This window comes from Rutidosis leptorrhynchoides, chromosome 8, assembly GCF_046630445.1.
Source record: "Rutidosis leptorrhynchoides isolate AG116_Rl617_1_P2 chromosome 8, CSIRO_AGI_Rlap_v1, whole genome shotgun sequence".
NCBI classification, from domain to species: domain Eukaryota; kingdom Viridiplantae; phylum Streptophyta; class Magnoliopsida; order Asterales; family Asteraceae; genus Rutidosis; species Rutidosis leptorrhynchoides.
The window spans coordinates 265,934,106-266,006,194 of NC_092340.1; the positions used below are offsets into that span (position 1 = coordinate 265,934,106).

Genomic DNA, 72,089 nt, shown 5'->3' on the forward strand with positions numbered 1-72,089 from the left:
TCATGATGAGACCATGGTGGCAATCCAGTGACATCTAGGGTGGTGGTCGATTGGTGAAGATGAAGTGGTGTGTGGTGTCGATGGATGGGGTGTGTAGGTGATAGAGGTTATGGTATATTGATAAAGAAGAAGACTCCACAAGTATGATTAAATAAGATAGAGTTGTTGGATAGATTTCAAACACAGTACATATAATAAATAATATAATAATTTTTCACTATAATAAACGTGTAATTTGAGTTTAACTCTGCCGACACTTATTTCGGGTAACAAATCGTGTCCATTGCTAAACAGTTAACGTATAAAAATGTTCCTAAAAATCCCAAATTTTTAGATTAAATATCTTTTATTATTTCACTCATTACCTGTTTGAAACCTGATGAAAAAGGTTCAAAAATTATTTATTTTCTGTTCCGATTTATATGTACGGAGTACGAATATTTAAACTTAAAAAGGTAAAAATATTTTTATCAAACCTAAAATCTTCGTAATCAATTTACTGTTCAACTTTTATTTTAAATCTTCTTAAACTTGTACTAGATGTATATTAAAACTAACGAAACGTTAACCGAGTGTTACTGACGTTTATTAATTAGGCTCGAAACCACTTATTTTTAATATATTCTCTTTCTATGTATAAACATTTTTAAATAGCAAGTTTAATTACTAAAATAAATATATTATATATTATTAAAAATTAGATTTAATATAATTTTACAAAAAAAATTTATATACATATATATATTTATATATATATATATTTAATAATAGTTTTCATTATATCGCATATTATTTTACATACATATTTCTAAAATTTAATCATATAATATTTCAAATATTATATCAAAATATTATATAATAAATATGTATATATTTACAAATAGTTGTTGTTGAATTGTCGAGAACAGTCGAAGGGTAATTGAATATATGAAATAGTTCAAAAAATTTGAGACTCAACATTACAGACTTTGCTTATCGTGTCGAATTCATATAAAGATTAAGTTTAAATTTGGTCGAAAATTTACGGGTCGTCATAGGTTGTGCCGTTTCCTGCTGATCCATTTGTGCGTAAGGTCGCCCGTACTGTGCCATCTACTTCTAGTGCTACATCCGCACCATCCGTACCATCTGCACCATCGGCACCACCTGCACTACCTGCCCCACCAGCACCTCCCACCACCGAGGAGATGATGAGGGAAGTGCGTGCCCTACGTGCTTGGGTGACTGAGCTCGAGGGCCAGGTGTCCCACACGATGGACATCATTTATCCACCATCACCATATGACTATTGTATTAGATTTCGTTATGTATTTCCGTTAGTAGTTTCATGTTTTCATTAGAGTATTGTACGAAAACTTATGAAGTTGTATGCAACCTTTCTTATTATGAATGAAATTAATGTTGTTTGAATTATTGTACGACGTTTTATTTAATGATGGTTTTTGTGCTATCTGCAACTAGTTTGCCATACTTGGTTAACATGTATTGTGTTGATTCCATATTGGTTACCATATGCTATGACTTTATGAATTGTTGATTAATGGATTTTGACTTAAGTCAAAAATTTTGTTTGGAATATCGATGACGAGAGGATCACCCACTGCGGCATAAATTGAGGAGATGATAGCTGCTCGAGTGGCCATAGCTATGGCAAATGTTCAGAACGGGTGCACTTACAAGGAGTTTCAGAGCTGCAAGCCACAAAATTTCAGTGGAATGGAAGGGCCAGTTGGGTTAACGAGATGGTTTGAAAAGTAGGAATCGGTGTTCCGTGTGAGTAACTGCTCTGAAGTGAACAAGACTAAGTACGCCTCCTGCACGCTGTCGGATGGCGCTTTGACATGGTGGAACACACTCGCCCAAGCTTAGGGAATTGATGCAGCTTACGCTACACCATGGGAGTAGTTCAAAAGGGCTATGATAGAGGAATACTGCCCCAGAACCAAAATTCAGAAAATGGAAGCGGAGTTTTAGGAACTAAAAGTCGTAGGAACTGAACTTGATGGCTATAACCGAAGGTACTTGGAGTTAGCCTTAATGTGCCCCACAATGGTTACTCCTGAATTTAAACGATTAGAGCGGTATCTGTGGGGACTTCCCAAAGACATCCAGGGAAATGTCACTTCTTCGAAACCAGCAAATGTCCCGGAAGCTATGCGCATGGCGCACACCCTGATGAATTAAATTACCCACCAAGAGCCAGAGAAGGTGAAATCAGAATCGGGAGCTAGTAATGGGAAACGCAAGTGGGATGGAAACAAGGGTAAGCGTTTTGATCAGAATCCAGCCAAGAGGCAAGAGAATTTTAAGGGAAACAATGACTAGAGGAACCCTAACCCAAACTACAAAGGTAGCCTTCCTCAGTGCAAGAGATGCTATAAGCATCATACGGGGTACTGCAACGTGGTGTGTAAAAAGTGTAAGAGGACTGGACACATCGGCAAGGATTGTGAGATCAACGCCCCAGCTCTGAGAACAAATCCGAATGGGCCAAGGAAATGCTTTGAGTGTAGCCAACAGGTTCACTTCAAGAATGAATGTCCTAATAAGAAAAAGGATGGCGGGCCAGCACGTGGAAGAGTCTTCAACATGAACGCCAGAGATGCCCGCGAGGATTCTGACTTGGTTACAGGTACATTCACTATCAATAAACTATTAGCTTCTGTCTTGTTTGATACCAGTGCCGATAGGAGTTATGTATGTAGACATTTTTTCTCTAAGATAGATTGGTCATTAGTTCCTTTGGATGAGAGTATTCTTCTCGAAGTGGCCAATGGAAAACTTGAGAAAGTTGACCAAATTGGCCGAGGAGGTATAATAAACATAGCAGGTGTGGATTTTGAGATTGATTTGATACCCATTAAGTTGGGGAGCTTTGATGTGATAGTCGGCATAGACTGGATGTCCAAGGTAAGAGCAGAAGTTGTTTGTGGAGAGAAGATTATTCGTATACCTCGAGAGAATGGTGAGCCATTAATTGTTTACGGAGAGAGATGTAGCCCAAAGTTGAACCTTATTAGTTGTATGAAGGCACAAAAGGTCATGAGAAAAGGGCATTTTTCTATTTTGGCGCATGTGAAGAAGTTGGAAACTGAAGAGAAAAGCGTGAAGGATGTACCAATTGTGAATGAATTTCCCGAAGTCTTTCCAGAAGAATTGCCGGGATTACCCCCGCCGAGATCAGTGGAGTTTCAGATTGATCTAGTGCCGGGAGCTGCACCTGTAGCTCACATACCTTATCGACTTGCACCAACCGAAATGAAAGAGCTGCAGAGTCAACTACAAGAATTGCTAGACTATAGATTTATTCAACCAAGTTCTTTGCCTTGGGGCGCTCCCGTGTTGTTCGTAAAGAAGAAGGACGAATCTTTCCGCATGTGTATCGATTATCGTGAATTAAACAAGTTGACAATCAAGAACCGGTATCCCCTTCCCAGGATTGACGATCTATTCGATCAGCTCCAAGGATCAAGCATTTACTCCAAGATTGATTTACTATCAGGTTATCACCAGTTGAGGGTGAAGGAGAGCGATGTACTTAAGACTGCGCTCTGAACTCGTTATGGTCATTATGAGTTTCTTGTGATGCCATTCGGTTTAACAAACACACCTGCCATGTTTATGGATCTTATGAATCGCGTATGCAAGCCGTACCTAGACAAATTCGTTATAGTATTCATAGACGATATCTTAATCTATTCCAAAAGCGAAGAAGAACACGAGCAACAGCTTCGACTCGTGCTTGAACTCTTGAGACAAGAGCAACTCTATGCCAAATTCTCCAAGTGTGAATTTTGGTTGAAGGAAGTTCAATTTCTTGGTCATATTGTAAGCGATCAAGGTATTAAAGTCGATCCCACAAAAATCGAAGCCATTAGCAAGTGGGAAACCCCCACTACTCCTACTCATATTCGCCAATTTTTAGACCTCGCCGGTTATTATCGTAGGTTCATCGAAGGTTTCTCTCTGATTGCACGTCCTTTAACCGTGTTAACTCATAAAGGGAAAGAAATTCGTTTGGGCGGCCGAACAAGAGTCGGCGTTTCAAACCCTAAAGAACAAGTTAACCACCGGTCCTATATTATCCCTTCCCAAAGGAAATGACGATTTTATTATATATTGTGATGCCTCAAAACATGGTTTTGGATGTGTATTGATGCAATGAACGAAAGTTATTGCTTATGCCTCTCGACAACTGAAGATTCATGAACGAAACTACACGACACACGAACTTGAACTTGGTGTCGTTGTCTTTGCACTCAAATTGTGGAGACACTATCTTTATGGAACCAAAAGTAGCATCTTCACCGACCACAAAAGCCTCCAACACATTTTCAATCAAAAACAACTGAACATGAGACAACGACGGTGGATTGAATCATTGAACGAATACGATTGTGAACTCTGTTACCATCCTGGCAAGGCAAATGTTGTAGCCGATTACTTGAGCCGAAAGAAAATAATGGTACCTCTTCGTGTCCGAGCCTTAAACATCATCATCCAAACAAATCTCATTAGTCAAATCCGTGTAGCCCAAGAGGAGGCTCTCAAAGAAGAGAATATTTCTCAAGAATGCTTGAACATTCTCGTCTCTCAATTCAAGGTTAAGGAGACTGGACTCTGATATTTCGCCGGAAGAATTTGGGTGCCTAGTTATGGGGATTTACGAAGCCTTATTCTAGACGAAGCCCACAAGTCAAGGTATTCGATTCATCCAGGAGCTGGTAAGATGTACCACGATCTCAGGGAATAATATTGGTGGCCAAACCTTAAAAAGAATGTTGCTACTTATGTTGGAAAGTGTTTAACCTATTCCAAGGTCAAAGCCAAACATGAAAGGCCATCCGGGTTACTTCAGCAACCCAAAATCCTGCAATGGAAGTGGGAAAGAATAACGATGGACTTCATCATGAAATTACCAAAGACGGTAGGCGGATATGATACCATCTGGGTTATTATTGACCATCTTACCAAATCTGATCGCTTCTTAGCCATGAAAGAAACCGATACGATGGACAAACTCGCACAACTATACATAAAGGAAATTGTATCTCGCCACGGTGTACCCTTATCGATTATTTCTGACCGAGATGCCCGTTTCACTTCTAGATTTTGGCGTTCGTTACAAGAAGCTTTGGGAACACGTTTAAACATGAGTATTGCATATCACCCGCAAACCGACAGACAAAGTGAACGCACGATTTAAACTTTGGAGGATATGTTGCATGCTTGTGTTATTGATTTCGGAAAAGCTTGGGAAAAGCATTTGCCGCTAGCCGAATTCTCTTACAACAATAGTTACCATTAGAGTATTAATGCCACACCTTTTGAAGCTTTGTATGGCCGCAAATATCGTTCTCCTATTTGTTAGGCCGAAGTAGGTGAAAAGCAAATCACCGGACCCGAACTCATCCATGAAACAACCGAGAAGATCATTCAAATCCAAGCAAGGCTCAAGACGGCCCATGATCGTCAAAAGAGCTATGCTGACTTTAAACGTAAAGATCTCGAATTCCAAGTAGGTAACCGCGTAATGTTGAAAGTCACACCTTGGAAAGGTGTAATCCATTTCGGAAAGCGTGGGAAGCTAAATCCACGATATATTAGTCCTTTTAAAATCTTGGAGCGTGTTGGACCCGTTGCTTACCGTTTGGATCTTCCGACTCAATTGAGCTCCGTTCATCCTACTTTCCACGTATCGAATCTAAAGAAGTGTCTTGCTGAACCAGTACTTTTCATACCCCTCGATGAGCTTACGATTGATGACAAACTCTATTTCATGGAAGAACCTGTTGAGATCATGGACCGTAAGGTCAAAACTTTGAAGCACAACAAAATTCCAAAAGTCTGAGTCCGTTGGAATGCTAAACAAGGACCTGAGTTTACTTAGGAACGAGAGGATCAAATGATGCAGAAGTATTCTCACCTCTTCCCGACTCTACCGTCTACCTTAGCTTAAAATTTCGGGACAAAATTTTCTTTAACAGGTGGATAATGTAACGAGCCAACTTTTTGACTTTTAATTATACTTTATACTTTCACGAAACTGCGTATTTGTGCGTACTGGCTATATTATATTCTGGGATCAAAATTCATGTTAATTACTTTCGTTAATGCCTTGCAACGTGTTATTAAGTACTTAGTTACTTAACTTGATCCTCGAATGCCTTTATGACCGTTAGTGTCACTTATCGTTTAAAACACGCTACATACTTAGTACACGTTAAACTTTTGTCATAATTGAAGCGTTATGACGACTTAATCATAATTGTTATTTAATGACAATTACTTGGCTCGTTGGTTTCTTAATTACGCTTAGTGTTTACTAATGCACATTAGTTAGTCTTAGTGGACTTAACACCTTATTGGACTTAGCTTATTAAGGTCTCAACCTACTCAACTTAATGGACTAGTTTAGTGGGCTAGTTAATGGACTAGTTAGCCCATGTAATGTAAGACAAAACTCATGAGAAAATGAGACAAGTAACTAGCATGCCTTGTGTACTAATACTTACAAGTTTTAACCTTATATCACATGCTACCCAACATCACAACATCACCATGTACCACCACCCATGCAAAGCAAATGGTCCCCCCACCCCATGCTTGCTAACCGTCGGTCTATATGGCAACCATCACCATTTCATTTTTTTTAAACACTCTCATTTTATTCTCAAAACATACACACAACATTCTCTAGTTTTCTCTCTACCTTTCTCACACTAAACTTTGAAGAACTTGTAAGTTTAAACTTTAAATCTTCTTCTTTTTCTTCCATAATCACGAAATCGTCATCATTCTTGTTTAAAGATTCAAGTTTTGTAACTTGAATCTTCATAAATCTTGTAGATTCAAACTTTGATTTGAAAGTCTTCAAGAACATGAACGATTCAAGCTTTTTAGCTTTGAATCTTCATTATCTTGTTAGATCTAAGTTTTATAACTTAAGATCTCTTTATTTATGTTAAAAGATCAAAACTTATGTTTATGATCTTCATGTAACTTGTTGATCTAAATCTTTACTTTAAAGATCTTCAAGAACATTAGAAATCCAATCTTTCTAGCTTGAGGTTTCTACAAAAATTTGGTTGAAAGATCAAGTTCATAAACTTATGATCTTCTTTAATTTGTTGTACTTTAAATTTGTGACTTGTGTTTTCATTTAACAAAAGATACAAGCTTACTAGCTTGAAGTCTCATAAGTGTGTTAAGAAATCCAAGCTTTCTAGCTTAGGGTTTCATTATTGTGTTTGATCTAATTTATGTAACTTATGGTCATCTAATTTGTTTAAACAAAAGCTCATGAGCTTACATTCATTTTACTTTACAAAATCTAAGTTTCATAACTTATGGTGTTGTAAAAGTTGAAAGTCTAAGTTCTATGACTTAGGGTTTCACCAAGAACATAAGATCTAGACTTTCTAGTCCAAGGTCTTCAATATTTAGCTAAGATCTAAGTTCTATAACTTAACGTCTTGCTTATTTTAGTTTGAATCAAAGTTTATAGCTTAATAGAACTTGTATTTGTGTCGAAACTAAGAATTTGATGTAACTTTGGTTCATCATCTTGCTCAAACTCTCAAATGAGTTGTATTTTATTTCTTAGTCTTGACTTTGTGTGTTGATGGTTAAACCTTGGCTAAAGTGATGCTAAAACATCAAGAGTTGTACACTTGAGGCTTATACGCATCAAGGATGAGAACCGTGATGAGCATCAAACACCAAGAAACCCACCGGAGCACTTGTTTATCTGTTTTTCAGGGTCTGATCATACTCCTAGGACTTCTGGAAAGTTGATTTCCAGATAGCTTCGTTCGATTAGATGACTTTTCGTTTAAGACTCGCCTAAATCCGATATACGGTTTAGGATTTATAGCCTTCTGAAAATCACTACGCCTTCGTAACGACGTGCTGAAATTTCTGACCTACTCGCGCTTGAACCGTCACCATGGTCAAACGACATTGAGTTAGGAAATGAAAATTTAATTTGACAGCGGTAAGAGAACTCACATACGGAGCCTTAGCCAATGACCACGTGTCATTTCAGTTTGTATAGAGATCGTAGGAGCTGATCAAAGTCAGCCCTTTGTTTCGATCTCTATTCTTGTTTAGAACTTACTTTATCTTTTACGTATGATGATGATGATGATGATACTTAAGACTTAACTTAATTACTTTGAAACTTTTGGGGACGATTTACTGACTTAGTAACCTTTGAATTAGGTTGAGGACCTTTCGGATCAACTTACTACTTGCCTACTTTTTTGTATCGACCTTACCGCACATTCACTGTGAGTTATAGCTCCCTTTTTACTTTAACTATTTTTGGGACTGAGAATACATACGCTTTTTATGTTTTACATACTAGACACGAGTACTTAAACTTTATATATGTGTGGGTGATATAACGGCACAAATTTTCCCCTTAGCTCGGTAACGTTTAGTCATTGGTTTATGAACCGGTGAATGCGAATCTTAGATATGGATCCATAGGGTTTGACATCCCCACTCGGGCTAGTCGCGCTAGCATTTAACGGGTGTTTAATACTTCGTCTGTTTTAACGCACTCGCCAAGTGTACTTTTAGGGGGTGATACTTTATTTTACGTTAAGTTAGTTACCAAGTGCCCACGGTTAAGCATATACTTTTCATACTGTTTTGAATACGAAATCTCGTGGTCTACATTACATTATTGTTTACAATAAAACTATAGCTCACCAACATTCGTGTTGACGTTTTAAAGCATGTTATTTCTCAGGTACTTAGACGTTGTTGCTTCCGCTGTTTTAGACTTGCTGTTATAGACTTGCTGTGTTAGACTTCCGCTGCATTGTTTAGAGATGTCTCAATCATGAAACTTTTATCATGCATTCACAACTTATGTTATTTTCGAACTATGGTGTCACACCCCCTAAATGGGACCGAGGATCATATGTGACTAACCAATATCATAACACAAGTGTAAAGCGAGAACGACTCTAAATGAGACGTTTTTAATGAAAACCAATGTATTTAAAGCAGCGGAATTAAAGTCGTTATAATTGTAAATCTAAAATGTAAATGTACACTTAAATGTTTTAGTGAAATAATATGAATGTAAAAATGCGGACTCCAAAAGCAGCAAATACCAATTAGCAAACAAATCTCTAGCAATCTTCACCTGAGACAAAACATGCTTAAAGTGTCAACCAAAAATGATTGAGTGAACAACATAGGTTTATAATTGTTTTAGACCACAAGATTTTAGTTATCAAAAGTAGTGCTGAAGTTATGATATCGAACTAAACAAAGTTACCCCAGGACACCTTGAACTGTCAGTGTCGTTGAAATCATTATTATGTAACCAAAGACCAACGGTTAACTGGTTAGAGATGTCACTCTCAATAGGCCTACTCACAATAACTAAGTTTGCATTTATACGTAGCAATTAACGATATCATGGCAGGGATTTAGCATGAAACAAAGCATGTCAGCACAGTTAAACAGTTTTCGTGTACTTGCGTCTAAGCATAAAACAGCTTGAAAGCAAGCATGTGTCTCACCCCAAAAGTTCAAAATAAGTATATAAAGCAAGTTAAAAAGTGGGGCTATGAAGTTCACCTTAGTAGCAGGTAAGTAATTCCACGCAAGTAGTATGAACGGAGTATGTAATCGGAGATCTCAACCTACAGATATAAGGTTCAATTAGTTAATGTCGTACAGACATAAAGTTAGTTTATTAATATAGCAAACTATATTAACAGAGACGGTTTTCGAAAAAAATTCCTATTTCTCAAAAGTTTCTATTTTTGGAAACCTACTATTTATGGAAAGCTCCCACTTATAGTAAGTTTCTTGTTTAAGAAGTTCGGGTTATAATTCTTCACAAAGATGTTGTACAATCTTGCCTAAACTTCGTTGCTATCATGCAAGTAACTCGAATGATCTGTTGTTACCGGACGCCCAGGACTCTTGCCCAGAATCTAAGTCATGGCATTCGAAATCCACAAGCGGTTCCCATAAGGCAACAACGACCACCCTAGGCCACAAGTAGCGGTGATGTTTGTAGTCTTTGTAAGTTATCTTTAATTATAACCTTCGCGATATAGGTGTATACACATAACGAATTATTAATGTACTTATTAATTATATATATAGGTGATAATATACTTAGTGTAATTAAAGAGTTACTCTATAGATAAGTTCATAGGTTATAATAATATTATTATTATCTAATTAATCAACCATTATGTAATCTTATCATTATATGTGTTACATATATAAATAAACACCTAGGTGATACATATATATATATATATATATATACACACACACATATATATATATATATATATATATATATATATATATATATATATATATATATATATATATATATATATATAGATATACATATATATGTATATATATATGTATATGTATATATATATATGTATATGTATATATATATGTATATATATTCTTTATTATTATCATCATGTATGTGTTTATAGCTATATAATATGTATGTATATTATATGTAAGTGTTAGATATATATAAATAAAAAGATGGTACATACATATACACTTATATTACTTTTCTTTTTATGTTTACTAAGTTTATATACATATACATACACACTCATACATAAATACTCACGTACATATACATACATACACACACATACATATATACATATGTATATATTCACATATACACACACACATATATCTACAATGTATACATGTACATACGTATGTATGCATCCATGCATGCATGTATATCATTATCATTATACTTTACTAATCCATAAAATCATAACTTTTTATCATATTCAAGTCCATAAATCATAATACTTAATCATATTCATCAACCCTAATCTTTTTAATCATAAACCTTATAGTTAATAATTAACAAATTATTGATACTTCATAATAAAGATCATACTTCATATTCATACATAAATATACTAACTAATTCATAACCCTATAACTTTTAACCTTTTTCATAACCTTTTAACATCATCATTAACTTATTCATAATACTTATAATTCAACATGTTTAACCTTATAAATCTAATCTTAATCATACATCTTTTATCATACTTTTAACTTATTCATTAATCATCTAACATCATGATCATACTTATTACATCTTATACATAATACTTATGAACAACTTAAAAGTAATAGATTAAAAACAAGATTAAGCTATGGTTTTTAGTATACTTTAAGAAGATAAAGATCAAGAAGAAAAGATGGTGATTATGACTCAAAACAGCAACAGATTCAGCAGCAATTCACAATCCAAACCAAGGGTTTTGGGACTGTATTGGCTCGACAGAAACAGCAACAAAACACAGCAACAATGAGCACTTGTGGGGCTGTTTTGATTACACAAGAACAGCAAGAAATGAAAGCAGGATGGGCTATTTATGTGGCGTAACAGAAGGCTGAACAGTAGGCAAAAATGCCGCAATAAAAGACCGAACTTGGGTCTGTTTGGGTCACGATAACAGTAGCAGAAACAGAAGTAAAACAAGCAGGAAACAAGGGTTATTTGGTGGCTGTTTTGGAGCTGTGGAGGGTGGCGAATGGAGGCTGATGGGGGTGATGATTGACGATGCAGGTGGGGGTTTAAAAGGGCTGTTGATTGTCGACTAAAAGCAAGGAAAAAGGCTGCAGGAAATTAGTCGACTAATGCAGTTTATGGAAGGATTTTTGTGGGTTATTTTGTGGTGCAATTTATGGAAGAACATGAGGCTTTATATAGTTGCATTTGGGAATCCTAATCTCACTATGATTCTAAGGAATACTTGGTGATCAAGCACTTGAATTAGTATTAGACTAGGATTGTTTTAGCTTAATGATCAAGTTTAAATTTTTATTTTTTTACTTAATCTAGCCGATTTATATATATATAGTTTATTTATTTTATTTTTTTATATATTATTTCGGCATTTTAAATTTTATTTATATATTTTTTTATTATTAAAGTTATATTTACTTATAATACATATTATTAAATCACTTATTCATGAGCCCATGTCTTTTATTAATTTATACTTAGTCCTAAATAGTTTTAAATTTACAATTTGTCACCACTTAATATTATATATAGTTTATAATAAAAATAACACACAAATACATAAACTTATATTAACAAGAAATATTGATCAAAAATTATTATTTAATCAAAGTTTTGTTAAATAAAGTTTATGAGCACAGAGTCCTAATAGTTGAATAGTATAAACAGAAATGGGAAAATGAGGGTCGTCATAGTACCTCCCCGTTAATAAAAACTTCGTCCCGAAGTTTTAGGTAGACTTATCAGATGCATCTGCGGTTGAGAAGAGATGGGGATATTTCTGCTTCATCTGGTCTTCACGTTCCCATGTATACTCGGGGCCACGTCATGAATTCCAATGGATTTTAACAATAGGTATAGTGCTCTATTTCAAGCATTTTTCAGTTTGATCCACGACCTCAATTGGTTCTTCTATAAAGTGCATCTTATCATCAATGCGAATGTCATTCAAAGGAATAACGAGTGTGTCATCAACAAGACACTTCTTAAGATTCGAGATGTAAAACACATCGTATACATTACTAAGCTCAGCAGGTAATTCTAATCGATAAGTCACGGGACCAATTCTTTCAATAATCTTGAAAGGTCCAACAAAACGCGGACTTAGTTTATTTCGTTTACCAAAACGAACGACACCTTTCCAAGGAGATACTTTCAACATGACTTTATCACCAACTTGGAATTCTAAATCTTTTCGACGATTATCAGCATAGCTCTTCTGTTGGCTACGGGCAGTTTCTAATCGTTTCTTAATCTGAACGATCTTTTCGATAGTTTCATGAATGATTTTCGAACTAGTTAACTGTCTGTCCTCTAGTTCATCCCAGCACAGTGGGGATCTACATTTACGTCCGTACAAGGCTTCAAAAGGTGCAGCCATAATACTTGAGTGATAGCTGTTATTGTAAGAAAATTCAGCCAAAGGTAAGTGTCTATCCCAACCTTTGCCGAAATCGATAACACAAGCACGAAGCATATCTTCCAAAGTTTGAATGGTTGGTTCACTTTGACCATCGGTTTGCGGATGATAGGCAGTACTCATGTCGAGTTAAGTTCCAAGAGCAGATTGTAAAGTTTTCCAAAATCTAGAAATGAATCGACTGTCGCGATCAGAAATGATTGAAATAGGGACTCCATGACGTGAGATAATCTGTTTGATATAAAGTTGTGATAACTTCTCCATCTTGTCAGTTTCTTTAATTGGTAAGAAATGTGCAGATTTAGTAAGGCGATCCACTATGACCCATATAGTATCATTGTCGTTTGAAGTCTTAGGCAACTTAGTAATGAAATCCATAGTGATACATTCCCACTTCCACTGCGGAATATCCGGCTGTTGAAGTAAACCAGACGGCTTTTGATGCTCGGCCTTAACTTTCAAACAAGTAAGGCACTTGCTCACGTAATCGGCAATATCAGATTTAAGATTAGGCCACCAATAAAACTCTTTCACATCGTGATACATTTTACTAGAGCCTGGGTGAATAGAATAACTAGTTTTATGTGCTTCATCCAAGACTAGTTCTTGAAGATTTCCAAAGATTGGGACCCAGATTTGGTTATTGAAATACCTTATTCTGTTTCCCTTGAGTTCAAGTTGCTTTACGAGAGCTTTAAGTCCCTCGAGTTGGACATTCTCTTCCTTCAATGCCTCAAGTTGTGCTTCACGGATTTGAGATGTAAGATTCGTACGAATACGTATATTTAAAGCTCGGACTCGGATCGGTTTGGCACGATCCTTTCTACTAAGGGCATCGGCAACTACATTCGCCTTACTAGGATGATATCAAAGCTCACAGTCGTAGTCATTTAATAACTCGACCCAACGCCTTTGTTTCATGTTTAGTTGCATCTGGTCAAATATATGTTGAAGACTTTTATGATCGGTAAACACCGTGAATTTTATCCCGTAGAGATAATGTCTCCTCATCTCAATGCGAATACCACAGCTCCTAGCTGTAGGTCATGCGTGGTATAATTCTTCTCATGTTTCTTCAATTGTCTAGATGCATAAGCTATAACTTTATTACGTTGCATTAAGACACATCTGAAACCTTGGTTCGAGGCATCACAATAGACTACAAAACCGTCGGTGCCATCGGGTAATGATAGAATCGGGGCTTGGTCAATTTATCCTTTAGAACCTTAAAAGCAGATTCCTGTTCTTAGGACCACTCAAACTTCTTCCCCTTGTGAGTTAGCTTGGTGAGAGGTTTGACTAGAATAGAAAAATCTTTGATGAACCTTCGATAATAACCAGCAAGTCCCAAAATTGGCGAATATGTTTCGCACTCTTAGGCACTTCCCAGTTTCGAATAGCAGTGATTTTCACCGGATCGACATGTATTCCTTCACTATCAACTACATGTCTGAGAAATTGTACGGTTCGCAGCTAAAATACACACTTGGAAAACTTGGCATACAATTGTTCCTTCTTTAAGAGCTCTATAATCAATCACAGATGTTGCTCATGCTCTTTCTCGTTCTTGGAATAGATTAAAATGTCATCGATGAAAACGATCACGAATTTATCAAGATAAGGTTTGCATATACGGTTCATAAGATCCATGAATACAGCAGGAGCATTGGTTAAATCAAAAGGCATGACAAGAAACTCATAGTGTCCATAACGTGTTCGGAAAGCAATCTTAGAAACTTCAGTTTCCTTGACTCTCAATTGATGATAACCCGACCTAAGATCAATCTTCGAATAGATACTTGACCCTTGCAATTGGTCAAACAGGTCATCAATACACGGGAGTGGATAACGATTCTTGATGGTTAGCTTGTTAAGTTCTCGATAATCAATACACATTCTCAGCGCGCCATCTTTCTTCTTGACAAATAGAACGGGTGCTCCCCACAGAGACGAGCTAGGATGAATAAAACCTTTCTCCAAAAGTTCTTGGAGTTGGCTGGATAATTCCTTCATTTCGGATAGAGCTAATCAGTATGGTGCCTTTACAACAGGTAGCACAGGGCGTGGATAATTTGAAAGCAAATGATAATATAATATCTAGGGTTGATATTTTTTTAGTTGACAATATAGAGATAAGGAGTAGGTAACGGTACACAATGGTCCTAAGGTTGATCAGACCTTATTTCCATCATGATCCATTAGGATTTCTGCATGACTTATCATAATATAACTACGTTGATCGTGCGCCATTATATTATACTAAATCATACTTTTATCACTCCATAAAGTTATTACTAATGTCATCTAGCCAATCTTCTTCGAGATGGATGCTTCAATGGAAAATTAAAGAAAACAAAATAACATCATTCATTCATTTTAAAGAAAATAACCAGAGTATTACAGAAACTTAACGAAATCCTCCAAATTATAGAAGTACTGAATGGTAACATAAAGAACACTATGAAAATGAGAAATTTAAATGACTCTAGTGGTTTCCGAAAACTCTTCATTTGCCTCTTCATTCTTCTTCTTATCCGAACATTAATTTTTGAAATTCCCTACTCCTCCACATTTATAGCAAGTAGGAACGGTTGTATTTGCCTTTGTGGCTGGAGTTTTTGTTACAGGAATAACAACTCTACAATTCTTGGCTATGTGACCCACCTTCTTACACTTGGTGCACTTAGCCTTACACCATCCTTCATGATGTTTCTCACATCTTTTGCAATAAGGACGGTTTCCCTTATAAAGCTTATTAAATTTTCCCTTAGAATTTTCTTGCTCCATTCCTTCCCTCTTCCTTTTTGCACCTTCTTTCTTCTTATGTTCGTCGATGAAATAGCTTGCCATGCAAGAGGCTTCTTGTATGGTGCTTGGGTTCGTCAAGGTAACATCTCTCTGGAAGCCATCAGGTAATCCATTGATGTAGCATTGGATCCCTAGATACTCGGGAGTAGTCATGTGAGGATTCATGAAAGTAAATTCTTGAAATTGGTTGGTGTAGCTCATGAGATCAGCATTCACCATTTCCATATTTCTAAACCCAGATCTTTCAGTACTCTTGTATGTAAGAGGCTGGTAATTCATGAAATTTTGATGTGAACAAATAGTCGAATGATTTCGCGGTGCGCCATTGTTGCCACTGCCTTGCGTGGCAGCCAACAGTTGTTGAAATTGTGCGGGAGTCAAAGTAACATTTGGAAGAGCGTTAGCACCACGAGTTGATTGAGCCATTGATTTTCAATACATAAAACAGTATTAGTCGAATAGTTAATGGCGCTAGTAAATTTATAAATTTGCTAAATAAATGCGCAAGGTTCACACAACGCGTAAAAGGATAAATAGGGGAAACAACGAAAAACACTTAAATTTCATTAAATATCAAAGATAACTAACATCTTTTATTAAAAACGAGACGAAACAAGAATAAACACGAAACGAAACAAGGATAGTAGTTTTAGGCAAAGCCTTTACAATGAACGAAAACTAATACGGAAATAGAAAAAGAAATCCTAAGATTTAATTATTCTTAGGAGATGGGGGTTGGGTCTGGAATTTTTTCCCACAGAAGATCCTTGAGAAACTGCACATCCTTCTCTAGTTCCTCAATCCTTTGATCTTGCAGCTCAATTTCTCTATCATGTCTCATAGCAGTCTTTCTGAAGATGTTATACACATCATATTAGTATGTTGATAATTCCTCTTGTTGATCTTCAAGCGTACTAAAGTGACCATCAAGAAGTTCCATTAACTTACCAAACTCTGTCTTTACTTCATGTAAATCACTCTTTACCATAGCATGTTCAACAGAGTTGGTGCAAAACACGGGAATAGTGGTAAGACTAGGTTTTTTAGATGAACTTGAACTCTCGGTTTTTGATGTCTCGGGTTCCTTTCTTTTTAAAGAGGGAGCTATGACAACAGGGGGTTCTGGCTCAGGCTGAGTCTCTTCTTCGGGCTCCTCTTCCTCAATAATTTCTTCCACAACCTCTTCCTCTTCATCATCTCCATCGTAAATAGTATTAGTGTGGGATTCTTCCATAAGAGGGGAGTGTGGTGGAGTAACAGGAATATAATATCGGTGAGTTGGTGATAATGGTGGGGAAATGGGTCCATAAGTCGGTGTGCGGACAGATCTTTCGGAGTAGGATCCCTCGGAGTCAGAAATGACGATTGGGTTACGGCGAGACATCCTAAATGAAAAGAAAGAGAGATGATTAGGTAGGTTCTAAGGATGACACAAAAGCACGAATAAAATGTAAGGGGAAAAAGCACTAGAAGCTAAAACAGGAAAAGTTATAGACCTATAGATTGCTAAGGCACCTAACTAACACATAAGGCACACATAAAATGCAATCCTGGTTCTCTATAACAACCTGGCTCTGATACCAATCTGTCACACTCCCTAAATGGGACCGGAGGTCATATGTGACTAACCAATATCATAACACAGGTGTAAAGCGAGAACGACTCTAAATGAGATGTTTTTAATGAAAACCAATGTATTTAAAGCAGCGGAATTAAAGTCATTACAATTGTAAATACAAAATGTAAATGTACACTTAAATGTTTTAATGCAATAATATGAATGCAAAAGTGCGGACTCCAAAAGCAGCAAAGTCCAAATAGCAAAACAAATCTCTAGCAATCTTCACCTGAGAAAAACATGCTTAAAGTGTCAACCAAAAATGGTTGAGTGAACAACATAGGTTTATAATTGTTTTAGACCACAAGATTTTAGTTATCAAAAGTAGTGCTGAAGTTATGATATCGAACTAAACAAAGTTACCCCAGGACACCTTGAACTGTCAGTGTCGTTAAAATCATTATTATGTAACCAAAGACCAACGGTCAACTGGTTAGAGACGTCACTCTCAATAGGCCTACTCACAATAACTAAGTTTGCGTTTATACGTAGCAATTAACGATATCAGGGCAGGGATTTAGCATGAAACAAAGCATGTCAGCACAGTTAAATAGTTTTCATGTACTTGCGTCTAAGCGTAAAACAGTTTGAAAGCAATCATGTGTCTCACCCTAAAAGTTCAAAATAAGTATATAAAGTAAGTTAAAAATTAGGGCTATGAAGTTCACCTTAGTAGCAAGTAAGTAATTCCACGCAAGTAGTATGAACGGAGTATGTAATCGGAGATCTCAACCTAGAGATATAACGTTCGATTAGTTAATGTCTTACAGACATAAAGTTAGTTTATTAATATAGCAAACTATATTAACAGTGACGGTTTTCGAGAAAAATTCCTATTTCTCAAAAGTTTATATTTTTAGAAACCTACTATTTATGGAAAGCTCCCACTTATAGTAAGTTTCTAGTTTAAGAAGTTCGGGTTATAATTCTTCACAAAGATGTTGTACAATCTTGCCCAAACTTTGTTGCTATCATGCAAGTCACTTGAATGATCTGTTGTTACCGGGCGCCCAGGACTCTTGACCAGAATCTAAGTCATGGCATTCGAAATCCACAAGCGGTTCCCATAAGGCAACAAGGACCACCCTAGGCCACAAGTAGCGGTGATGTTTATAGTCTTTGTACGTTATCTTTAATTATAACCTTCACGTTATAGGTGTATACACATACCGAATTATTAATGTACTTATTAATTATATATATAGGTGATAATATACTTAGTGTAATTAAAGTGTTACTATATAGATAAGTTCATAGGTTATAATAATATTATTATTATCTAATTAATCAACCATTATGTAATCTTATCATTATATGTGTTACATATATAAATATACACCTAGGTGATATATATATATATATATATATATATATATATATATATATATATATATATATATATATATATATATATATATATATATATATATATATATATATATATATTCTTTATTATTATCATCATGTATGTGTTTATAGCTATATAATATGTATGTATATGTATATTATATGTAAGTGTTAGATATATATAAATAAAAAGATGGTACATACATATACACTTATATTACTTTTCTTTTTATGTTTACTAAGTTTATATACTTATACATACTCATACATACATACACACGTATATATACATACATACATACACACACATATACACGTATGTATATATTCACATATACACACACACATATATGTACAATGTATACATGTACATACTGTAGTGACCCGAACTTTTCCATGATTATATATATATATATATATTATATTAGATTAATATTTACATAAATAAATGTGTCCAACATGTTAAGCAATCAAACTTATTAAGACTTGATTAATTGAAACGAATTTTGTGTTAAAGTTTGACCACCCAGTTTGTCCGATGATTCACGAACGTTATAACTTGTATATGACATGATGATATATATATATGGACATATAGATATGTTTAACATGATGAAATGATAATTAAGTATCTCATTATGTATATTAACAACAAACTATATACATAAAATAAGACTACTAACTTAAGGAATTCAAAACGATATTTATACGTAACGATTATCGTAGTAATAACGTCTTAATCTTTATATATCATATTAAGATATATTAGTACATCATGTTATCATGATAATGTAACAATTTAACATCTCATTAGATATAATAACAATGGGATTTATTACATTTAACGAAATCGTTAACTTAAAAGTTCCGAAACAACATGTACATGTAACGACTAACGATGACTTAACGACTCAGTTTAAATGCTTATACATGTAGTGTATTAAGATGTATTAGTACACTTTTGAAAGACTTCATGACACATATCAAAGTACTTCTACTTAACAAAAATGCTTACAATTACATTCTCATTCATTTTCATCAACAATTCTACTCGTATGCAACCGTATTCGTACTCGTACAATACATAGCTCCTAGATGTACATACTATTGGTATATACACTTCAATGATCAGCTCTTAGCAGCCTTAATGAGTCACCTAAACATGTGGGAACTATCATTTGGCAACTAGCATGAAATATCTAACAAAAATACAAACTTATGGAGCCTTTATCTTGACTCCAAAATCACGAATTCATGCACTCACACAAACACTTTCATTTTCCAACTTTTATGCATCAAACACATCTCTCTAAAGTTCTCACTTCATGTTCTAAGTGTTCTTCATTATCTTCATCAAAATCTACATCAATCTAGCTCATAAATCCATACATAAAACAACCTACAAAATAACTACTCAAGAAAACTTCAAGAACACTTTCAAGTTTACAAGTCTACTTCCAAGCTTTCTAATCCATTCCAAATAATCATCTAAGATCAAGAAACGTTTGTTATTTACAGTAGGTTATCTTTCTTATTCAAGGTAATATTCATATTCAAGCTTTGATTCGAATTCTATAACTATAACTATCTTAATTCGAGTAGTAATCTTACTTGAACTTATTTTTGTGTCATGATTCTACTTCAAGAACTTCCAAGCCATCAAAGATCCTTTGAAGCTCAAGTTATTTTCTCATCATTTCCAGTAGGTTTACCTACTATACTTGAGGTAGTAATGGTGTTCATAACATCATTCAATTTATATATATAAAACTATCTTATTCAAAGATTATAACTTGTAATCACTAGTATATAGTTTAGTTAATTCTAAACTTGTTCGCAAACAAAATTAATCCTTATAAATTAACTTTTAAAATCAACTAAACACATGTTCTATATCTATATGATATGCTAACTTAATGATTTACAACCTGGAAACACGAAGAACACCGTAAAACCGGACATACGCCGTTGTAGTAAAACCGGGGGCTGTTTTGGTTTGGATATTTAAAAACTATGATAAACTTTGATTTAAAAGTTTTTCTTCTGAAAAAATGATATTTCTTATGAACATGAAACTATGTCCAAAAATCATGGTTAAACTCAAAGTGGAAGTATGTTTTTCAAAATGGTCATCAAGATGTCGTTCTTTCGACAGAAATGACTACCTCTTTCAAAAATGACTTGTAACCTGTATTTCTGACTATAAACTTATACTTTTTCTATTTAGTTTCATAAATTTCAATTCATTATGAAACCATAGCAATTTGATTCACTCAAAACAGATTTATAACGAAGAAATTATGGGTAAAACAAAATTGGTTAGATTTATTAGTTTAGCTACGAAAATTTTATAACAAATTTATACTAACCATAACTTAACTAACTTATATTGTATGATACATGTAGTCTAATATATATTATGTAATCTTGATAGACCATAGACACGTATACAATGTTTTGACATATCATATCGACGTCATCTATATATATTATTTGGAATAACCATGGACACTCTATATGCGGTAATGCTCGAGTTAGCTATACAGGGTTGAGGTTGATTCCAAAATAATATATATACTTTGAGTTGTGATCGGGTCTGAGACTAGTATACACTGGGTCATGGATTGATTCGAGAAAATATATTTATTTATGTACTACTAACTGTGGACTACTAATTGTGGACTACTAACGATGGACTGCTAACTTAACAACTTAAACGTCAACATGTAATAAAAATGTTGTGAATATATTTCAATCATACTTTGATATATATATATATATATATATATATATATATATATATATATATATATATATATATATATATATATATATATATATATATATATATATATATATATATATATATATATATATATATATATGTGTGTGTGTGTGTATATATTTGTTATAGGTTCGTGAATCGACCCGTGGTCATGTCTTATTTTCCGACTAAGTGAAAATACGTGAAAGTGAGTTATAGTCCCACTTTTAATATCTAATATTTTTGGGATGAGAATACATGCAGTTTTATAAATGTTTTACAAAATAGACACAAGTAATCGAAACTACATTCTATGTTGGATTATGGAACATAATATGCCCCTTTTTAGCTTGGTAGCCTAAGAATTAGGGAAATGGCCCCTAATTGACGCGAATCCTAAAGATAGATCTATTTGGCCCAACAAGCCTCATCCAAGTTACGGATGCTTTAGTACTTCGATTTATCATATCCGATGAGAGTCCCAGAATGATGGAGATATTCTATATGCATCCTGTTAAGGTCGGTTACCAGGTGTTCAACATATGAATGATTTTTATGCAGATTGCTATATGCATGCATGATGTTTATGAGAAATGGAAATATGAAATCTTGTGGTCTATTATTACGATTTGATAAGTATATAGGTTAAACCTATAACTCACCAACATTTTTATTGATGTTTAAAGCATGTTTATTCTCAGGTGATTATTAAGAGCTTCCGATGTTGCATGCTAAATTAAGGACAAGATTTTGAGTCATCATGCTTGTATGTTAATGTTTAAAGAAAAACTGCATTCGGAAAATAAATTGTTGTAATATATTATTGTAACCCATTATATAATGGTCGTGTGTAAACGTTATACTTTAGATTACCATTATTTGGTAATCTACGCTATGTATTTTAAACCTTTATCGATAAAGTAAAGGTTATGGTTTGTTTTAAAAATCGAATGCAGTCTTTGAAAAAAGTCTCATATAGAGGTCAAAACCTCGCAACGAAACCAATTAATATGAAACGTTTATAATCCATATGAACGGGATATTTCACATACGTACGTATGCATGCATGCATGCATGTATATCATTATCATTATACTTTACTAATCCATAAAATCATAACTTTTTATCATATTCAAGTCCATAAATAATAATACTTATCATATTCATCAACCCTAATCTTTTTAATCAAAAACCTTATTCTTAATAATTAAAAAATTATTAATACTTCATAATAAAGATCATACTTCATATTCATACATAAATATACTAACTAATTCATAACCCTATAACTTTTAACCTTTTTCATAACCTTTTAACATCATCATTAACTTATTCATAATACTTATAATTCAACATGTTTAACCTTATAAATCTAATCTTAATCATACATCTTTTATCATACTTTTAACTTATTCATTAATCATCTAACATCATGATCATACTTAATACATCTTATACATAATACTTATGAACAACTTAAAAGCAATAGATTAAAAACAAGATTAAGCTATGGTTTTTAGTATACCTTAAGAAGATAAAGATTAAGAAGAAAAGATGGTGATTATGACTCAAAACAGCAGCAGATTTAGCAGCAATTCACGATCCAAACCAAGGGTTTTGGGACTGTTTTGGCTCGACAGAAACAGCAACAAAACACAGCAACAATGAGCACTTGTGGGGTTGTTTTGATCACGCATGAATAGCAAGAAACGAAAGCAGGATGGGCTGTTTATGTGGCGTAACAAAAGGCGGAACAGCAGGCAAAAATGCAGCAACAAAAGACCAAACTTGGGTCTGTTTGGGTCACGATAACAGCAGCAAAAACAGAAGTAAAACAAGCAGGAAACAAGGGTTATTTGGCTGCTGTTTTGGAGCTGTGGAGGGTGGCGAATGGAGGCTGATGGGGGTGATGATTGACGATGCAGGTGGGGGTTTAAAAGGGCTGTTGGTTGTCGACTAAAAGCAAGGAAAAAGGCTGCAGGAAATTAGTCGACTAATGCAGTTTATGGAAGGATTTTTGTAGGTTATTTTGTGGTGCAATTTATGAAAGAACATGAGGCTTTATATAGTTGCATTTGGGAATCCTAATCTCACTATGATTCTAAGGAATACTTGGTGATCAAGCACTTGAATTAGTATTAGACTAGGATTGTTTTAGCTTAATGATCAAGTTTATATTTTTTTTTTTTTACTTAATCTAGCCGATTTATATAAATATAGTTTATTTATTTTATTTTTTTATATATATTATTTTGGCATTTTAAATTTTATTTATATATTTTATATATTTTTTTATTATTAAAGTTATATTTATTTATAATACATTTTATTAAATCACTTATTTATGAGCCCATGTCTTTTATTAATTTATACTTAGTCCTAATTAGTTTCAAATTTACAATTTGTCACCACTTAATATTATATATAGTTTATAATAAAAATAACACACAAATACATAACTTATATTAACAGGAAATATTGATCAAAAGTTATTATTTAATCAAAGTTTTGTTAAATAAAGTTTATGAGCACAAAGTCCTAATAGTTGAACAGTATAAACAGAAATGGAAAAATGAGGGTCGTCATATATGGCTTTGTAATGACCTTAGTGTCACGTACTTATGTTAATGCCTTCTATTCGTAGAAGCACGTTATCTTTTGTAAACATTTGACGTTGGTAAAAACGTTATCTTTTCATGAATGCAAAACTCATTTTGAAACAACATATAGTGTTGTAACCGTGTAATGGACCTGTTGTGGATGATCCGTACACATTGATTTTGTACGGGGCATCACAGTTACAATTGTTGAATGTATATGCTCCTTAAGCATTACTCGATAAAGTACTGCTAATATTATTTCATTTAGAGATTGGAATTCGGTCCGGTTGGTGAGTGAACGCAGCGGTTCTGAATTTGATTCTCATGATAAACAGGCTTTCAACGACTTCGTGGGGTTCACTTAACTTCAAGAGATCCTTTTGGGTGGTCTTCATTTCACTTGGAAAAACAAAGCGGAAACAAAGCGGGTAACAAACTAAGTAAACTTAACTGTTTTTTTTGTTTCTAACAATGTTTTAATGGTTGTAGACGACTTAAAAGGTACGGTTATGCCTAGAGGATGCTCGGATCACTCGCCAATTTTCCTTTATCTAGATAAGGTGGACTTTGGGCCAACTTATTTTAAAGTTTTGAATCTTGGTATGAGCAGTATGAATTCGATGTTACGGTCTGTAATGCGTGGATGTTGATAAATGTCAATCCAAACTTACATTTTGTTCGCAAACGGAGGTTTTTTAAAAGGTCATCTCAAATCTTGGATACATAATACCAGGTCATCTGAATCTAGTAGAAACAAAGTAGTTAAAGCTAGAATAAGCAATTGACTTGGTGATAGATTTTGGTGGTGCTTTAGATGAGATTGTCAATGAAGTACCAGTTTATGTCATGAACATGAAGAGATTAATAAACTACAATCTCTTGATCTCATTCAAATATCTCGCATTAACTGAGATGTGGAGGGTGACGAGAATTCAAAGTTTTTTTCATTTTCCTACCAATCATACACGAAGTCAACAACATATTCAAGGACTAATGGTGGATGGCACTTCGGTTGTTTGCCCTATTTCTGTTAAGAATAAATATTTTGATTTCTTTAAAAGTAAGTATGATGTGGTGAAAAAAGGTGCTCGGTTCAATACCATTACACCTAATGTGAAGCTTCGCAAAATAATGTTAATTTTTAGAACATGATTTTGATGACATGGAAATCAAAAATGTGGTTTGTGATTGTGGTAGTTCAAAGGCAGCGGGTTTCTATGTTTATTTGTTTAAATTCAATAAACATGTTTAGGATCTTTTAGGGCAAGACACTTGCAGGGATGTCCGTTTGTTCTTTGCGACTTGTGAGATGCCTAATTGGGCAAATTCTGTGTTTTTTACTGTAATCCCTAAAGTAAAAAACCCAGTGCTCATCACGGACTTTAGACCTATTTCTCTTGTAGGTGTTATTTACAAGATTAGCACTAAACTTCTAACTAATCGTTTGTTATTGACAAGATTATTTCTCCAGTTCATTTAGCTATCATAGCGGGGCCTCGCATTCTTGATAGACCGTTAATGTTGAGTGAAGTGATTTCTTGGGCAAAAAATAAAGATCGTGCGTTATGTTTATTTAAAGTAGACTTCGAAATGGCATATGATTTAGTTAGTTGGGACTATCATATGTTCATGTTACGGTCGCTGGGATTTGGCACGGTTTGGTGTAATTGGATCATGGGGTGTTTGAAAATAGCACTATTGATGGGAGTCCAACAAGAGAAATTCATATTAAATGAGGTTTAAGGCAGGGCGATCCTCTTACCCCATTTTTATTTATTATAATGATGGAAGGCCTACATTTGGCCCTTAATCAAGCGTTAATGTCTAATTATTCGCGGTCTAAACATGGGGTATGAACGAAATACAGATCTCACACTTCATTTACGCTAATGACATTATCATCATGGCGGAGTGGAATAGCTTCGAGTTGGATCATATTCTACATATTCTTGAAGTCTTTCACCAAGTCTCGGGTTTAATATTCAATGTGTCAAAGTCGCATGTGTTCGGGGTGGGGATCGAGCAACATGTGGTTAAAGTCGCGTCCTATGAGGCAGGTTGCAGCTCGGGCTCGTTTCCGACTAATTACCTAGGTATTCTGGTCGGGTCGAATATGGTGAGAATAACTAGTTAGTCCGGGTTGTTAGAGAAGTTTACCACGTGTTTGGCTAATTGGAAGGCGAGCTTAATTTCGCCGGGTAGTAGACTAACTCTCTTGAAATCGGTCATGGGTAGTTTAGGGATATATTTGATATCACTCTTCAAATGTCTGGAAGTGTCATCAAAAAGTTTGAAGAGATCCATGCTAGGTTCTTTTGGGGTAGTAGTGCGACCAAGAAGAAAATCGCGTGGATAAAATGGGACTCGGTTCTAGCTGGAATGAATATAGTGAGTCTTAAGGCTTTTAATCTAGCGTTAAATCAAAAATGGCAGTGGCGTTATTTTTGTTGCCTGGATGACTTGTGGGTCAAAGTAATTAAATCCATTCATGATAACTTTATTGATCATACGTTTGGTAACAGCCTTTGGGTGGCGATTGTAGACTATAGTCTTAAACTGATTACGGATAACATGATCCCTCGAATGTGATTCATAAGGAAGTGGACAGCAAGAGAAGTGTTATCTTTTGGCAGGATATTCAGTGTGGTACGTCTACTTTAGCATATCGTTTTAATCGTATTTATTACCTTGATGCTAACAAGTTTAATACGGTGACTGATAAATGGGTTGATGGTGAATGCCGTTGTAATTAGTTGCTAGAAAACTCAGGGGTCGAAACATTGATCTCCTTACTCGTTTAAAGGAAAACGTTCAACAAACTTCTATTTCGAACAGAGAAGATAAATGGATGGGTTCCTTGAGCTCGGATGGTTTGTTTTCGGTCAAAATCATTCTCGAGCATTTGGATCGTGTTCTGCTACCTTCTTTGTCTACAACGACTTCTTCGGTTAAACAACTATAGAGGAAAGTTAAAGTTTTTTGGTGGCGACTCAAGTTGGACTCGCTATCGTTACGTTGGAACCTATTTACGAGAGGCTTGGAGATTACAACAATTGTATGCCCGGTTTGTAGTCAAGGATTGAATGGCAAACGCATCTTTTCTTTGAATGTGGGTTTGCTAATGATATTTGGCAACTGATTCAGGTTTGGACTGATTATGGTATGCTGATTATCAGCTCGTTGGTGGATGTGCAAGCGTGGATCGATGGTTTGCAGGCGACTACGAACATCATGACTCAGATTAGAGCGATTGTGATAACGGTCTAATGGGTCCTATGGCGTTTTCCGAACGGTGTTGTTTTTAATGATATTGTAATTCGTAGGAGTAGTATTTTCGATGTAATTAAAGTGTATTATTTTAGATTGCTAAAAAATCGAAGTCATATAGTTTCCAATTGAAACTATTGGTTCAAAACCTTTGTAATTTTCTTTTAGCGCCTAGTTTGAAAGCGTTTTATAATATATCGATTCTTTTGATGTTAACAAAAAAAACCAAAACAACAAACTAACACCGTCACCTTATAATAACATATTTCTTAAAAAGATACTATATATACAAATATTTTTATGTGTAACTAGATAAATAAAAAAAGTTCTATGAAAATAATGTTACCAGTAAGATATAATAAAGATACACTCTGTGGAATAGAATTAACTAGTGAATGACTCCCGCACGTTGCTGCGAGGATAAATCAAAAACGATCATATGCTTAAAAAACGGTGTGGCATAATTCTCATACATTTTTTTTCTTTAAAAAATTATCTGTTAAACAAAAGAGATACGTGATACGAGTAAAAAAAAAGTGTAAAAAATATGTCTTTACGGAATGTAAACATGCATGAAATGTTTGTAATTTATTGATAACTACTCACTACTACTTTCAACCACATCATTCTACAAGATGTTTATGTATGAAATTAGTTTTATGCATAGCCTATACGGGTTATGTTTAGAAAAGTTTTTTATGTTTTTAGTGTATATATTATTATATAATATATTTTATTAAAAAGAAAAAATAACATGAAGATGGCCACGTGCCAAGAATTAATGCCACATCACCAATGGAGGGGTCGGATCGATGCAGATCAGCAGACTTAGCTTTTAACATGTAAGTAGTGTGTGTTGGTCATTTGATACAATATTATAATTTTTGATTAGTTGTTAGATTAAAATAAAATAAACAAAAGACTTTGAAGGCAAATGCTACAATCCATCCAATTCATCTTTTAAAATATAGGAAAAATTTTACTCCGTAGTTTAGAAGAATACTAGCCCAAAATATACTATGGTCCATGATATATATTGATATTCATTCAAAATATAGAGTAATAAGTTTGGGCCATTTTGTCTTTCAATTTTAAAATATCAAAATAATAATAAATAATAATAAATAATAATTAAATACTCTTAATATAAATAATAAAAATAAAAGGTTCGTCTGGAATATATATACAGTACTATTTTCCTACTCCGTACATGTTAGAAAACTTACAAAGGTAGCCAATATATATACAGTACTATTTTCCTACTCCGTACATGTTAGAAAACTTACAAAGGTAGACAATAAGACCACTTGTATTGGTTGAAGGCGTTTCTTGTGGTGTCACTTAACTTTTTGCACTTTTTGGATGAGTAGGACGTGTTTATTTTTTGAGTGGAGTAGTGGTGATGTTTCTATTTTGGTGTTACTTTTAGTGGAATGTTGATGTAGCATTTTATTTTTCTTTTTCTGTTTAATTTATTTGTAATTATATTATTTTTATTATTATATGATTATAATTATATATTAAAAATATGTTTAAATTATAACGGCTATATTATTGAACCGTTTTTTTATTTGTTTATTTTTTTCAAAAAAAAAAAGGGCTAGTTTTTACCCCTATATATACAACCACTCTTCTCAAACATAACACACACTTCATCTCTTCTAAAACTCTCAAATCATAAAGCACACACACTTCGAAATGAGCCCGTTGAATGTTTGCGTTAAAGTTCATTACGGAGGTGAATTTGATCGAGAATTAATGAATTATACCCCGTATAAAACACGAGATTATTACATGGATGTTCGTAAGTGTCCAAATTATTTGACGCTGCTTGAGTTGCTCCAGCGAGACATACCTTACTGTGATGATCGCTCCAAATCCATATGGACGAACACGTCATTCATCGATTTCATTGGAGGTATTTGACCTCTATATGATACGTTTTGTAAACATTGCATTCTTTTGAAAAGGCACACCATAAATGAATATTTAAATCAAAGGTTTTCGACATCTGATGATTTCTACATATAGACAATCACCGTAAATAATAATTTACAATAGTACTTCCGTTGACAATGCAGTCAAAATAAGATAGATGGTGATGATTTGTGAATGCAACGTTTTCTCGAATAAAGCATGTATGACTTGTGATAACCCGGAAAATTTTAACTAATTTAAACCAATTCTCTATATGATTTTAATATTATGCATATATATATATATATATATATATATATATATATATATATATATATATATATATATATTATAAGATGTACAAGTAAAACACTAATTGCTACCGTAAAAACGACTTTGCTACAGTAAAACACTATTTGCTACAGTAAAAACGACTTTGCTACAGTAAAACACTATTTGCTACAGTGAAAACGACTTTGCTACAGTAGCTACAGTGAAAACGACTTTGCTACAGTGAATTCCTACATTGAAAACGACTTTGCTACAGTAAACACTATTTGCTACAGTGAACACTATTTGCTACGGTAATACTATTTGCTACAGTAACACTATTTGCTACAGTAAACACTATTTGATGTCGATGAACTAGCAAACAAAAACGGATAAGGCGGTCATGCGATCGCATGGCAAAAACACTGAAAACTCATGCGATCGCATGAGCTACAGTAAATGGAAAAGTACTATAAAAGGTCAGTTTTACTCGACGAAGTAACACATCTTTTTTTTTTTCTTCTTCTGTAATTTATTTATATTTATATTATAATTATAATTTTAAATTTAAGTTTAATAATAATAAGGTATATACGAGGGTGTTTTTAATTCGGGTTTCAAACCGCTTTAAGCTAAGGAAATATTGGGTATTATTCGGGGTATTGTTCTTGAATCCAAGGCCAACCATACAGTCGTCTACCATTATTACGTCTATACAATTGGCCTACAATATTGAATCGCAATATTGAACTGTGAGTTAATAGTCTCCCTTTTTAAATACTTTAAATATTTTTGGGCTGAGAATACATGCAATTTATTTTAAACGCAATAAGACACAAGTACATACTAAATTCTACACTGAGTTAAACCGAAAATCCCTTTGCTTTGGTTACTAGTAGCTGCCAGTACATAGGATATGGACTGGTGGGCGCGAATAATTGTATATGGATCCATAGGGCTTGACATCCCCGTCCAAGCTAGAGCGCTAGCCTTTTAACGGACGTATGTTATTTGAGTTTATGACACGTTGGTTTGCGTGTATTAAAACGAATGAGGTAATTATCCTTATAGCGTTAAGTTTAGTTACCAGGGTGCTCTGTTACATAGAATCTATTAATAAAGTTTTGATGAAATCTTGTGGTCTATCTTTATATACTTATGACTCGAGCAATTAAACCTACAACTCACCAACATTCGTGTTGACTTTTTAGCATGTTTTATTCTCAGGTCCTTAGAATGCTTTCGCTGTGATGTGCTTGTTGCCTGCATGGAGTCTCTCATGCTTTGTACAAAGTTTATTGCATTCAAAATAAAACTGCGTTGTGTAATAAATAATTGGACTGTGATGTCAACCTGTAAATTAAAGACTTATGTATTTTGGGGTTTTGCTTATACCTAAGCACTCGCTCATATGTTTATAACTTTCTATGTTTAGAAAGTCACTTATTTTAATGAATGCAATATTTTATCAAAACGTATCATATAGAGGTCAAAACCTCACTGTGGAATCAATGATTAACGTGCCACGTCAATAGCGATTTTGACGGGTCGTTACATGACTCCATGCACATATCTTGTATAACATATAAGCAAACAGCGGAAGACTTTTAGGGAACCTGAGAATAAACATGCTAACAAGTGTCAACACAAAGGTTGGTGAGTTCAAAGTTTTAGTGTTTCGCATAATCTGTATATAAAAGTGGATCACAAGATTTCAGTTGTTTCATCCAGAAACATTTATCAAATTATTCTACAAGATTGAGCACCCTGGTAACTAAGCTTTAACGTCTATCTAATAAGTATCCCTGTGTTTAACATGCAACCAACATGTACGATACACTCAAATAGCATACGTCTGTTTTATAGTTCAGGCTAGGGTTTCTATACCTGGAACAGACGGGGATGTCAAGCCCTATGGATCCATATACTCCTACTCGCGCCCCCCAGTTCTTATAACTGGCAGTTACTAGTTACCAAAGCTAAGGGATTTTCGGTTCAAACTCAGTGTAGAATTTAGTATGTACTTGTATCCATTGCGTTTAAAATAAAGTGCATGTATTCTCAGCCCAAAAAATGTATTGCAAAAACAATTAAAAAGGGATCAATGAAACTCACCTTAGCAATATATAAAGTCGTTCACCAAAACGTGACCGAAACTCGGATTACCAAATAACCGTAGATCTCAACCTAGAGAACATATATTGGTCAATAAATGTCTATCAAGCTAGGTCAGGTCATAGTGTATCACAATCCTAATGCTCGAGATCGACATACAAAAGTTATCAAAAGTTATTTTAAAAAGTCAATCTGACTCAATACAATAGTTGAATAATCATGGTAATCGAATCATTTTAATATTTCTCATAGTTTTCCAATTTTTGTAAAATTAAACTATAGTTTTTATAAGGCTTTAAAATATGATAAAACAATCAGTTTTGACAATTGTTCAACAAAACGAGACGTGCCTTATATAAGAATTCATTTACTCGGTTGGTAATATTTAAAAATCCATTTTATCAATCTCGTAAACAAGTTGTTTAAATCTTAATTGCAGATTCAAAAGAAATTTCAATTAACGTCAATCATAATTCAGTTTATCATATCTTTTAATCCGTTCATCGAAACTATTTGATATCTAAACGAAAAGTCATTGATTTTTCGCCAGCTTTCCACAAACATGCATATCATATACCTTTTTCCAGTAATATATGTATTTAATTCGTGATTCATTATAAACTGTTTAATGACGAAATTTAGCATACAAGCATGTATAAACATATATTCGAGCACTAGACATGGATACACAATTAATATATAAAAGATAAAATATGAGTGCTTACGTATCAATATTGAGATTCAATATTGTAGGAAAGTACGTAGACGTAATGGAGATGATAAACACTAGGTTTGATTTGTAAACAATACCCACGAACATTACCCATAACCTCCATAGCTATAACCCATAATTTCCTTAACTTTATTCCGCTCGTAAAACTCATTTTTAAATTACTCAAACAGCACTCCGTCGTAGTATTTTATGTATATATAATACTAATAATACAACTCGTAACTATAAGATTAATATTAATATTAAGATTAATATTAATAATAATAATAATAATAATAATAATAATAATAATAATAATAATAATAATAATAATATAAATAATAAGAACAGAGGGAGTAATATAATGTATGTGTGTGTATAACTCAGAATTCATCGAGCATTTATAATGTGGCCTGATAATCCCCTCCATGCGATTGCATGGTTTTGAAGGGCACTGGCCATGCGATCGCATGGCCCTTGTGTCCAGCTCACATACCTTTTAACTTCTAGTCTGTCGACATATTATAATATAATATATATAATATATAATTTAAATTAATTAATTATATATTATATTATATTTTTGTGCATAGTTAATTTGTAATTTTTGTTCCGATGTCTTGTACGTTTATGTTCGACTTATGTCCCGCTTCCGGTTTCTCGAACGCATTTTCGTACGCTTAGAAAACTAGTACTTTTCGTTACGCGACGTGTACCTTTATCAAAAATTAAACTTAATCATTGATAAACTATGTCACTCGAAGTGTAGCTTTAATCAATTAAATGTTTTGGTTATTTGCTTCTATAAATCATCATCTCGTAGTATATACATATACATATATACATTTTCATTTTGAAATAGTGTTTACTGTAGCAAAGTTAATATAGCAAAGTTTTTTTACTGTAGCAAATAGTAATTTTCGAAAACACTGTAGCTTTTCGGGTACTGTAGCAATTCAAAAATACTGTAGCAAATTAGTGTTTTACTGGTTCATCTTAAATGTTTTAGTTAACTTATCTAAATATCAATCGAATCAATAATCGAATGTTACTATCGTTTACTAAATAACTTGAAATCATGTATATATATATATATATATATATATATATATATATATATATATATATATATATATATATATATATATATCCACATTAAGTTATATATATATTGTTCGTGAATCTTCGAGAACAGTCAAAGAATAATTGATTACATGAATATAGTTCCAAAACTTTGAGACTCAACATTACAGACTTTGTTTATCATGTCGAAAACATTAAATCATTTAAAGATAAAGTTTAAATTTGGTCAGAAATTTTCGGGTCATCACAGTACCTACCCGTTAAAGAAATTTCGCCCCGAAATTTGAGTGAGGTCGTCATGGCTAACAATAAAAATATTTTCATGACGAATATGAGTCGATAAATAGAGTTTTATCACCGTTGAATAATATGGACAAAACAATCCGATTACTCGAAGCGTATGAGGGAAGTTATCGTAATAGAGTGAAATGGAGAATAGAGATTCGTTTAAATTCTTGACGTAGTAACGATTGATTTTCGGAATTTAAGGAATAGAAAATCTTCATAATCTAAATAAGATTTGATTCTTCAAAATTTAAGAAAATTAAGATTTCCTTTAAATGCGTAATCTGCCTCGATTGTTAAGTCTGATATTTCGCTATAAATTAATCACTTTCGTTTCATTATTTTAACCACTCCTACATCTTCTTCCTTATTTCATACTTCCAAAAGATTATGAAATGCTTAATCCAGTTCTGATTCTTGATATTTTCTTGGCTATCGTATACTTCATTCTTCTTTTTCATCTGCCACCAGAGGAAGTTATTTTCTTCTTTTATTACCTTGGGGTTATAGTATTTTTCATTCTCCCGTGTCTTTATATTGCTATACGCATTGATATAAACGGTTTGTAATATATGTGTTGTTGTCAGACTTTATATTTTCCCTTATATTTAGGAGCTCCATGCTTTCGTTTTTCCTTCCCGACTTCAAGTCAAGCGAATAATGGTCCAGAATTCGTAGCTATACATTTCGGAATGAACATAGTTAATGTTCTAAGAAAGAAATTGTAATGATACGATCTTGATTTGTTAAATTACCAGAATATCTGGAAAAGACCGAATCATCAAGAAAAGTATTTTCTTGATATATTTAGAGATTAAATAGAATGAAAGAGTTATGTAACATGGTTTATGATGAGGGTGTGATATGTGAACCTTTATCACGTTCCATTAGAAACTCAGCATGACTTACTGTAATATAATTACGTTGATCAAGTGTCATTATATTATACTAACTCATGCTTCAGCTCCCAACACCACTTCAAAAATATTCATATTTTAAACTCGAAGGTTTCAGAATTTAGAAACTAAAATAGTTTCTTTTATGATGTTACTTAGATATCGCAAGGAGAAAATTGATTTTCGATAAGAATGATTATGGAATTATCTCCAGAAATATGGATCATATTTATAATGAAAGATACGATGATATCTTAGAATTTTTAATATCAGAGGATGATGAAGAATATTGTCCGCAAGGGTTTAGATTTGGAAGCAAGGTATTCGTTTAATGGCTTTAGCAGGTACTAAATCTTTTGGATTCTTTGAAGGCAGGTTTAGTCTTTGTGATTTATCCACAGCCTCCTTCACACTTTGCTCAATCCGTTTTCCAGTTCCAAACCTTCTCTTTTTCTGAGCTTTGCCAACGCACTATTCTTTATCATCAAACTTTTGGCTGTTAAGGTCGTTTACAGTTTTTGCTGCTTCATCAGTATTCAAAGTTATCATAACCGAATCGTCAGTTATCAATCCGAGGTGTTTTCAAAAGTTTTAAGGGTTTGCATGAAGATTGTAATTGTCAAGATACATATGATGTTCTAGAATTTTGAACGATACAAATATTTTTTTTTCTGAGTTTATGAATAGAAGTGATGTTCTAGCACAGTTTTGAAGTCAAAGTATAGCATTTGAAAGATGTAAGAATCTAAGAGTGATGTTTTCTGTTAAATCTTGGCTTGGATTCTGATTTTTCAAAATCAGAATATGTAATTAAATTTGTATGGAAACGATTGTATATCGCTGTGAGCATAGTTAATAATTTTTGAATCAAAGTTAAAGAATGTACAGTATAACATATTAATTGTGAACTTATATATTTCCCGAGTATTACCTACCCGTTAAAGATTTCACAATTAATACTTTGTACAAAAGAATTTTTATTACCGTCTTTATGAAAATATATGTATGTATATTTTCTTCAGATGTAATACAGATTTGATGAGTTAATATCATATTAAACTCATTTGATTTTTGACTTGAATGAATAATCTCTAAAACATTAAGGATTACATAATCTTCGCGGAGTATTTCACTAATGAAATCAATACTTCATTAATTATTCTTATTCCTTGGTGAAGGATGTTGATGCTCGTGGAATTTTTGTGAACCTTACAAGGCATAGATGATGTTTTTTGGAAAGTTTTGAGTATATCGAAAATGAAAATATAAAATCAATTATGTAATTGAATAATACACTTGGTATATTAGGAAATGGAATTCATTGAGTTGAAACAGAGATTTGTAGTTAACGATGGTTAAGTTGTTAACGAAGGATGTACATCATAGCATATTAGTAATATGAATTAACCGAGTAGTATCTACCCTTTAAAATTCACACGTAGTAGCTTAGTACGAAAAGATTCATGATGGTTTTAAAATTTATATATATAAGATATACATATAAATTCTTTAGATGAATTGAGTTATTATTTCATAACTCATTGATACAATATACTCGTTGTTGACTTGTAATGATGTCCACAGTGCTTTCTTGAACTGACGGAGCTTGTGATGTTAGAGGTGCTGCTGATTCTGATGATGTTGACAGCACTGACTGTGCTGGTGAGGCTAAGGGTACTGTTGATGCTGTTGGTAAAATAAGTCTAGCTTGTATCTTACACCATTTTGATAAGGGTTTCTACTTTATCTGATTTAGGGTTAAGGCTAGAATAGATAATCTCTAAACTTTTAGAAATTACATAATCGTCGTAGCATGTTTCTTCGATGAAATTATGAATCCATACTTCATCGTTTGTTATTGCTGGTACTTCTTGGTATCTATGGTGCGTATGATGTTGATATCCGAGGTACAGATTGTGATGTGGAGGCGTGTGATGCGGATGTGGTTGTTGGTGGTGGTAATGATCCTGTTAGTGTTGATGATGGTGGTACCGGTTATGCTGCTGGTGCTGCTGCTGGTGTTCGTAACCCTTGTACCATATTCTCCAAAGCCACTACCCGAGCACGAAGCTCGTTGACTTCTTCTATTATACCGGGATGATCGGTGGTTCGGACGAGCGGATGAATAAGATTCAGAATTTGAGATAGTATATTATCGTGACGAGATACTCTGAAAATGAGAGAGAAAATGGTGTCTCGAACAGGTTCGCCGGTAGGTGCTTCAGGTTCTTCGCCAAGAGGGAAATGTGGTGGATGGAAGGGATCACCTTCTTCTTGTCTCCAATGACTAAGCAGGCTACGAATCCATCCCCAATTCATCCAGAATAGGTGATGGCTGATTGGTTGATCCATTTCGGTTACACTGTCTTCAGAATTCAGGTGAATATCCATATCGGAATAGCTGTCGGAGTTTAAGGAATTTGAACTAGATACGGGATCCATCTTGTATAATTAGGGAGATGATTTTTGATATGAATTAGATTATAGAATTTAGTTTGGTATTCTTCAATACATAATATACATATGTATATATAATACCAAATTCCATAAATCACGGAGAAATTTTCGGAAGATGTCAGGAAAAGTTTACAGTAACAGATACGCTAAGATATTAATTTTTGTCTAGACACTATTTATGCAATAAATGCAGGAAAACGTGTCTAGACTTAAGAATGATAAGCATGTGATTTCTGACAAGAAATGATAAGCAAAACTTTTAACATGCAGACACGGTCGAAGTCCAGACTTACTAATGCATCCTAACAACTATCAGTTAGACACACTCATATAAGACCTGGTTCACTAGGACCAACGCTCTGATACCAACTATGACGATCGCACCAAATCCATATGGACGAACACGTCATTCATCGATTTCATTGCGAGGTATTTGACCTCTATATGATACGTTTTGTAAACATTGCATTCTTTTGAAAAGGCACACCATAAATGAATATTTAAATCAAAGATTTTCGATATCTGATGATTTCTACATATAGACAATCACCGTAAATAATATTTTACAATAGTACTTCCGTTGACAATGCAGTCAAAATAAGATAGATGGTGATGATTTGTGAATGCAAAGTTTTCTCGAATAAAGCATGTATGACTCCATGCACATATCTTGTATAACATATAAGCAAACAGCGGAAGACTTCTAGGGAACCTGAGAATAAACATGCTAACAAGTGTCAACATAAAGGTTGGTGAGTTCATAGTTTTAGTGTTTCGCATAATCTGTATATAAAAGTGGATCACAAGATTTCAGTTGTTTCATCCAGAAACATTTATCAAATTATTCTACAAGATTAAGCACCCTGGTAACTAAGCTTTAACGTCTATCTAATAAGTATCACTGTGTTTAACATGCAACAACATGTACGATACACTCAAATAGCATACGTCTGTTTTATAGTTCAGGCTAGGGTTTCTATACCTGGAACAGACGGGGATGTCAAGCCCTATGGATCCATATACTACTACTCGCGCCCACCAGTTCTTATAACTGGCAGTTACTAGTTACCAAAGCTAAGGGATTTTCGGTTCAAAATCAGTGTAGAATTTAGTATGTACTTGTATCCATTGCGTTTAAAATAAAGTGCATGTATTCTCAGCCCAAAAATGTTTTGCAAAAACAATTAAAAAGGGATCAATGAAACTCACCTTTGCAACATATAAAGTCGTTCACTAAAACGTGATCGAAACTCGGATTACCAAATAACCGTAGATCTCAACCTAGAGAACATATGTTGGTCAATAAATGTCTATCAAGCTAGGTCAGGTCATAGTGTATCACAATCCTAATGCTCGAGATCGACATACAAAAGTTATCAAAAGTTATTTTAAAAAGTCAATCTGACTCAATACAATAGTTAAATAATCATTGTAATCGAATCATTTTAATATTTCTCATAGTTTCCCAATTTTTGTAAAATTAAACTATAGTTTTTATAAGGCTTTAAAATATGATAAAACAATCAGTTTTGACAATTGTTCAACAAAACGAGACGTGCCTTATATAAGAATTCATTTACTCGGTTGGTAATATTTAAAAATCCATTTTATCAATCTCGTAAACAAGTTGTTTAAATCTTAATTGCAGATTCAAAAGAAATTTCAATTAACGTCAATCATAATTCAGTTGATCATATCTTTTAATCCGTTCATAGAAACTATTTGATATCTAAATGAAAAGTCATTGATTTTTCGCCAGCTTTCCAAAAACATGCATATCATACACCTTTTTCCGGTAATATATGTATTTAATTTGTGATTCATTATAAACTGTTTAATGACGAAATTTAGCATACAATCATGTATAAACATATATTCGAGCACTAGACATGGATACACAATTAATATATAAAAGATAAAATATGAGTGCTTACGTATCAATATTGAGATTCAATATTGTAGGAAAGTACGTAGACGTAATGGAGATGACAAACACTAGGTTTGATTTGTAAACAATACCCACGAACATTACCCATAACCTCCATAGCTATAACCCATAATTTTCTTAGCTTTATTCCGCTCGTAAAACTCATTTTTAAATTACTCAAACAACACTCCGTCGTAGTATTTTATGTATATATAATACTAATAATACAACTCGTAACTATAAGATTAATATTAATAATAATCTTAATAATAATAATAATAATAATAATAATAATAATAATAATAATAATAATAATAATAATAATAATAATAATAATAATAATAATAATAATAATAATAATAATAATAATAATAATAATAATAATAATAATAATATAAATAATAAGAACAGAAGGAGTAATATAATGTATGTGTGTGTATAACTCAGAATTCATCGAGCATTTATAATGTAGCCTGATAATCCCCTCCATGCGATCGCATGGTTTTGAAGGGCACTGGCCATGCGATCGCATGGCCCTTGTGTCCAGCTCACATACCTTTTAACTTCTAGTCTGTCGACATATTATAATATAATATATATAATATATAATTTAAATTAATTAATTATATATTATATTATATTTTTTGTGCATAGTTAATTTGTAATTTTTGTTCCGATGTCTTGTACGTTTACGTTCGACTTATGTCCCGCTTCCGGTTTCTCGAATGCATTTTCGTACGCTTAGAAAACTAGTACTTTTCATTACGCGACGTGTACCTTTATCAAAAATTAAACTTAATCATTGATAAACTATGTCACTCGAAGTGTAGCCTTAATCAATTAAGTGTTTTGGTTATTTTCTTCTATAAATCATCATCTCGTAGTATATACATATACATATATACATTTTTATTTTGAAATAGTTTTTACTGTAGCAAGTTACTGTAGCAAAGTTTTTTTACTGTAGCAAATAGTGATTTTCGAAAACACTGTAGCTTTTCGGGTACTGTAGCAATTCAAAAATACTGTAGAAAATTAGTATTTTACTGGTTCATCTTAAACGTTTTAGTTAACTTATCTAAATATCAATCGAATCAATAATCGAATGATCCTATCATTTACTAAATAACTTGAAATCATGTATATATATATATATATATATATATATATATATATATATATATATATATATATATATATATATATATATATATATATATATATATATATATATATATATATATATATATATATATATATATATATATATATATATATATATATATATATATATATATATATATGCACATTAAGTTATATATATATTGTTCGTGAATCTTCGAGAATAGTCAAAGAATAATTGATTACATGAATATAGTTCCAAAACTTTGAGACTCAACATTACAGACTTTGCTTATCGTGTCGAAAACATTAAATCATTTAAAGATAAAGTTTAAATTTGGTCAGAAATTTCCGGGTCATCACACTTACCCCTTTAAACAAGTATGGTTTTTCAAAAAAACCCAACGGTCCTGCCTCGCTACTTGAAGAAGATCACGATTGGTTTAGTGTGATTGGGCGAGCCTTGTGTGACGACCCGGAAATTTCCGACCAAATTTAAACTTTAATCTTTATATTATTCCGACACGATAAGCAAAGTTTGTTAAAGTTAAATCTCAAGATTTTTAAACTGTGTTCATACATTCATTATAACCTCGACCAAATTCCGACGATTCACGAACCGTTATATATAAATAGATATGTATATGTATATATATATTATAACTTGAGAATATTAATAAAGTATTAAACGTATAATACTTTATACGAACGTATTTGTTTCAATATGATTTTCGGTGAAATTAAAAAAATATATATTAAATGATTGAATTATCAGAAACATTGAATTATGATTACAAGTCTCTGTTGAGAGGTCCACTATGATTTGAGAAAATCTATTCCTCTTAACGATATTCAGAATAATTTGTAAAGCTATTTATAAATAAAAACAAAAAGTGTCATTTACGAAAGTTAGACAAAAGTTAGTGGAGAATTGGTTTCCATAATATTCTATTAATCTACTTTCAAACGTACAAAGACGTTTTCAGTTTAAAAAGAACTTTATTATTAAAACGTATATAACTTTTATAAATATATAGAATCACTTTTGACAACTCATTACTTAACCAGTATAATAAATATAACGATATTTATATTTTATTTCATTAAATATATATAACGATTTAAATTAATATTATATATATTTATACGCGTATTATACATACATAGTTTTTATACTTTTACTATACTTTAACTTTACCTTTACTTTACTTTTACTTTACTTTAACTTTAATAATTCACTTTAATAATTCATACTTTAATAATTCACTTTAATAATTCACTTTAATAATTCATACTTTAATAATTCACTTTAATAATTCATACTTTAATAATTCACTTTAATAATTCATACTTTAATAATTCACTTTAATAATTCATACTTTAATAATTCACTTTAATAATTCATACTTTAATAATTCATACTTTAATAATTCATACTTTAATAATTCACTTTAATAATTCACTTTAATAATTCATACTTTAATAATTCACTTTAATAATTCATACTTTAATAATTCACTTTAATAATTTATACTTTAATAATTCACTTTAATAATTCACACTTTAATAATTTACTTTAATAATTCAAAAATCTATTATAAATAGAATTCAATAGGTTTCATTATTTCATAGAAACTTGAAAATATATTTCTCTAAACTCTCTCAATCGATTTATATATATATATATATATATATATATATATATATATATATATATATATATATATATATATATATATATATATATATTTGCTCTGTATTACTTCAAGATATTATTAGTATACATAAAATATTACGACGGAGTGGTGTCTGAGTGATTTCAAAATAGTTTTTTTGAATGAGTCGAAGCTAAGGAAATTATGGGTTATAGCTATGGAGGTGATGAGTATGGTTCATGGGTATGCTCGTGAGGTCAATCTAGTGTTTATCATCTCCGTTGCGTCTACGTACTTTCCTGCAATATTGAATCTAAATATTGATACGTTCGTGAATCCGAGGCCAACCTTGCACTTGTTAAATGACGTTATATGTATTTTTACTACGAAATACAGTATTGTGAGTTTCATTTGCTCCCTTTTTAATTGCTTTTGCAATATATATTTTTGGGCTGAGAATACATGCGCTGTTTTATAAATGTTTTACGAAGTAGGCACAAGTACTAAAACTAATTCTATGTGGGTTTAAACCAGAAATATACCCTTAGCTTGGTAACATTAAACTACTTGTCTATGTACGGTAGGCGCGAATCCTAAAGATAGATCTATTGGGCCTGACAAACCCCATCCTGACTATGGGATGCTTTAGTACTTCGAGGTTATTTTAAACACAACTGATCTGGTGTACTTCAGAGGGTAAAACATGAACGTTAAGGCTTGTTACCGGGTGCCTACAACTTATAGAATACTTTTATACACTTGCGAGTGTACATATATTTATAAACGGAAATCTTGTGGTCTATTAATATATTGAAATGATTGTTATGATAAACCTATGAACTCACCAACCTTTTGGTTGACACTTTAAAGCATGTTTATTCTCAGGTATTAAAGAAATCTTCCGCTGTGCATTAGCTCATTTTAAGGATATTACTTGGAGTCATTCATGGCATATTTTGAAAGACGTTGCATTCGAGTCATTGAGTTCATCAAGATTATTATTAAACCAATTATAGTTGGATGTATTATGAAATGGTGTGCATGCCGTCAACTTTCGTTGTAAAGAAAGTTTATCTTTTAAAAACGAATGCAATGTTTGTAAAATGTATCATATAGAGGTCAAATACCTCGCGATGTAATCAACTATTGTGAATCGTTTATAATGTATATGAACGGGTCCTTTCAGTTGGTATCAGAGCGGTGGTCTTAGCGAACCAGGTTTGCATTAGTGTGTCTAACTGATAGTCGTTAGGATGCATTAGTGAGCCTGGACTTCGACCGTGTCTGCATGTCAAAAGTTTTGCTTATCATTTTTGTCGAAAATTTCCTGTTTATCATTCTTAGTCTAGACACGTCTTACTGCATTGATTGCATGAATAGTGTATAGACAAAATTCATATCTTAGCGTATCTGCTAATCCATATCTTAGCGTATCTGTTACTGTAAACTTTGCCTGACATATCCCGTAAATTCCTCCGTAATCTACGAAATCTTTTACGCTATATATATAGATATTCTATGTAATTAGAATACCACCCGATAGCTGAAAAATCATTTCATATCGAAAAATCCTTTATTCAATCTAACGAAATGGAATTCGTCATTAGTTCAAGCCCCTCGAATTCCGATATGGAATCCCACTCAAGCTCCGAAAGCAGTGTGACCGGAATGGATCAACCAATTAGCCATCATCTATTCTGGATGAATTGGGGATAGGTTCGTAGCCTCCTCAATAATTGGAGACAAGAAGAAGGTGATCCCTTCCATCCACCACATTGCCCTCTTGGCGATGAACCTGAAGCACTTACCGGCGAACCGGTCCGAAACACCATTTTCTCTCTCATTTCCAGAGTTTCTCGTCATGATTATATACTACATCAAATTCTAGATTTTATTTATCCGCTCGTCTGAACCGACAATCACCCCGGTGTAATAGAAGAAGTCAACGCGCTTCGCGCTCGAGTAGTGGCTTTAGAGAATATGGTGCAAGGGTTACAAACACCAACAAATAACGAAGTATTAATTCATAATTTCAATTTTATTGAATAAATAATCCGTAAAAGTTATGTAATTTCTAAAGTCTTTAGGGATTATTCAGTTCTAGTTTCAACCGTAAATCAAATGAGTTTAATTTAATATTAACTCATTAAATCTATGTTACATCTGAAGAAAATATACACATATATATTTTCATAAAGACTGTAATAAAATTCTGTTGTACAAAATATTAATTGTGAAATTTTTTTAACGTGTAGGTAATACCCGAGAGATATATAAATTCACAATTAATATATTACATTTTTCGAAACTGATTCAGCAATCATCAACTATACTCCCTACTTTCACAACAATATCCATTCTTTCATATAAATCAAAACAATCATACTCATTCAAATTCAATTACATATTCTAATTTTGAAATCGCATAATTCAATTCGAAATATAACCAGTATCATCACTCTTAGATTCCTATATCTTTCAAAGCTATACTTTGACTTCAAAACTGTGTTAGAACATCATATGTATTAACGATTACAATATGTGCTCAAACCCTTCGAAATTCCTGAAGACACTTCAACTAAGGAACAATCGAGATGATGATCCAACCACATGTTACCCACAGTTATACACCTGAAAAACTCTCAAAACCCAAGTCATAGTTCGACACGTATCCGTGTTAGACCCTTTGGCATTTACTAGCTAACATAACTTTTCAATTCCGTTTAAAAATAGACAGTTTTGTCACAGCTCCAACAAGTCAACTTCGACTTCTCAATCAAAAAAAGTCTTATTATAACCTCGATAGATACGTTGCCCTTTCGCCAACGTTACCGGGGAATCGTTTACATTCACCACATTAGCAATAAACTTACCAACAACTTCACTGATCTTTGACTTTCCAAAAAAAAAAAAATCATTATAATTATCGAAACCCTATCATATACTCATTCGTACCTTATAACAAGAATTGCCATACAATTATTGAGAATCAGCAATCAGTATTTTGAAACCTCGAAGCATGTCTACATCAACAATTACATATACACACAACGTCTACCTCCAAGACTTACATTCTTTGAATGAGAAATTTCTGAAAAACACCCTAAACTGCGAACCAATTTTCGAAATTTTGAAAAATGCTGATGAAGCAGCAAAAACTGTAAACAACCTTAACAGTAAAAAGTTGGATGATAAAGGATAGTATATTGGCAAAGCTCGGAAAAAGAGAAGATTTGGAACTGGAAAACGGATTGAGCAAAGTATGAAGGAGGCTGTGGACAAATCACAAAGGCTGAACCTGCCTTCAAAGAATCCAAATGATTCAGTACTTGCTGAAGTCATTAACGAATACCTTGCTCCTGACTCTAAACCCCTGCGGACAATATCCTTCATCATCCTCTGATATTAGACATTCTAAGATATCATCGTATCTTTCATTATAAATATCATCCATACTTCTGAAGATATTTTTATAATTATTCTTATCTGAAATCATTTACCTCTTCACGCTATCTGTATTATATCATAAAAGAAACTATTTTCGTTTCTAAATTCTGAAACATTTGAGTTTAAAATAAGAATATTCTTGAAGAAGTGTTGGGAGCTGAAGCATGAGTTAGTATAATATAATGACACTTGATCAACGTGATTATATTACAGTAATTCATGCTGAGTTTCTAAATGGAACATGATGATTCACAGATCATAACGTCATCATGTGCTATGTTACACGACTCTTGTATTCTCTTTGATCTCTAAATATCAAGAAAATATTTCTTGATGATTCGGCCTTTTCCTAGGTATTCTGGTAATTTGACAAGTCAAGATCGTGTCATTACAATTTCCTTCCTAGAACATTAACAATGTTTATTCCGAAATTTATATCTGCGAATTCTGGACCATTACAAGCGGTGCTTAATCGCAAGAAGAAGAAACGAAAGGACAAAGCTCCGAACTAGAAATGGGAGTATAAATCATAGCAAATAGAAGAGAGCATTAACTGTGGATGACAATGATTATAGAAGAAGCAAGGACTTTGAAATATAAGGGAAGATATAAAACCCAACAACAACCCAGAAATCACAAACCGTATATATCAATGCATATAGCAATATAAAGACACGGGAGAACTAAAAACACTATAAAACCAAGAGTATAGTAGAAGTAAATAGATTCTTCCGGAGGCAGATGAAAAAGAAGAGCGACAGATATGAAAGTGAGGAGTATATCAAGAATCAGCACTGGATGAAGCATATTGACAAATACTTTAAAATATGAGTTGAGAAGGTGTGAGTTGTAAGAAAACAAATGAGGTGGATTTATAGTGAAATATCCGACAGAGAAATCAAAAGGGATTATCGCATTAATTCGAAGAGGATCATAATTTCCTTAATCGCCGAATAATCAAATCCAATATAGATTACAAAGATTTTCTTTTCGGAGATCAATCGTGATGACGTCAAAAGATACGACGAATCACTATGATCTTATTTCATTCATTTACGATAACTTCACTCACACGCTTCGAGTAATCGAATTATTTTATCCATTCTTCTTGAACATGATAAAACTCTATAATCGTTATAATAACATTCTCATTGTTAGTCATGACGACCTCTATCAAATTTCGGGGACGAAATTTCTTTAACGGGTAGGTACTGTGACGACCCAGAAATTTCTGACCAAATTTAAACTTTAATCTTTATATTATTCCGACACGATAAGCAAAGTTTGTTAAGTTAAATCTCAAGAATTTTAAACTGTGTTCATACATTCATTATAACCTCGACCAAATTCCGACGGTTCACGAACCGTTATATATAAATAGATATGTATATGTATATATATATTATAACTTGAGAATATTAATAAAGTATTAAACGTATAATACTTTATACGAACGTATTTGTTTCAATATGATTTTCGGTGAAATTAAAAAAATATATATTAAATGATTGAATTATCAGAAACATTGAATTATGATTACAAGTCTCTGTTGAGAGGTCCACTATGATTTGAGAAAATCTATTCCTCTTAATGATATTCAGAATAATTTGTAAAGCTATTTATAAATAAAAACAAAAAGTGTCATTTACAAAAGTTAGACAAAAGTTAGTGGAGAATTGGTTTCCATAATATTCTATTAATCTATTTTCAAACGTACAAAGACGTTTTCAGTTAAAAAAGAACTTTATTATTAAAACGTATATAACTTTTATAAATATCTAGAATCACTTTTGACAACTCATTACTTAACCAGTATAATAAATATAACGATATTTATATTTTATTTCATTAAATATATATAACGATTTAAATTAATATTATATATATTTATACGCGTATTATACATACATAGTTTTTATACTTTTACTATACTTTAACTTTACCTTTACTTTACTTTTACTTTACTTTAACTTTAATAATTCACTTTAATAATTCATACTTTAATAATTCACTTTAATAATTCACTTTAATAATTCATACTTTAATAATTCACTTTAATAATTCATACTTTAATAATTCACTTTAATAATTCATACTTTAATAATTCACTTTAATAATTCATACTTTAATAATTCACTTTAATAATTCATACTTTAATAATTCATAATTTAATAATTCACTTTAATAATTCACTTTAATAATTCATACTTTAATAATTCACTTTAATAATTCATACTTTAATAATTCACTTTAATAATTCATACTTTAATAATTCACTTTAATAATTCATACTTTAATAATTCACTTTAATAATTCAAAAATCTATTATAAATAGAATTCAATAGGTTTCATTATTTCATAGAAACTTGAAAATATATTTCTCTAAACTCTCTCAATCGATTTATATATATATATATATATATATATATATATATATATATATATATATATATATATATATATATATATATATATATATATATATATATTTGCTCTGTATTACTTCAAGATATTATTAGTATACATAAAATATTACGACGGAGTGGTGTCCGAGTGATTTCAAAATAGTTTTTTTGAATGAGTCGAAGCTAAGGAAATTATGGGTTATAGCTATGGAGGTGATGAGTATGGTTCATGGGTATGCTCGTGAGGTCAATCTAGTGTTTATCATCTCCGTTGCGTCTACGTACTTTCCTGCAATATTGAATCTAAATATTGATACGTTCGTGAATCCGAGGCCAACCTTGCACTTGTTAAATGACGTTATATGTATTTTTACTACGAAATACAGTATTGTGAGTTTCATTTGCTCCCTTTTTAATTGCTTTTGCAATATATATTTTTGGGCTAAGAATACATGCGCTGTTTTATAAATGTTTTACGAAGTAGGCACAAGTACTAAAACTAATTCTATGTGGGTTTAAACCAGAAATATACCCTTAGCTTGGTAACATTAAACTACTTGTCTATGTACGGTAGGCGCGAATCCTAAAGATAGATCTATTGGGCCTGACAAACCCCATCCTGACTATGGGATGCTTTAGTACTTCGAGGTTATTTTAAACACACCTGATCTGGTGTACTTCAGAGGGTAAAACATGAACGTTAAGGCTTGTTACCGGGTGCCTACAACTTATAGAATACTTTTATACACTTGCGAGTGTACATATATTTATAAACGGAAATCTTGTGGTCTATTAATATATTGAAATGATTGTTATGATAAACCTATGAACTCACCAACCTTTTGGTTGACACTTTAAAGCATGTTTATTCTCAGGTATTAAAGAAATCTTCTGCTGTGCATTAGCTCATTTTAAGGATATTACTTGGAGTCATTCATGGCATATTTTGAAAGACGTTGCATTCGAGTCATTGAGTTCATCAAGATTATTATTAAACCAATTATAGTTGGATGTATTATGAAATGGTGTGCATGCCGTCAACTTTCGTTGTAAAGAAAGTTTATCTTTTAAAAACGAATGCAATGTTTGTAAAATGTATCATATAGAGGTCAAATACCTCGCGATGTAATCAACTATTGTGAATCGTTTATAATGTATATGAACGGGTCCTTTCACCTTGTTACGTAATCAACTAATTATGCTTTACACCGAATGGATTGATGAAAGCTACGCCATTGAGGCAAGTGAAGATGAAGTTGTCCCTGAATCTCAGCCATGGCAGCAATACGATATTCGCGATTACGAAGATTGATGAATGTGTTTGTTGAAGATAGCCGTTAGAAATTAAAGTAATCGTTTTTAGGAAAGTATGTTGTTGTTCTTTTTTTTTTTAGAAAATAATGTAATCGTTCAGGAATTAATGAAATAAACGGCTATATCTTTAAAATAGAAAAACAATTCATAAATATAAATAAACTTAAAGTACATTAATTTAAATTACTAAAACGAAACATTACATAATCCTAAACGAAACTAGAAAATACATAAATTTAAAATTCCTAAACGAAACTAGAAAATACATAACAAACTACTTATCATTAACAGTACGAAAGTAAGGTGATAAATTCCAAACGTGCTCGGTTAAATCTGCCTCCAACTGTTTGTAAACTTGCCTATCTCTTATTTCCTTAATCCTTGCATCTCGATCCCTCAAATTCCATTCTAACTGACGTGGTGGGTTCCTTTGTATCACTCTTTCTTCTCGCCGTCCAATCACAAAACCGTTATTTTCTTGAATAATGTTATGTAATACAATACAAGCATACATATGCCTTCTAATTTTGTTGAAGTCAATAGTTCTCGCTGGGGTTTTTAACATTGCAAATTACCCTGTAATACTCCAAATGCACGCTCAATATTTTTCCTTGCACTTTCTTGAAACCGTTTAATTTTTTTACGAGGTTCGTCAGTTGGATTATGAGGCGCTTTTACCAACGTAGCCCAATCTGGGTATATATATACCATCACCTAAGTAATACCCTCTTTCGTAGCGACGCCCGTTTACTTCAAATGGTGAAGGTGGAGCAGTTCCATCTTTTATAGTGTTAAACAATGGAGAAAAATTCAAAACGTTAATGTCGTTGTTCGAACCTGCCATACCAAAGAATGCGTGCCATATCCACAAATCTTGTGGGGCGACTGCTTCAAGCATAACAAAAGGCTCTTTTTGATCACCTCTTGCGTAATGTCCTTGCCAAGCAACATGACAATTCTTCTACTCTCAATGCATACAATCAATACTACCTAACATACCCGGTAAACCATGTTTTTGTGCATGAAAATTATAAAGTCTAACAATATCTTCGGCAGTTGGTTTCGCAAATACTGTATAGCAAACAAATGAAATACGCATTGACAAATTTTTTTAAGACATAACGCATCCGTTTTCTCCCCAATTTTTATATATTCATTAAACAAATCAGGAGTTGTTCCATACGCCATTTGACGTATGGCCGCTGCCCGAAAATACATAAAATAATCAGGAATAACGGCACTACTAAATTAGATATACCTTCAATAATTCGAAGAAATAACTCACGACTCATTCGAAAATGTCGTTTAAAATATTTGTCGGGAAACATTGGTGACTCCGAAAAATAATCATTGTATAACCTTATAGCCGCATCGCCTCGATCCCTAGCAATATAAATCCGGGATCGAGGGACTCGCGAACTACTTGCCTCTCCATCGACTTCTTCGTGAGTTAGACCATTAACAAAACTAACAATCTTTTCGTCATCCGAATCATCCACAAGAAACTCTAGCATTTTGAAAGTTTTATCCATTTGGAACAAATTAAAATAATAGATTGTATGTATTTTGATAAGAAAATAAGAAGGAAAGTGTGGAGTGTGTGCTAAAATGTAACACACACACACACACACAATATATTAACCTTGATTCTCTTAATAAAGCATTGTTATACAAATGAAGGTGGAGGTATTTAACAAATAAAAATTGTTCTTGGGTCAAAGTCGTTCGGGCTATTCATGGTCTACAATCTGATGGTTTACATCCTATCATTAAGCACTCTTCTAGTAGTTGGGCCAATATCAACAGATGCCTTATTTCTTTACACGACAATCATCGATCCCTCGACTCTGTTTTTACTATTAATATTGGAAATGGGATGTCTACTTGGTTCTGGCATGACAGGTGGTTAAATGGTTCAATTCTTCGTGAAAATTTCCCGAGACTTTATGCTTTAGAAACTGAAAAAAGTTGTGTGGTTGCGGATCGTCGTTTCGATATTTCTTGGAATTGGAAGTGGCGTAGAATGCCGAGAGGAGGGGCTGAAGAAGCACAACTCACCCTTATGCTTGCTTCACTCACGCAGGTAGCTTTAACCGATAGTCAAGATCATTGGATTTGCCCAGGTTCCCCGCTTTCTACTTACTCTGTCAAATTTGTTCGTAATCCACTTGTTTTGAATTCGAATGGGTTGAGAAAAACTTATTAGAGCAAGGTTATTCCTCCTAAAGTTAACATCTTGTGTTGGCGGCTTTCGCTAAATCGTCTCCCGGATAATCTTAATATGTTTGTGCGTGGGGTTGATATCGGGGATCTTCAATGCCCATCTTGTAACGCTGCTGTGGAGGATTCGAACCATATATTCTTTTGTTGTGATATTGATTCTCAAGTTTGGTCGTATGTGGCGAATTGGGTAGATAGTCCCTTTCCTAAATGGAAGGATTACCAAGAGTTTTGGAATTGGTTAGATAATTCCTTTCCCAACAAAGGAAATAGGCTTGTTATAGAGGCTATCTGTTTTACGGTGTTTTGGACGTTATGGTGATACCGAAACGGAGTCGTCTTCAATGACATGAAACTCAAGAGATGCAGCATCTTGGATACCATCATGTTTTACTCTTTTGATTGGTTATCTTGTAGAATTAAAAATTGTAGAGTTAATTGAAATGTATGGCTCCAAAACCCTATGAACTCTTTGTAACCTTTTTCTAGCTCCTTGCTAGTTTTTTTTATTTTATTTTTTTGCCGTTCTAAATATATATATATATATATATATATATATATATATATATATATATATATATATATATATATATATATATATATATATATATATATATATATATATATATAGAAAATGAAAAATGAAAAACAAACAATTTTTTTTTATGCTCCAACGGTAAAAAAACAGCCACTCAACGGATGCCACGTGTAAGTGACGTCCGTCTCCTTCCCCGTTTCTTCGCGACTGACGCCGGCGAAACGCGGCTCAGTGCTGCCGCGATACGCCATTAACCGTTGTTTCTTTGCTGCCACGCGTGCAAGGTGACGACGTCACCTATCGCCGATACAAGTGGTCTAAGCCAAACATGTGGAAAGTAGCGTATTGCAGTAGTACGGTACTCTACTGGTGTACCATAATGCTTGCACTTCAATAAACCACTTTATGTATATTAAAAGATGTGGCAAATAGATATTTCTGACGAGTTTCGAGTTGCATATGCATACAGCTAATGATATTTTTGCGTAACCATATACACTAATACTTCGTATGTAGTTATAGTCATATGTATAAATAGTTGTACATCATGGTGTATTCATCAAAAATCTTAAGTTGAAAATATCATTACCTTATGTGTATATATATCTTCAAATAAGTAGTTTACATGTTAATTACTCGTCTTGACATGTCATCCAACCCGCACGACCAACTAATTTAACAACAGGAGAAACGTTACATAACAACTTAAGGTGAGCGCTTCTATTATTGTTTGGTTACAGTAATGTTGGAGTCTGAATGTTGCTGATAGAATGGTTGCTGATTGCTGCTATGATGACGTTGCATGGTTTGTTGTTGCTGATGTAAATGAATCGCGTATGAATTCTGTGCATGAATATAATATATGCTTGAAAACATGAAATTGTAATGAGATATTGTGAGGAAACATATTGTAACGGTGGCATTACGACCTATAATATGCCCTCAATCCAAGTTTTATTGAGATCTAACGATAGTATGACTTTGATGTTAAAAACAGAAATAGCCTAAAGTGAGTACTTGGCAGAATATCTTAAAAATATAGCAGTACATTATTCGTATAGGAAGGTTGTTTGAGCATACGAGTACATTGTGAATGAACATTACAGTCATGTATAAATATAAAATACTAAGAATCATTCTTACAAATATTCACATAAACAAACACAGTATGAAATAAAGATCATTAAAACACAAAACTACAAACAAGCTTAACAACGCCATCAACCCCCCAACTCTTCTATCGATTTGTACACCATACATAAAATTAAACATACTGATACCACCGGCCCCTATAACTGATACCACCCATCAATTGGAATACAACTCTTCTCTTACTTCTTCAAAGTACGCAAGATAAATAAAAGTTTGCACCATCAAAGATCATGTATACAAATTAAGCTACATGCAGAACAAAATTATTGGTTTTCGCTGCCTTGAAGGATCCTCAACCTCAAATCCATCATAAAGCTAGTACCTTTATCCACCTACGAAAACTGCAAGACAAGAAAGAACAAAATTATAAAAATGAGTAATCCAAACGAATACTCCCTCCATCCCTAATTTATTGTTCAGTATTCAATTTTTTGGGATTTCTCATATTAATTGTCCACTTCCATAAATAGAAAAGAAAAAAAAAATTAAGTTCTATTATGCCCTTAATAATGTATGTATATATGATTAAATGAGAAAAAGAAAAGTAAGCGTAAAATTGGAAAATAAACAGAAAAGACAATACTTTTAAGACATTTCTTTAAACTATGTAATTTTTGTCTGATGACAATTAAATTGGGACTGAGGGAGTACTTTTGAAAGCATCAACTTTCTAAGATCCAAAAGCACCATATTTTCTATATTGCAAGGCGGAAAAAATACCATCCAAGATTGAAAAGGAAAACAAATAAGTCAGAAAAAACTACCTACTAACCTACCCACAATCATTGCAGTATTAATGCTCACAGAGTCACAGTCAAGCTAAATTGGATTCATTTTGGTAAAACCACTTATTAATACTAAGCTAGATATCATACCATATGAGTTTCATGACAAAATTTACAAGCAGTTGCTAAAAAGGTAACAATGATAACAGAACATGATACAAATATCAAGGTTAAGCAATTAATCAATGATCATGCCTCAATTAAGTTCATCAAGGACAGGAATCTATGGACATTGTAGTTATTATGGCAATTTGCAGACCATACCATCCAAGACTATATAAATCATATAGGAACCACAAACATTAGAGGACATAACAACTCTCCAGTTCGTTAACTTTTTTCTATAAATCTACCAAAAAATTGTGACAAAAGATAAGATACAGATCAAACTAGAACTTCACCTTTATTGAAGCGACTAATACCTCAGAAGGAATTCATCTCTAGGCAATAAGTCCTCCTCTTGGCCAACAACCTGGCAGCAGTTCCATAAGGCTCCTCAAATGCAGAAGAAACCCAAGACCCATCAGAAACCTCCTTACGACCCGATTGCTCACTAGGTCTAATAGCCACCAATGTAGCTCCTTTAAGCACAGTCCCATCAGGTAATTCCAAATAAGGAGCATACCAAAGCTTCATATTCAACGCAGGAACAAGCGTCCTCTTCGAAGCTGAAGAAGCCGACAACGGTTTCACCCTCAATTCCTCCAACTGTTCTTTATTCATACACAACACCCCTTGTCTATCTCCGTCCGTTAAGACCAAAGAATCCAACGTCTTATGCTCCGCAATTATCGGTTGAAGTAAATAATGCCTCGCTGAAGCCGCAATCAACGAACTTATCGTCCATACTACCCGTAATTTCAACCCACCATTCGTGTAAAAAGATTCCGGTATACTCCCATTATCATCACTCCCATTTCCACAACTATAATTCAAATCACAAGATGCAGAACCTTGTGGATGTATTACAGATGAGGCACCAAGCATCACACAATTATCTAATGTAGATCCAAAATCAGCTCTCCATCTCAACAATACATCGTCTTCGATCCCTAATTCACCGCTAGGGAGCTCAATTTTAAGAAACCTAATTTCATTAAAGTTTTTTAATACCTGTGTTGGAGAATGATGAGTTACACTACCGGAACCTAATTCTTCACCGTCAAAATCGCCGGAGTTACCGACAAATAACGCCGGCGAGGATGAAGACGACGATGATGAAGATCGTTTAGGGCCTAAAAACTGTCCAATTGCTAAAATTGGCTTCACAATTCCACCAACAACGAGTCTCACAAAATTAGAAAACGGTCCACGGGATTTATCGGCAGCTGCGGTGGCGGCGGAGGTGGAATCGTCGTCGGAGATAACGCAATCGACGCGAACGACGACGTTTTCAACTTGAGGAATTAGGGATTGAAATCGCTTTGAAACGAGAGAACAACGACCTAGGGTTTTGACGTCACCGATGTTGTTGAAGATTAAGAGAAGGAGAGAATCTGGTATGGTATCGAATCGGTCGACGGAATCTGTGATGTCGAGTGGTTCGGGGTAGATTCTGGTGGTGTGATCTGATCGGAGGGATGACATCATGAGTGACTGAAATTTGGGATCTAGGGTTTGATAGAGGAATGGGATTGAATAGGGGAGATCTGAAGAAAGAAAATTGGTGGTAGGAAATGAATTGAGATGAGTGAAAAATAAAGACTGTGCGTGGGTGTACGTACGGGGGATAAAGATTGCAGATAGACAAGACACACACAACGATTTCTATGGATTAGAATAATTACAGATTCCCTATTATTGTTATTCATTAATTCATTAATGGGGAATGATATTTCCACCATTACAATTACTTTTTCCACCTTAAGTTACTAAAATACCCTTAATGAATACCTTACACAAGCTTTTTGTTTTAATTTATTCATGGTTATAACTGAAAGAAAGACATATAATTATGGTGGAAGTAGTAAACATGAAGGTGGAAGTATCAGCTCCCTTCATTAATTACTTAATTAATTAATTAGTTATTGTTATAAAATATCTAGATTGTGTTATAAAATATCTAGATTGGATGTTAATTTTATTATTATTATATTTCTTGCATAGTAATATTTTATACTATAAATAGACATGTATGGTAACCATTTAAGGTGCACCATTTCTCTTGAAATATCAATATCAATATTTCTTCTCTCCTTCTTCTCTCTTTTTCTCTCTTTGTTCTTATAACCATTAAAGTTAGTTATAAGCCTACTGAATTATAACAGTTATTAGTTGTTAAATAATAATAATTCTTAAATTAATCTTAATTATTAATACCTATATTAATTATTATTATTATTATTATTATTATTATTATTACTACTACTAGCTTAAGACCCGCAAGATTTGCGGATTTCGACAATAAAAATTACAAATGTAATATATTATGTATGAGCACATCAATGTAATCGAAAAAAATTGAGTATAAAGATATAAATCAAGAAAAATAATGAAGTTGAACAAAATTATAGATATAAATTAAATATTAAGGAAAACTTAATGTAACTAAAGTTCAAAAGATTAATAAAAAAAAGATATTTGGTAACATCACGTTGCATATGTAGTTGTAGTATGCATATTTTTTTATAATAGATCATTATCATGTAGTTAAATATTTTTCTAGATGAGTTTTCCATAGATTACTCAATGTAACCATAAGCAGCTTGTTGTTCACATCTCCTTTAAACTCTTCTCAAGCAGTTTATCATCCAACATAAGAAACATCACAAAATTTCGTATTTGTCTATTTCAATGTAACCGATGATATTATAGATATAAAGTGTATATTTTGGTTTACATGTTCCATTAAATCTATCAAAATTGTGAATTTTCCTGTTAAATTTGACATATGGCTTGCAAAGTTTGGCATAGCACAATTATCACCTTTATTGACGAAACCTTTTTTGGATAAAGAAGTTGATATAGTTTTGTGCAAATTATCTAGCTTTGTAGTAGTATCTTTCTTCCTTCATCAAATCATCTTTCAAATTGTTTTTTTCTCCTTTTGGCTACTTAACATCTCCACGTGGTTCATTATTAACTGAGAAAATAAAGAATAGATATTTAAAGTTATTTTTAGTAATCTAATATTTATAAAAGATATAAAGGTTTTACAGATATATTAATATCATTACCTCAATAACAGCAGATGGACGAAATTCACCTACCCATATTATATAGCGCGTCATGTGTGGCATTCAAACTCCATCAGATGTCTATTTGGGCAGTCGATTGCTTCAATTAAAAGAAAAAATTTATTTGTAATGTGAAAATATTGCATCCAGAATAATACCAAAGGAATTAAGGTTTGTCAGCATATCTTTACCCAAATTAATCATTTGTTGTTGAAGTTCTTCCAATCAATCCAAATACATTTTTGATAAGTTAAGTGAATCTTAATTCGAGGAATTTTTGTAAGTGTCAAATGATGAATTTGGCGAAGATGCTTCGCCCGATCGTGAGACTGCATGTTGGACGTCCGATGGCACCTTACTCCGACCTGAGCTATGCAACAATGAGATCGCCCTTGATCCTTGCCGGATGTGCTTGACGGTCCCCCATAACACGCTCACTAAGTATTGCCATACCTTGTCTTCCAAATTCTAAGTAGAAGGTAATACTTGAAGCATCTTGGAAACTCATCATGTGACCCTTAAAAAAACCATCAAAATCGCAGGTCTTTAGCGTGTTATATATTGAACTTCGGGTGTATTAATCCTACCTTAAAAAAATAAAAGCATTTTGCGTTAAGCCTTATGATGACTGGGTCCTTTTAGTCAAAATGTGTGTAAGACCTTTTAGAGTAACCAAAACTAATGTAGACAAAATGTGAACTTTTTAGAGTAACTAAAACTGACGTGGATCATATTGAAAGTGAAATATGTAATTTTGTTTCATACTCAGATGACCCGTCTAATTTACTCATCCTTACAAAAATTCAAAGAATGTAATTTTGTAAAAGAAAAGCAAAAAAGAGCCTAATTCGAAAGCTCAATTAGTCGTTCCTACTCGCTCATATTGCCACCTATAACATCACGGGCCTGCATAATTGAACGTGCGAGTGCAACATAACCGAGAGCAGTTGAGGAGATATGGACTTCATTCTTATCAGTGAATTCTTAAAAGGAAGCACGGTTAGATGAACCCGAAATAGATAGCGGACCTGCAAACGATACATTATTACTATTTTAACAAAAAGTGGTATGTCTATGCATGGATTAAATCTAAAACCCTTAACACAAAAAACCAAAACTTTTAAACAATTATCAATTACCCAATTCATAAAATTCAAAGACAAACAGTGACTTTAAAAATACAAATGACCCATTTAAGCACACATCTTACCCGTCCATATCGCCAGTCAGATAAGTCAGAAATGCAACGATCTTTCATCACCCGAAATTAATCTTGATTTAGGACTAAGTATGTCTGCAACTTTCATCACCCCAAAAGTTTCTTACGAAGCTATATATAATAATAAGCTAAAGAAGATACATGTTGAAAAAAATTAAAAATAAATAAAAATTTGAAAAACATGGAAAAACATCGATATAACATGAGTGCCTACCATTTGTCTATCTATTCTATATCTGGTAAAAAAAAGTTATATTAAAGATTTAAAGGGGTTTTTACCAGCATGTTTCCACATAAAAACGACACCAAACATATGCCATAAACAATGACAGTAATCGGTTTTTGGCATTATCAAAGGATCAATCGAAGAGAAAGGATTTAAGAGCTCATTGTCGTCATTGCAATCTTCATCATATACGATCTAAATTTTTCTGCAAGAAAAAAATACCCTTAACAAATTTCCATGTAAAAAAAATTACAACAAATGTTAAGCTCATTGAATGAATACATGGAAAGCTTATGATTACAATTGGAAAATAGCATAAGTGTCATGAAGTAAATAATGTAACACTTTAATAAAGTATAAATAATGCTAACAATGAGAACCTGCATCATCTTTGTTATCCTTGAACCTTTCCAACAATGCACTTCAAGCACACTCAGCAACCATACAGTAACCTGGAAATAAGAGCAAGCATGACAAATTTACATATACATAAGGAAAAAAAGAGCTTAGCAAATCCTCTGTAATATATTGATATATTGTTAAATGAAATGGTAAACAAATACATTAGTCGATCCCTACAGACCCGTTTGACCCTTTAATTCAAATCTCTCGGCCTGTCTACTTCACTTATTTTATCGTCTAATAGATTACCGATTTATAAACTGCCACAATAAATTTGAAAAAAAAAGGTTCAATTTTCATACAGTCACACTCTCACATTTCATGAAAATTCAAATTGATTTTACCCAAACATTCACTTTTTGCATTAAGAAGTCAAGATTAAAGGAGTCACCTACCGACATACTTCTGTAGTGAGCATAAAAATTTCCAATTACATAAGTAACTAAAGTATAAGCTAATCTCCATTATCGGTAAGATCAATATCAATTATCGATTTCTCAAAGATATCCTCAATCTCAACCTGCTCTTGTTAACATTTCCTATAAACTCAAACTAATGATAATAATAGTCAATACCCTCAAACCCGTCTAACATACATAAACACAAAATATAAGGTGTATTACCATGAATAAATACACCGGAAATTGGCAAAGAAGAACATAAACATCTGAATCTGAATGAGTAATGAGATGTTTTTTAGAAAAATTAAATATTAAAACAAAATGGTTCAAATGGGTTGAACAATTATTTAATAGAACAATTAAATATAAAACGTGTAAAATGACTGAATTAGTAGATCAAGATAGTTGTGATAGATAACGTAGAAGTGTCAGTTATTTTCATGCATATGTATATTATACTCCGTATAATATAGATCTCTCACCCAGTTATATGGTAAACCAACATTTTGATTGCTCCCCTTATGCAATTTTCACATCAGCCTTTTAATAACATTATCTCTTTCATTGTAAGCAACTTGTTGAATGATTCCCTTAATGAACTCGAATATAATTTTAAATGTATATGGAAGTTTCGATTATGCATACATTCCTGCATGAAAATGGATAAATACATATATATTAGATTTTCATACCCATAACACATCAGGTTGACATAAAATCGATATTAAATATGACGACAGATCATCTAATAGATAGATATTCAAAGGTTCCACTCAATTTCAAACATATTTTCAGAGTTTTGGTATGCAATGACTATATACATTTCTAACAATGCTTTTAGTAGTGTTAAGATAGACAAATGTACAACTTGCTCTAATGTGACATCAGTCATACAATTTGTTTTCAAACGGTTGCATAAACATTTAACTTAATGCACCGAGCATAACCATTACCTTACTAACAGTAAGTCAGTAATGTTGAAATTTAACTAACAACTCATATATATAAGAACTAACACATCAAGTATCCAATACTTCCACACGCTTTTTATCTACATGAATTTCATAATATTATTGAGATTTTAAAAATCTAAATAATGTAAGAGAAATCGATATGAATTAGAATCAAACCATAAACCCAGTCATGTCACCACTGGTCTCAATTCATAAACACGTCTAGCAATTGAATCAAGAAATGATATGAATAAATTAGTACCAAACTGACACATTTTAAATAATCTAATACGGAGTACCATTTATTTCTAAGTTTCGAAGCCTATTTACGTTTTTGCAATTGAAATTGAAAACCTTCTACAATCAATTTTAAAGAACATAACTTAAATTAGAGACATGTTGCAAATTAATCTAACCCTAATTCGTAAATTAGAAACAAATAACCTGTGTTTTTTATGAAGATCAAAACCATGTTTCATCAATCCTTTATGCATATGAAGATGAGTTGTGTTTCATCAACCTTAATTACCCTTTCTCCATAAAACAAACCCGTGTTTCATCTAAGGTTTTGAATAACAAAACCCTAATCGCCTTTTTTAGGGTTTCCAAAATATCTTCTTTCTTGCAAATCGACTGGCTATTTAGGCTATACCAGATTATGAATTTTTATGTAATTTTACTACATATTCATGGACAACAATTAGGGAGAAGTACATAGATCTCTGGATGTCGACGATTTACGGAATAATTTAGGGTTAGAAGGTTTGTATGAATGTGGTAAATGAAAGGGGATTAAGGTGACCCATAATCTGTATTATTTCTCCCGTATATTTAAGGGTAATTAGGGTAGTTTAATGGTTAATTTTGACTTATTGCTCAATAATTAAAATGAATGGTAAGATGATGAGGGTAGTAGATGTCTTTTTAGTGATCTAATGGTTATAATTTAAGGAAATGTTTTTAGATATCTCAATTAAGCTTTTCTTATAATGTATAGTGTAGATGTAGATGTAGATTATTATTATTATTATTATTATTATTATTATTATTATTATTATTATTATTATTATTATTATTATTATTATTATTATTATTATTATTATTATTTGGCAAAAATAACGAAAATTTTATTAACGAAAAAGGAGACATACAAATACACGAACCACCTAAGCAAGCAACCAAACACAACATCATAAAACTATCCTAAACCGAAACCCAAGGACCAAAACCTCGCTAAACCAAAAGGAAAGAAAGACGCGAGAAATCAAACCACCCGCCCCGATTTCAAACCCTTTAAATTTCAAACAAAAACAATAAACAACATACTACACCACAAAACAAACAAACTGCAACCTACACCAAGAAATTAAATACCTTCTACATTAAACATTGCTAATTCGGCAATGAACCTTTCTTCCTTTACCTCTAACTTTTCTCAGGTTGGGCACGGGCTCAGGACGAAGTGGCTTTCCTTCAACATTCAAATGCTCAAAACCTTCCATTACATTATCAAAGAAACCAACAACATTACTCATGGAAGGACCTCACTCATCAATAGCAAGAGGATGCAACGAACCACCATTACCACGGCTACCGGAAGAAACATCTACATCATCTTGTGTATCTTGCAAACAAAATGACACGCTCTTCCCGACCTTATTTGATAGCTTCTTCATTGGCCGATCAAACTTAGTATCCGTTCCCTTTGAATCCGCCAACTCTTAACCTTTAAGCAAATTATCACATTCACTCCGACAAGACTTCTCACACTTCTTCCTGACACACGGGAAAATACAAGAATCAACTTTAACACCATCTTTGTCAAAATGTGAGGAAACATTCAAATCCGGGGTATCATAAATCACTTTAGAATTTTCAATAGGGACTTCATCCTCCAAATTAGAAACCAAACCATTCACCTCTAAACAACCCGAATTAACCTCATATGTTTCGACATCAACCCTACAAAATTCATCAACCCTACCATCATCTTGGCCCGCCGATCCTCTAACCTCCATATTCATCATCTCACCACCATTCTCTAATTATTTTTGATTACATAATTATGAAATCATTTATTAAAATATTAATCAATGAGCTTTAGATATGTTTATAACTAAGATTCTTAATCATTGATTTAAATGATGACGTTATAATCATTGACGTATTAAAACCGGCTCTTCTACGGTTTTTGATTGCAAATTTTGTTATCCAAACGCTTCATGCTTATCGTCCTTCATGAATTGTAACAACCCAAACCAAACTACGTTCGAACTCGTTTAAAGTATCACAAAAAAAAAATTTGTTTGTTCAGCAACTGGCGCGGCGCGCCGATCTGGTATGTCCAAAAAGTCTTGAAATGTGAAAAAGATTGGCCACTTCCCGACGTATTTAGACAAAACGCTTTTCACAACATATTCATATATGAAAAACTAATACGTTCCATTCATAAAATAAGTTTTACGAGATCGGGCCCACATCGGCCGTTTTACGACTTTTGTACAAAATACAAGTTTTCAACCATATGATTTTTAATACAAAATAAAGCGAAGCATGGCGATTGGGGATACACTACCCAATCCTAATCGAATCCGAAAGCATGCCTCTAAAGCAACTACGCAAGTCCACTAGTCCCCGCACTTACCCGAGCCGCCGCGTCCATGCAATCTATAAAAATGTCAACAACGAGAGGGTAAGCTAACGCTTAGTGAGTGAGAATATACTACCTACATATATATGCATAAAATGGACACGCCACACAAATAATCAATTACCGCATACCGGAGCATCCAAGCATAAAGGCAAGCTAAGCTAAGCATACCGTATAATCACTAAGCAACAAGCTAGTAACAACAACCATAAAGTAAGTCACCAACGACTATGTGAACAACGCCAATAAGCTACACCCGGAGGGTTAGCTACATCACAACAATACATTAACATATATATAACAGAGCGTAAAACCGCCCAAGGTTAACCAATCGTACAAAGGAATGGTACTCGAATTTCCCATCGGTGTTCGTAACAACCGTTAGTGTACAACACATATATCATTAACCCTTGGACAACACATATCCGTTCATGAAACCGTTAGCGTACAACGCATATATCACTAACTTGGACAACACATATCCATTCATAAAACCGTTAGAGTACAACACATATATCACTAACTTGGACAACACATATCCATTCATAAAACCGTTAGAGTACAACACATATATCACTAACTTGGACAACACATATCCATTCATAAAACCGTTAGAGTACAACACATATATCACTAACTTGGACAACACATATCCATTCATAAAACCGTCAGCGTACAACACATATATCACTAACTTGGACAACACATATCCATTCATAAAATTAAACACATCACAATTCAATATCAACCCTTCGCCATTGGGGTTATCCAATTCACAACCACGTGTGATAATGTACACACAAAATGTGCACCTCGCCAAAGGTGGTCAACCAAAACGCACATCCGTGCTAATTGGGCCTATACACAAGTCCATCAAATCCACCTATATGTGAAGTGAGTTCTATAACCGAGAACCACTTCACCCGACCCGCACCCATCCTACACATACATATGCACATAGGATATTAACACTCACCTTGTCGCCTTGATGAATGCTTCCAAGTAATCCGCGACTCGTCAATGGAAAGTACCTATTCCATTATCACGAAATAAGCAACACAATTAAGATTGACTTACAAACCAACCCAATTCGACACTTAGTGCCATTTTGACCCAAATGCACTTTCAAGCACAAACCGTGCCCAAACTAACCAACATTCACTAACGCAAGTGAAAATGGTCCTAATAAGCCAATTAAACCCAAACACAAGTGTTAAACACTTATCGTTCTCAAAATCGTTCATAAACCCTAATTTTGACCCATAAGGTCAAAATCTCACCAATTACAAGTTTTGACACCAAAACATAGTTAACTCGATTTTATACTTTAACTTAATCCATTTTAAGTTTATAAACCTCATCGAATCGACATTCAGGTCATAATCATCAACAAACCCTAATTTTGACTCTAGTCAAAATTAGTCAACCACAAGAACCCTAAAGGTCTCCAAATCATCAATAATCACTAATGCTAGTGATTATACACCATTCTCAAGTCTTAAACATGGTTAAATCATTAACCAACCCAAAACTCGCCTTTAACACTTATAAACCCGAATCTTGGTGTTAATCTTCAATTAACAACTAAATGGGTTCCATCTATGAATCATACAATCAAAAGCCCCAAATTTGAATGATGAACACAAAAATGAAATTCGGAGTTAGAGCTTACCACTAGTATCACCGTGTAGCTAAGAACGAGGAGAACAAACTTGTCTACTACGCCAAAGGTCAATACCCGCTTTTTCCTTTCCAAAAATCCCTTTGAATCAAATGGGTGTTTGAGTTTTTGAGAGAAATATGAAAAGAAAAGGAAAAAAAAATGAGTAAATGAAATGGGTGGATGAGGTTAAGTCCACAAATCTGGCTCAAATGCAAAAAGACCGAAATGCCCTTTTTAAAACTCTAAAATAACAAAGGAGTCTGCCAGCGACCATTTGCGCGGCGCGCCATGACCCCGCGCGGCGCGCCACTGGGCAGAATCAGAATCCAGGGTCTTACAACTCTCCCCCACTTAAAAATCGATCACGTCCTCGTGATCTTCACCACTTAACCAAATGGACCACACTCCACGGTCCTCAAACATAAGTCCCAACCGACTTTTCTAAGCAATTCTTCCCAATGAATCGCCTTTAGCAACTAAATCGTCACCCGCGATTTATCAAATCCACAATCCGAGCACTAAAACCATGCTCACTCCCTAACATCGGGAAAACTCAACCAATCTCGTACCGAGATATCAATTCCTTAGCGTACCTTTACCAAGGACAACGCTAAAAACGACCAAGTCTCAACCTAAAGTCAACAATCCAAACGTTGAAGATCGAACCACATGAATCCTTACGGATTACACTTACCACTAAACATCCTTTGTAGTGCGCAATACCACCAATACGCCACTATCCTAACATCATAAGCAACGGCTAAAACCAAAAGCGCCCAAAATGACTATGGCAACGCTAAACCAAGGTGCACAAAAATCGACTATTGTTACACCCGTAACAACATGTGAGCGAAACATGGCTATCGCCTCACTAATCCCACGACATGGTCCCCATGACCCCACCATCGGCGTATAAAACCACCGTTAGTTCACACAACGTGGTCCTTACGACCCCACCATTGGCGTATAAAACAACCAATAGATCACACATCCAACAACATGAAGGCTGGCAGAAAACTACACGCGACCCACTTCCCAAATCTCAACACCGGATGAAGTCAGCGGACCCCGTCAACGGTCATGCTTCACCGATATAACACTATACCCATGATGAAGTCAGCGGACCCCGAAGGTCATGCTTCACCAATCGACGATCTCATGATGAAGTCAGCGGACCCCGAAGGTCATGCTCCACCAATCAACGATCCCATGATGAAGTCAGCGGAACCCAAAGGTCATGCTTCACCAATCAATGATCTCATGATGAAGTCAGAGGACCCCAAAGGTCATGCTTCACCAGTCAATGATCCCCTTTTGGCCTCGAACAACGAGTAGCGTAACATCGCGCTCTGCTATGCCATAGTGAATCCTAACGGATACCACTAACCCTTCACACAATCGAGCAAGAACTGCTGATGTTATGCGAGGGGTATATGAAATAGTATTATTTTTATAAGGAAATACTATTAAATACGATACAATTTTACACAAGTTATTTATTTATTTATAGAGTGGATATACCTAAACCTTGCTTCAACACTTATAGGCAGTGCACCTAATCGTACAGTAATGTAGTTTTTAGTAAGTCCGGTTCGTCCACAGGGAACTCGCCAAGTTTAACGCTATATTTTTTAAAACTATATTTGTAAATATATAAATATATAAGTAGTATTATTATTATAAAAGGGGGTTTTTACCGTTTAATGACCGGTTTGTCGATTTTAAAACTTTAGTCGCAGTTAAAACCTAATGTAAAATATTAAAAATAAATACAACTTAATTTAAAGCGTAAAGTAAATAACGATAATTAAAGTGCGATAAATAAAATTGCGATAATTAAAAAGTACGATAATTAAAAGTGCAATTAAATAAAATGACAGTAAATAAAAGTGCGATAATTAAAAGTGAAATTAAATATGAAATAAAAGAATTATGCTTATTTAAACTTCCGTAATCATGATGTTCGACGTGTTGTTTTTAGTTTAGTACCATGGGTTAATTGTCCTTTGTCCTGATTATTTGATATATCCATACGGTTTTGTCCATAATAGTCCATCAGTCATAAATATAAAGTGCTAGAGTCTTCGTCAAATTATCCTTATACTCGAAGTCAAATATTCCAACTAATTGGGGATTCGAATTGTAACAAGGTCTTAATACTTTGTTTAATGAATACACCAGGTTATCGACTGCGTGTAGTCCAAGGTTTTATTACTTTGTTAACAATTACACCAATTACCCTTGAATGTAATCCAACCCTGTTTCAACTAGTCCATTAACTATTAATCCAGTTCCGTGTCCGGTAAAATGAACAATTATTGGTATTTATAGATATCCCGCCCACCGTACCCAGTCAAGCGTATGTGGTTATATATAAATACGTCAAATTATAAGTCTATATATTAAATTAACGAGGTATTATTTAGTTAATATAAAGCCCATTAATAGCCCATAGTCTAATTTCCACAAGAGTCGTTCTTTTATCCAAACCCCAATTATGGTACAAAGCCCAATTACCCAATTTTAATATTTAGCCCAACATCACGATTACTTCGACTTAAATAAGCATAATAATAACTTAGCTACGAGACATTAATTTAAAAATTTTGAACATAACTTACAATGATTAAAAATAGCGTAGCGTTACACGGACAGGATTACGACTTACACCCTTACAACATTCGCTAACATACCCTTATTATTAAAATTAAAATTAAAATTAAAATTAATATATATATATATATATATATAAATACACGAGTGAGAGATAGATAAAGAAAAAGATGTGTTTAAGTTCGCTCAAAACTGCGAAATTTATAGGCATGTGGCCACAAAAAGTGGCCCATGCGATCGCATGGATATTAAGCTTACAGGCCATGCGATCGCATGGAGGTAGGATCCAGCTCACATTGCTTTGTTTGCTTTCTTGACGACGGTTTTTTAATAATAATATAATATATAAATAATTTATAGAATTATTTAAATATTATATTATATTCATGTGCATAGTTGACTTATAATTTTTAGTCCGTTGCGTCGAGCGTTGAGAGTTGACTCTGGTCCCGGTTCCGGATTTTCGAACGTCCTTGCATACAATTTAATATCTTGTATTTTGCGTTTTGCGACTTGTACTCTTGTAATTTTGAGATGTTTCTCATGAATAATTGGAACCACTTTGATTATAATTTGTACTTTTGAGCTTTTTGGTCGTTTGTGTCTTCAATTCGTCGAATCTGTCTTTTGTCTTCACCTTTTATTATTTAAACGAATATCACTTGTAAATAGAACAATTGCAACTAAAAGCTTGTCTTTCTTGAGGGATAATGCTTTGAAATATATGTTCATTTTTAGCATTATCAAATATTCCCACACTTGAGCGTTGCTTGTCCTCAAGCAATATAGTCTTGAAATAAAAATACTAGAATCACTTCTTTATTCTTCACACTTTGTACATCAGTGATTTCTATACGGCGGTATGAACAATGGTAGTAACGATGTGGTTTACAGTCCCACATGACTATGAAAATTTAGATCCTTAAGGAAATTGGATCTTTATGAAAATATTTGATCTTTTGAAAATTCAATCTAGCTTTTAACCTAGATAAGTTTTCCGGAATAACCCTTCACCAGTGTTTGCAAATTGTTTTTGTGGGTTTGGTGGGTTTCAGATTTGAAAATTTTAGCTCAAAACTTGCGGTTTTGTGTCACCCACTTGCTAACCTTGTATTGGGAAAGCAACACGTCCAGTTTACTTGCTCCGTATATTACCTTTCGGTAAACTACCGTCCGGTTGTAAAGGAAAGCGTTGAACAACCAACTGTTAAGGCAATGTCCCCTGACATGCTTTTAATTATGGTCTATAACGTGTCGGATGCAGTTACTATCCTTTGTAAGAGCAATAGTAAAGCTCACCCTATAATTTTTTGGTCTGGCACAAGGTCCTGTCTTTGACCATACTATGCAACCACCGTTCTTACGGTTGACACCCGATTTGGTTCAGGTGACCTAATGAATTTCAGGTGAATTCCTAGGATTTTACGTTCAATGGTAATGAATGCATTAAAAATGGGTTTTTCAGAAAATAAATCGGTTTGTAATTTTGATCAAAATATTTTCTCGTTCAAGCTCGAGTTTAGATATCATCGAATTCCATGAGTTTGTAATTCTCAATCTTTAAAAGTCAATCTCTAGGATTGAGTAATATCAGTCTTAAAAGCTGATTTTTGATCTTTAAGGAGATTATCCTTTCTGGGGGTCTGATTCATTAGTCTTATCAAGCTAATTTGCACGGCACCATCCCCATTTTACGAGACAGATCCTCTCATGGTTAGGATAAGTCTGACCACTTGGCGACCCTGTTTGATGCTGAGGTCCGTGGATTTCCAGCTGATTTTCGAGAAAACTTTTCAAGGTTTTTCGTAGACTCTACAACTGGTCTGGACGACAACTTCCTGACCTAAATCAAGAATTGCGTTTCTTTTTCGGAAGACTTTACTTCCTTTTAATGATGGAATTGATTCATCGTGTAGATCCATCTTTCTTTCAAATATCTTACAATTTACCGAGTAAAACGGTTAATTTTGTCCAAAACAAAAGTATCTTCAGTTATTTGTAAAAAAAATATGTGATATATGTTTTAAATAACTTGGTAAATTTTTCCCACACTTGGCTTTTATTTTCCTTTCTTTGCCTTTTTATTGTCCTCTATTCCATTTTAAATGAATTCTAACATTTTGGGTTGTTTCTCGATTTATGTCCTTTCCGAGGTAACAATAATTTCGGTGTTAACACCTAGTTTTATCGTTCATAAATATATATAAACATGATTTTGAATTCATTTAATTGAAAATTTTGAAAATTTTTACTAGAATTAGGTAGTCAGGATATAAGACTAGGGTTGTTCTTTATTTTCAGAGAGCACTAGATTCTAATACAACTACTGCGTTACTAGTATTTTTAATGGTAACCAAGTGTATAAGTTAAAAATTTTTAAAAATCCGAAAGAATTTAACTCCTTCCACAATTAAGATCTTGCAATGCCCTCATTTACAAGAAATTAGTAACAATTTAAATTATTGAGGGTGATTAGCGTAGAAAAATGATTAAATTTTACCAAAGTTTCCAAACATATTGGTGTTTGTTTGCTGAATGATAAATGGTGTACATCATTTGTTCATTCCGTCTTGTTGTTACATCACATTTGTTTTTCATTTTGTCGTCAAAATTAGTAGCTTTTGCTGAACTTAATGCCAGTCTTTGAAAATGCACTGTTTTACCCTGTTGTGTACATGAAATAAAATACATACAATACAAATATAAACATGCATGGTAATTTGAAATGGGACTTAAAATCCCACTTTTAAATCAAATATGAAATATTAGTACAACATAATAAAAATATTAAACTTACATAAAAGTATCAATATATCATAGGTTTAAACATAAATAAATAGAAATAATAAAAATAAAAATCATAGAAATTACCAACAGGAACTATATCAATCTGGATAGGGGTTCCAGTTCATGTCGTCGGTCGGGTTCTATGGTTGGTGATAGGTGTACTGATAGGCCTGGTTAGGGTCATAGAGAGTATATGGTGGTCTCATCTCGGGCTGGTGTGGAGGATAGTAAGCGGGTCGGGTCGGTACATAGTGATCCTGAGGTGATAGCCGGCTCATGAACTGACGCTGATGATAGTCCCATCTATCATGCTGTCGTTGCCTAAAATGCTCGTACTCATTCCGGGCTTGCCACTGCTCGTACCGCCTATGTCTCTCCTCGTTTGTCATTTCTACCTCATCTACACGCTGGTAGATGTCAATCATAGCCTCCCTAATGACATCCCTAATGTCATCTACTTCTCTTCCATTTCCTCATCTGAACCTCTCTCTACTTGAGGATGATTACCAACATATGGTATTGCCTGATTGCGTCTGCTCTTTAATACCTTAGCACCCTGATAGACCCTCAATCCTAAAGGCTCAACCTGTTCCCTACATACCAAAAGTGGACCCCCTTGATCCCTATCTACACCCAAATACTCTCCAATGAGAGTAACAAAAATACCTCCTCCTATTATTCCCCCTTCCTGTATTCCTTCTACCATCTTAGACAAATAAAAACCAACACAGTAAGGGATATTAACAAAGCCTCTTGGGTCTCGAATACACTTTAGGTAAAATAAATCATGTAAGGTCATTTTCTCATTGTTGTGACCTCTCTATGTAATCGAGTTAGCTAGAAATCTATGAATTATACGAAACTCGGCTCTGTTAATATTGTAACATCCCGCCTTTTTCCATTTACTTTTCCGTTTAATTATTTAAAGTCCGTTATATGTTTATAACACCTCCCGTTAATACGCGTTTTAAATTATCTCGTTTAGGTAATTCACGCACCCGATTAAAACATGAGGAACCAATCTTGCCATGTGACCAAACTTTTGACTAGGTCAAAGTGGTCAAACCACTCCCATCCATTCATCTTTTTCATTTTCATTTTTCCTTTTCTCTTCAAACTTTCCATTTTTCGTTCAATTTTCCAAACAAAAGAATCATCATCTAAATCCAAGCTAGCGGGTGTCTCACAAAACAAATTACATATTTGGAATCCTTGCAACTTCCTCTTCGATTCCATACCGATTTCATAAAGTTTGGGTAACTTTCTAAAATCACTAGATTTTGTGTTCTTGATGTTTTTAACTTATAAAGTTGTTAATTAGTGTCTATGGCTCAAGTCTAACATGAATATATGATTTATATGTTCGATTTTGTTATTTGAAGTAACTAGCATGAACATAAACTTTGGTGTGTTTGATTTGGTGATTTGGTTGTTTGAATGATGTTAAATGTTATAAATGCATGTATTAAATGTGTTCCTAACATCACTAGCTTCAATTTGATGTGTAGGTTGTTTTAGAAAACTTCATAAACATGATTAGTGATTTTGATGTTCTTGGTTAGGGTTGGATAGAATTGAATGTGAACATTTAATGCATTGAAAGCCATGAATTATTGTTAGTAAGTAGTTAGTTGTATTGTATGCTTGATTATCTACAAAACGGCGTGTTTTATGTATGCATTAAATGCCCGAATCATAAATGTTGGTCGCGGCGCGGCAATCCTGGGTCGCGGCACGACCTAAGCCGTGTCCAGGTTCTAACCTCCTTGGTCAAAATAAGAAAAATGTTTGGCACGCTATGGACCTCCGATTCATATGAGACTTGTTCTAACATGCTTATATATGAATAAAAACCTCAGAAAAATAGTTCGGGACCTGACCCGAACGTGTTGACTTTTTCGTTGACTTTGACCGACCAAATTTGACTTTTTGTCAAACTTAACCAAATGATTATGCAACCTTCCTAACTTGTTTCTATACTTGTATCTTGCATGAAACTTGACAAATTGATTCACATGCTACATAATCGAGTCGTAACGAGCCATAGGACTAACTGAACATCTTTGACCTATCGTGTTTACCGTTATTGATACGACCTATTTGTTTAGGTCAAGACTAGCATTATCCTTTGCACACGTTACTTTGTGAAGTACTTTTCATACGTGCACTCAAGGTGAGATCATAGTCCCACTTTTACTCTTTTGAACTTACATTTGGGATGAGAAAACATAAACATTTCTTTTTAACTAAGTGAACACAAGTAGAGGAAAACAAACATTCTACATACGAGTTTAGAACAAAATCCTCAA

At 33.4% G+C, this 72,089-nt stretch overlaps 3 protein-coding genes across 3 annotated transcripts; 1 reads left to right on the plus strand and 2 right to left on the minus strand.

The window, feature by feature from the left end:
• Positions 1-49,269: 49,269 nt before the first annotated feature.
• Positions 49,270-50,527, minus strand: LOC139864194 (uncharacterized). Its single transcript, XM_071852778.1, has 4 exons — positions 50,254-50,527; positions 49,995-50,066; positions 49,704-49,931; positions 49,270-49,544 (listed from the first exon to the last, which is right to left on the minus strand). The coding sequence occupies exons 1-4, from the start codon at positions 50,525-50,527 to the stop codon at positions 49,270-49,272; spliced, it is 849 nt and encodes a 282-aa protein (XP_071708879.1).
• A 142-nt stretch (positions 50,528-50,669) lies between these two features.
• LOC139864195 (uncharacterized) lies at positions 50,670-51,201 on the plus strand. Its single transcript, XM_071852780.1, has 2 exons — positions 50,670-50,681; positions 50,770-51,201. The coding sequence occupies exons 1-2, from the start codon at positions 50,670-50,672 to the stop codon at positions 51,199-51,201; spliced, it is 444 nt and encodes a 147-aa protein (XP_071708881.1).
• Positions 51,202-53,041: 1,840 nt separating this feature from the next.
• On the minus strand, positions 53,042-55,399 carry LOC139861822 (F-box protein At5g46170-like). The gene is made up of 2 exons (XM_071850345.1): positions 54,113-55,399; positions 53,042-53,246 (listed from the first exon to the last, which is right to left on the minus strand). The coding sequence occupies exon 1, from the start codon at positions 55,278-55,280 to the stop codon at positions 54,114-54,116; it is 1,167 nt and encodes a 388-aa protein (XP_071706446.1). The 5' UTR covers positions 55,281-55,399; the 3' UTR covers positions 53,042-53,246; position 54,113.
• Between the last annotated feature and the right edge of the window lie 16,690 nt (positions 55,400-72,089).

What these genes read in the sequence shown, in the direction of transcription:
- LOC139864194 (XM_071852778.1), bottom strand. Translation starts at nt 50,527, where the DNA reads ATGGATAAAACTTTCAAAATGCTAGAGTTTCTTGTGGATGATTCGGAT. An exon ending in ACAAAAACATGGTTTACCGG is followed by an intron (nt 49,932 to 49,994) that starts GTATGTTAGGTA and finishes TTGCTTGGCAAG; the next exon opens with GACATTACGCAAGAGGTGAT. An exon ending in AGGGTATTACTTAGGTGATG is followed by an intron (nt 49,545 to 49,703) that starts GTATATATATAC and finishes TAAAAACCCCAG; the next exon opens with CGAGAACTATTGACTTCAAC.
- LOC139861822 (XM_071850345.1), bottom strand. Translation starts at nt 55,280, where the DNA reads ATGATGTCATCCCTCCGATCAGATCACACCACCAGAATCTACCCCGAA.